Here is a 61,270-nt window from a genome sequence, read left to right as displayed (position 1 = left end):
AAATATATCCCAAATTAAACCATCATTATGTACGTACAAATTTACAATATCCTGCATGCTAATAATACGTAAATCTAGCTTTAATTAAGTTAAAAGTAAAACAATAAGTCTACAATCGCTACAAAGTTTCATGCCTTTTATAAGGCAGTCATAAAGCGATTCAAATCAAGTTCGTTGTATCCTTCAAAATGTTTTTAAATGGCGCTAGAACAAATAATGGGTAACTAACGATGGCTGATAGCTGATTATACTTCAATTAGGCCTGACAGCAGGATGATTTAACTTGTTTAAAAGCCGGTAATTTTACATCACGTCAATGCTTTTCATCGGCCTATCAGTGTGGCGGAGAAAATTTCCTTCTGTATAGAACAATATGTGTCGAGTTACCCATCATTCGTTGCTCTCTTAATTTTGATATACAGGATGTCCCAAAGAACCCAAAACTATTGAATTCGCCTATTGTTAGAATTTAAATGCCCTGGCTTTTTTTAGTAAATTTCTTATTGATATTAAGATTATTAAATAAAATTTGTTCATATAGCTTTGAATTTAAAAGCAAGGAAAAATTTGATTAGGTTTAGAATACACGCCCGTAGATTTTAGTTTTTTTGTCGGGTGTAAATGAAAATAATGATTTGTCCACTCGTGAGTTCAGAGCATTCAAAATCTAACAATAGTTTATTTCAATAGTTTGGGGGGACACCCTAAAAAGGCTAGTCTTTGAAATTCTAACTTGGAATTTGTCTGGCAAGCGCTAGCCATTAAATCAAAATACTTTTGGCTAACCTAAGTTTTAAGAATAGGCCTTTTTTGAAGGATATAGGTATTATAGCCAGAGAGTGTATCAATTTATAGTAGACCTTGTGAAATTAACCTAATTGTTATACGTTTTTTGGCTCAACGTGCGTTCACGCGGTACAATGAACGTATAGTTGGTGCTTAAGGCTAATTGAAATGAAGCTTTGTTGATTAAACCTGGTTCTCATCATATATTCATGCAGTAATCACCGACGATAGGCATCACTGACTATCAGTGATCTACTGCATGCATGAGAACCGGACTTTATCCAGTCTAACCGATGAATTGTTGCTGACTGAAGACGAAAAACTGTTTTCAATATGGCAAAATATTTCATTCATCAATAAATGTCGGTGAGATAAAGAAAACCAGCCTTAAGGGGCATAAAATGCAGCTTAGTTAATTTCAGCTAGGTTAATTTCAAAAGGTCGACTATTTTAATACACTCCCCAATTCACAGCTATTCCACGATGATCTTGATGATCATCACATCTTTCTTTACATGTTGACGATGCTTTAAACAATCAATAGGCATGAACAATGGATATCCTGATCCAACATTCATATCAGACTCAGGACGTTGAAATGATGAGCTTTCTGGATCAGCATGAAATGTATCAACGACGTGATCACCATCACCTTGATTCATTAACATCAGAGTAATTTTTTTCTCAAATGGCCAAGATTGGCGTTCGTCGTGCTCACCTTAAATTAATATCCACAAAAAATGCATTAAAAAATATCACGTAAGTACTTAAAAACACAAGCAGATAAATTAGACAAATCACTATTTAATTCTAACTTAGAAGGGCTGATTTATCATTTATGTAGCCTATAAAGTCTGACAAGAAAACAAAAAAAGGAAGTCGGTTTTTACTTATCCTGCCCTTTTTGAACTCTCGCGAGAATAAATCGAAGGTATTTTTTAGGAAACCAACACCATTTGAATGTGTTGATATTTTGTACAGAATCGCATAAGTTACTGAATCTTAAAAGTGGTAGAAACATTCTCCGACGGCTGCGCATGTTCTATTAAAATAAATTAAATAATATAATTCAATCAATCAGTGGCGTAGGCATCGGGGGAGGGGGCACAGCAGGCACGTGCCCCAAAAATATTCTTTTAAGATCGAAGGTGCTTTTTTTATTTCCTACGTATGCCCACCTACACGTGCCCCAATCTTATTGTACAGCATAAATATAAACCGCACTATATAGTGGTGTCCTTGCAGCTTTCGCAATCAAAAGTGCTCCAGGAAGCTGGAGGCCCTCCCCAACCAATCTCTGGATGCTTTCTACGCCCTCGTAATTAATCGTCTCATTACTATTTTCTGGTTTCATTGCTTCAGGTGAGAGAACTGTGGTGAACCCTTCATGCAGTTCCTATACCATAACTATGAAGGCGTAAACACGAAGTAAAATCATTAAAGTTTAACTAACCTCGCATCACAACAATAAACAACGATAAATGAGACATTTTCCCTAATCCATTGCCGTTAAAGTAGATTTTTGCGCACATTTTGTAGCCAAACTGAGCGCTGTAGAAGTGTGGACTGTACAATATGGTCTTTCTTCCATTGATGGCATCCTCTCGCTTCCTCTCATAGCCCTCAATCTTCCACACCAAGGTACCGTTCCGTGTCTGCGTAATTCATAAAAGTATGCAAAAGATAATTCAAAAAACTTAACTTCGAAGTCTATTAGTTCTAATGTTCATTCATGCGGCAAAACACCACTAGCAATGACAACCCTCTTCAGTTTGATATACATACTAGAAATACATGCATGCAGCAATCCCTCGCCTTGGTTAAACAAAATGAGATAATGATTGTTAGAAATTTTATGTGGTTTGAGGGTTTTGGAGGGTACATGGTATCTGATGGTATGTGAGAAATAGAAATTGAGAAAAGTATGGAAATATTTTTCTGCACGTGGAAACACTGTAGTCATAGCAACTCGCAACGACCGTATATATTTTTAACACTGAGCTATATAATAATTCCTGGAGGACCGGCTCGTTATTTTTCAGTAACTTCGCCGCCATCTTTTTGTAGCCACCAATATGGCGGATTTCGCCTTCTGCGCAGTGCGCAGAAGCTCTGCTGACGCCACTTGGTTCCTTTTAACCATGGTATTTACCACTGACCAGGCTCAATTCTGAGCCCGCTACAGCAGTATTCTCCCCCCTGGTTTTTGTAAATACCAGTTCTCCCCCCTGGTTTCTATAATTTTTTTTGCCGTGAAATCTTTTTTGTTTTTGAAATGTTTTTAGGTTGTTTTTTTTATATTTTTCGCCCTGACATACAATAAAGTTTTATTTTAAGATGAATACAAGTCATACACGCTGTTTTTGCCAGTGCGGGAACAAATATATATTAAAATATGGAAAAATGTGGACAAACTAAAGATTTTAAATACTGACACGAACTGACAGGTTTATTATTTTATTTTCGTAATAATATTTTTGTTATTTATACTTTCCAACATGAAAGTTTACAAATGTTTGAATGTTTTGGCACTATCCTCGCATATTTTGAAGACAACTAGGAATTTATGGGCAACAATTTGACTTTTCTAAACCCTGAACTGATGAATTGCAGGAAGTATGTAATCAGTATTCAGTATGTGATGTTGTCTTCAAGACTTTATATCTATGCACAATCCAAAATCCAAAGTTCAGGCAAAATGCTGGGCAGCTGACTAATACTAAGTGCAGGAATATAACTTCAACCAAGAATCATATTTGCATAATTTTCTTTTTATTCAAGTCATCAACTTGTACCTTAATAGGCTATAAAAGTTTTCAGCATTCTCTAATTGCATCCCTGGACCCCTGGTCATAGTAAAGAATAACATTTATCCCTCCATAGGCTCCACTGATTAGCCTAATGAATATAGCCCTCTTGGAGGTTGATACCATAAACAGAAAGTTATAAAAGTTGCTGCAGATTGAAGACACAGCTCAGTCAATGCATGTCTATTTTTATTTCATTCATTAATAAATATGACAAAAGGTATAAAAACACCAGCCAACAACAAAATCAGATAACATAGTAAGGAAGAATAACAATGCACAGTCATAAAATGCATGAACTTCATCCTGAAAAATAAAAATGGAGATATGATCAAGATTTATTCACAAGGTGCAAGAAGCTAAAAAATAAATTAAAAGCTGTGATAATTGATCATTTCACTTTGAATTTGATAAGGTAAAAAATATAATATATTAACTAGGCTTTAACAGGGCTCACTATCAGAGGTTGGAATTAATTTACACTGTTTACAGCATCTTATCATTCTGTATATCAGCACCATCAGCTCAGATCATGTTAATTGATGTTGGGTGGCATCAATAGAAGTGTGACTATAGTAGACTCACTGGGGGAATGGTTTACCTATTAACATTGATATTTGCTATCATGAAAACAACATAGACCAAACTCAAAAGATTGACACTGCCAGGAATTTAATTTTTTCCCCACACAAGTTAAGAAAAAAATGATAAAATTTGGTATTTAACATTGCATTGACAGCACTATAATGTACCAAAAGGCGAAAATAGTATCTTTGCTGTTTGTACCACACGTTTTGATGGATTTATTGTCTCAGAGGCTTTGGTAATCAGTTTATAATATAGTTCAAACTCGAAAGGCCAAAAACGAAATTATATATAATAAAAAAAAGTTGAAAAACGGCTTACGTCAGTTACCTGGATGTTATAAAATAAGAGCAAAATGAGAAAATTCACTCTACCGATAAGTGAATTAAGCCATTCACAACGTCAGACGCAGAGCACGAAGTTACGTGTCCTTTTCATTTGTTGAACAGGGAAAAAGAGAAACACTTTTATCCTTTTTATATGAAAAACAAAAAAATATATACGGAAAGCTGAAAATATTTTCATAAAAATCGGGAGGGTGATGGACACAGTTTTTCACTGTGTATCGCGGTATGTCAGTGGTAACTACCATGAGCAAAAGGAACCAAGTGGCGTCAGCAAAGCTCAAAATCCGCCATCTTTTAGTGGCTTCACTTTTTTGACAGGAGCCGGTCCTCCAGGAATTATTAAATAGCTCAGTGATTTTTAAAAAGAATCAAAATTTACCTTCATATTTTTGTGAAAAAATGGCAAAAATACGACAAGATTCGTACCATTTTCTGGAAGTTAAGTCACTCATCTATAGCCAGTGTTATGGTAAATTATTTTAATTATTAAATACCATGAAATATAACATCAGAAGTCTCATACAACGCTTCGACTGGTTTTTGTACGGGAGTGTTTTGATTTTGTTTTCTTTTTTCATTATGAAAACGGAGTTTATAAATAAAATTATAATGTCGTTTATCACATAACACATTCATATTTATAGTGAAATACATTTGAGAATATTAAAGTTGTGTTTACCACAAAATAATTACTTTTTAAAGCTGTGCCGGATGAAATATTATCAAGTGTAAAATCTTCCGACTTTATCATTCACGGTGAATTCGGTCGAAAATTTGGTCTTGTTATTTGTTAAACCGTGAGAAGTCCTGACCTCATTCGAGTTTCCCTCTAATTTAGTAAAAATACATATATTCCATATTTATAAAAACATGAAATTTGTAAATTTCATAAAAATTTTGCCAAATGACAGTCATTCATTCACGTTTGAAAATACAAATTTTTGTCTCGACCAATCAAGAGCTTAGTAGTTAACACGGGCGCATGCGCAAAACGTAGAAGACCGTCCATTGCGTGAGGTCCATTGCATAATGGCGGACGACTTTGATTTGGCATTTGCATATCGTGGGTGTAAATATCCGAGCGGAATTAGTACCCTCGCACGGTGCTCCGCACCGGCTCGGGGATAATGCATGCTACACCATTTGTGCAGTGGCGCCCGTGTTGCCTGTGTATATTAAATATATTTCAACGCTCTATATATACACCGTTTCTTTGAATAAAAACAACGAAAACCAGCAACTTTCATGAAAAACTTCCTCAAGCCTTCGTTGCCTGCGAAAATTTGGCGTTAATCTATTGATCACACAACTCGCACTGCCAATTCTATAAGGTAATAACTAAGCTTTTCTCTCGTGCACTATAAGACACTGAAATTAGGATGACGAAAAATTGGTCACGCTAAAATATAGCAGTCATCACCTCATCGTTGTCCATAGAAAAAAAATCGTATTCTCCTGTGATCACTTCACACACAACCTTTTGTCGCTCAATATCCCTTCTCGATGATTCGAATTTGCAAATTGCAAGAACACTCTCACACATTGTACTTGTATGATCCTAAATAATATTATATAATCATACATACAATGATATACAAATAGCCAGCTTGACGATCAGCGCAACTGATCTAAAATACTTAAATTTGCCCTGGTTTTTGGGACGATTTTATAACCGTAATTTACACTTGAAATAAGAGTTTCAGTTATCTAATATATAATGAATATAATGTTATATATATATTATTGTGTTTCTAAAATATCGTATCTCATGTCACACCGGCATTGCGTGGTGGCACGAAACAAAGGTGAATAATATGTTATTTTGCAGTGAAAGCAACTACCGTACCAAAGTTTTATGAAATTATTATTAGCGTACTAAAGTCACTGAATTCTGACTGGTTGAGAGGATCACAATTATTTCCGTCATTAATTGCATTGCAGTACAATTAATGATTTTGCCAAAATAAAACAAAATTGCTGAAAGTTTTTTTGCATCGAAACTAAACACCCTGGGGAAAATAAAAAAAGGTTCACGGTAAACGAAAATTCTACCTAAAGTACGTAAAAAATAATGGATAGAAGTCTGGATAGAAGCGGGACTGTATTCTCACAAGAAACTATCGTTTTGCAATGAGAGGTACGCCCGAAAAATTCGCGGTAAAGCGCCACGAAGCTAGTTATACGATTTATTATGCTAATAATAAACAAGTAATCGGCTCGCCTAATTTTGGTATAATTCTAAAACATCACTGACACTGATTGCTGCTAATTATGCTTACATTAGTTTTTACGTAAACTATGCAGAAGTTCCTCCCCCCCCCCTCGTATAAAGCTTGACGCGCACGAGAGTTATTAGGGACCCTAATTAAGCCCGCCGCACACGAGAGCTATCAGCTGAGCTAAGGACCTCGCGAGGCAGTTAGCTAAGCCTGAGGCGAATTCCTCGCAAAAAGGGCTAACAGCCATGCGAGGTCTTTAGCTCAGCTGAAAGCTCTCGTGTGCGGTGGGCTTAACGTATGAGGCTATGCGCTAATTGCATTTGCAATAAAAAGCATCCCCTCCCTCTTGGTTTTTCATTTCCTCCATGTATGCTTAATATTTCTATATTTTCAGTTTTATTAAACTCACTTGAAGTTTATTATAACATCCAGACCAGCCACAGCTAGCATCGAGACAGTGAAAGATCAACTCTTGCAGCTTGCGTTGAATAAAATAATCCGGAAACAGCTGAAAGAGATTATCTCCTCACTTAATGCATGCACCACTTCGAATATTTGGATTTTGAATTCAGGAGACTGTATCATTTATGGATGCGCAAAAATTACGCGAACAAAATAAACTTTTGCACGTTTTAGAAATTCGTGAATATTTAATAGAAAAATTCGACTTATTTCATTCCCATGCAGTGATATAAGTAAAATCCTCTATTTATTAAAATGAACTCGAGCTATCAAATTCAAGAAAAAATTTGTTCAACATAGTTAGAGTAGCCTATATCGTTATATATGACTGTCATGCAAACAAACTTTTGGAGTAAAGAAATATAGTGATCGGGAAACTTACTTCTTCCTTCTTGAGTTGTTTTCCATCCTCTGGGCATTTTGGGTTAGAACAACTGAATTGAATAGAAACAATACAATTATTCAGAATACTTGCAATGGCAGTGTTTCATGCATTTTTTGGATCAATTTATAGGCAAGACCATGCACATGTGCATGATATGTTATAACAAGGAAAAGGCCAACAATAACAAGCTCAATATCAGAGGAAAGACTCACATACCCCATTAATGTGTGAACACAAGTTTCACAAATCAAATGCCCACAGTAGGTCTGAAAAGGATTTGCCAGCAGATCTTTACACAGAGTACAGAAGAATGCCTGTTCCAGGCTCTTTCGATCATCATCAGTGATCTTTATGCCGGGCATTATCGTAGCTGAATATTTTACTGAAAAACCAAAGCAGATTATGGATTACGGATTGCGTTCATGCGAAAAAAAATTACTAGTGTGATTAGCCATCAAAATGCGAAAGATACGCCCATTGACCGTTGGAATTTTGCACTGCAATTGGTTAAATTTTGCACCTAGTTACCTTCCAATATAACCAAGGAGCAGCGTGGCAGCGTCTTGAAACAACTTAGCATCAAATGTGGTATAACAACTGCTTAAATAGACAAAACACTTCTCGACGCTTTGACCTGAGGGCCTTCGTCAGGAGAGTTAGTATGAACTCTCCAGACGAAGGCCCTCAGGTCGAAACGTCGAGAAGTGTTTTGTCTATTTAGGCAGTTGTTATACCACATTTGATGCTAAGTAGTTACTTCCGTTCAATAGTTCTTAAACGTCATGTTGGAGACGTGAAAAAACACGCGGTGTTCGCGGTTTCCGAGTGCAGGAAAATTGCTGTATAATGTGGGAATTAGCATAACAGCGAATTACGACATGCAAATTGCGATGATGTTATGCCCCGAATTATGATGAATATGTCATATGTAAATTAACCCTTCAGTCTTAGGGAAAACACCTCTGCAAAAAGGGGAAATTTGCATACGGGGAAACCCCTCTGTTTCCTCGTTAATAATATTTCCTTTTGCAATTAGCATTATATTTAAGGATATTTTCTGGAATTACTGGTTTTTATCATATTGGAAACCTTCCAGCGAACTTTTCAATAAAAATGACGCCACAGCACAAAATGTTTAAAAATAAAATAGCGAATTAACGATATCTACTCCATGCAGCAGGTTGTTATCAATGCTGCGGTCTGCTTTCATTTAAACTACCATGGTTCAACTATTTATCATATTTTGTGATAAAATACTGTCAAGACAATATACAAGCTTCATGCACAAACTATAATGTTGGTGGCACTATGCTGGTGGTAGCTATATCAATAACGAACTGAATTATGACGAATTACGTATGATTATGAAACCAGCAAAAAAGTGCGTACTTTCATGCGTGTTGTCGACGAAATATATGTATTTGACACATCACAATCACAAATTCTACAAATTATGATGAATATACAGTTTTATCGACAAGCTAAGTATACACATACCTTCGAATACTTCTTAGAAACGATCTTCCCACGATATATTCTAATTAAAGGGCCAATGACAAAAATTCCCCTGAAATGTTTCAGTCGAATTATTTGTTGAAAGCTTTTGCTGAAAGCAAATTTGCTTACATTTCAGCTACCCAATCAGAATGCATAAAATTAATATTGACTATTTCCGGTGAAATTACTATATCCGGTACATTATTTACCGTTCTACATGAAGTATAAATAATTAGGCATTCTGATTTGGTACACGGCTAAAAACTCTGAGCCTGTGGTTTATCAGCATGTAACAATGTTGTGCTGCCATTATTGTTAACACTTGTCAACAACATTGAACAATATTGTTGAAAGTGAATTGGGTGTAACAATATTGTTCAATGTTGATAACAACAACTCTGAACACGGGTATCCGAAGCAGATCAAATCCGACAATGTATCATTTTAAATCATCTGAATTCTTTCAACAAAAGTTCTCTTGAAACGCATTACATTAGTGCCACTTCTCGTAGATCCACTGGAAAAACACCATCGCATTTGCACATCAAGCGTGAATGGAAAACCAAGCTACCATCAATATCCCAAATAAAAAAATAATCACAAATTAACGACTTCGACGTTGAAACTTCAACGTGCTGATAACAAATCACAAATTACAGTCTGTTTTCAAGGACAAGCTAGGACTATTTTACCGAAGAAACTTGGCATGTAAAGAAGTCCTACATGAAGTTCAAACTGATAAAGAAATTGACAACGACAGGGTACAACCAATGTCGGTTGTCAGTAGAAGCATGGTCAACCCGATGCAGTAGAAGACATGCGCCCCCACCTATATCTCACGAAAAAGGATCAGCTAGCTGGTAATCGCAAAGCATGCACAGGAGTTTTTCCAAGCTGGCTACAAGTAAGTTTAAACAAGAAACGATAAACCAATAAAAAGACAGGTAGAAATGACATATGATTTTTTATTTACAGCTGATAATCACAAAAGCGTATTGTATTTCGGTAATACAAGTTATTGCAAATAATTAAAAAATACAGTATGATAAGGCAATAAGCAAATATTTCAACTACTCAATTGACTCAGTTGATGCTGGCAAGCATCCTTTAGCTTTATAGTAGTGCATAAATGCTAGTTACCCAGGCATTACAATTATTTAAGTTATCACCTAAGTTGTCTTTACTTTTAATTAAAAATCGGATCAGTTCGCTAATATTTATTCTACAATGATTTTGATGAAGAGAGTATCGTTCTTTATATATTGACGATTACTCAAACTATCGATAGGCATAAACAATGGAGATCCTGATGCGATATTCATTTCGGAATTCGGGCATTTAAAAGACGAACTTTGAGGATCAGAGTGGAAAGCATCAATCATGTGATCTCCATTACCTTGATCCAAGAGCATCATGGTTATTTTCTTTTGAAATGGCCAAGATTGAAGGGCGTCATAGTCACCTTTAAAAGGCATAAAAAATGACAAAGAAATTAGCTATCTATTGCAAAGTAAAGCAGTCATGACTATCGAAGGAGAAACGTAGGCAATTAGTCGCTTCTAATGTATTGTAAGAAAACCTCTATAGCCAGATAAACGTGCATGTATATGGAGTCACGTGTTTTATAGCTAAGTGCATGCACGTTTAGTCTTGTATAAAGGGGGTGTTTTTATGTTAGCTCTTGTTGCAGCAAAACTAAGCATAAGCCAAAATAATTTTAATCCAACTAACCTTTCATGATAACAAAAAAGAGTGATAGATGAGATCCTTTTCCAAAGCCATCGCCATTCATGTAGATTTTAGCGCACATCTTATAACCATACTGCGCGCTGTAGAAGGGTGGACTATACAAGGACGTTTTCACCCCATTTATGGCATCTTGTCGTTTCCTCTCGTAATTTTCAATCTTCCACAGCAAGGTCCCGTTGCGACTGTGAATAGACTGTTGTGCACGTGGACCACCTCGTGATTCCAAGTCGGCAATCTTCACCGTATTAAGAGCAAGAGACTCGTCCGCTTGATCCATCCTGCTTCGCATCCGTTCCAATTGCAAATTCTTTTCTTTCAATTTGTTCTCCAGGATCAAATTGCGTTCACGTACAGCGCATAGTTCACTGGCAATATCAGAAACCTTGCGCTCGAGATCACGGAATTTATCGCCCATCCTTGTTTCACCGTCACGACTGGTTTCCAAACTCTCAATTCTTCGTTCCATTCCAGTAAATTTGCCGAGTTCCGTGTCAAATTTCTCAGCCACGCCGGAGTGAATCTCGGAGATATCATCGTTGAATTTCTGAACCGTGCCAGTAAGTTCTTGTCGTGGGACGTAGCTGCTTAGTTGGGTTTCAAAACCAAGAGTAAAATGCAATAGTTGGGTAACATGGCTCGTCAAAGAGTGGTGCATGTGCTGGGGAAGTTCACTTCGTTTCAAAGCCTAAACAAAGCAAATAATTCGTTAAAGAAAAAAACGTTCTGCCTTTTTCAATTTTATTTTTAGATAGTTTTTATGAGAAGATTGCTGGAATGTGATTAGTTCAGAGGAATACAGTTGTTTCATTAATTATAATCTTCTGTAATCTTTGGCAATTGCTGCAATTTCATTGACTAAGAGGAGTGCGATTTCAGAACCAAACGTGGAATAATTTTTGCATATAAACTAAACAGCGTGCATGTATTATGACAAAGCAATATAAATTGTTTGAGACCTTCACGAGCAGCGAGTTGTCTTTCGTTTAGTAAATACTCAGTATGGATTTTACGTTTGAACGCTTGATCTTGTAAGATGAGTGAGCGCTGCATTGAACTACGTGTCATTATTTCCTAGAAATCCCCTATCGTATGAATCTAGAGTAATAATAGTGTTGGCTTACACCAACAGTGTTGCTGTTATATGTGATTTAGCCCTGGATGCCGCATAATAATTATTTCATATTGATCAAACCTTGAAAAGTAACAAACTATTACCTTGTCAGGTTTACAACCCAAAGAGTGGAATTCGCATTCTGCTGGTACCTCTCCACACACAACTTGTTCGTGACTTTCAATATCCTTTTTCAATACCTCTTGTTTGCAGAATTTGCAGGTTACGGGCACACCCATACAGACTGTAGAAACGTGAACCTAAATAAAAAAAACTACCTTATGACTACTTGCATTGGGGGATGGCATTTGGGGCTCTTAAGCACGCAATAATTAACAAAGGTAACTGAGTTCCTGACCAGTTTTTCACAGCTGAAAATTTAATTCTCATGTTCCTCACAGGCCAATGATATATAGCATATTTGCTTGTCTTATATGGATATTAATATAATTTTGTAAGCCAACATCATTGTAAAAGTTTATCTCATTGTTCTGGGGGCATCTTTTTAAGTTGAGTAAATTTCACTCTCCCCAGACTCCTATTGTTTCCACTTACTTGCGGTAACTGTAACACTTAAATCTTACCTTAAGAGAAGCAAATGAAACATCTTGTTGGCAATATTCACACTTCACGTTGCGATATTTGCACTTATCTTTCTCATGTTTGGGAAGATTTCCGCGTTTTAACTTCATCTCGCATCCAGAGCGAGTACATTTTATCCAAGCATGATCACAGACGTCAGAATGACTCTTTATCGAAAGATAATTTCTACGTTATTAAGTTATTATTTCGGTGATAAAGTTTTCAAATGAATATCAAAAGTCACTCAAGTCAGTCAAGATTACACGAGCCCCAAAGAAAATTCTCTTGTTTGGCTCTTAACTTCCCCATGAACCTTTTATTAATATTGAAAAACTCACGTCCAGCTGGGAATAAGTCCCATTCCAAAGACATCCCGTATTAGGGCAGTGCAGAGGCAAATCCCCGAGCAATCGATTGTTAAATGTGTCCGGGAATATCTGAAAGAAAACTAGGATCAGTTGCGTTGCTCAATTGCCCTGTTATGATAAGTATGCAAAGGCCGTAGAACCCAAGATTCGTAAAAACTTACCTCCTCCTTTTTCATTGCCACTCCATCTTCTGGACATATTAGGCGTGAACCCCTAACATAATGATATAATTATAAGGAAAATAAACTCCTGGTTCTCAGGTTTCTGTTACAGACCTTATAATTATGAATAATTAGGATATTCAAATGAATCGGAGAGTGAAAAAGCAAGCGTGTTGTTAAGGACCTAGATTCTCGCGTTTATAATTTTTCCCTGGTTGTGACGTTTTTAATTAGATCTAAGACAAGGTAACCAGATATTTCAAGAGCTAAGCAGGATATGAAAAATTGGAGATAAATGTTAATATATAGGTTCCAGAGTTCTTTAAAATAAGACAAACTTATTTTTTTATTGCTAGTTTCTTTAAGGTGAAGAATTTATCCCAATCAGTCAATCAAAGCTTGTACAGTATTTATTCTACTTATTAAAAATGAACAATTTGAAAACAAGAGTACCTAGCAAACACTATCTAAGATGACAAAACAACAAACGATACCAATATCACTATGTTAAAAGAACACTTCAGTTAAATTTGGTCAAAGATAAATCCTTCCAGAAATAAATCCTTATAAAGGCCTACGTTGAGGAGCTTTGGAATAGCAGCGTACGTAATTGTTTCGATTTATGCATGGGCATCGCCTTACAGCAAACGATTTATTCGCCGTCAAATAATGTCACAAGCCACACGCAGCATCAAAATCAAGAAAGAAATTTACATACTCCAGCAGTGTGTCAACACAGGATGAACAAATTAAGTGTCCACAAGTAGTCTGCATGGGTCTTGTCAGCAGCAGATTACACGAAGAGCACATGAGTTTAGGATCAATTCTCTTACGATCATCATCTTTGATATTTACTCCTGGCATGATTGCAAGTATTATCAACTATATAAACATTAAAAATGATACGGTTATTTCGAGTATTTTCCTCATCATACTCAGCATTTGAAACCATATTATATTACAATATTACATTATTTGGTAATATTCTTTTCTAACTAGGTTACCAACCATGCGTATAAATGCAACCTGAAAGCATGATTATATGATCATGCAGACTAATGCAGTGTTTTTGGATTTTAGATATTGTTGATTATTTCTATTACAGTTATAGAAACACTTGTGGGAGTTTGGGAGAACGAATAATAATCAGTGGGAAAACGAGCTCGTAGGGCGAGTTTTTCCCACGTAATTTCGAGTTCTCCCAAACTCCCACAAGTGTTTCTATAACTATACAGAAACACATGCAGGGAAAAAGATTTGTCTATTTCTTTTATAATATGCATAACTCAATAAAAAGATTTTGTACAAATATTATAAATTGATTCAATTACAAATTCTCATTACAGCGATTCGCTTGTCAAGTTCTGGGGGAAAGTCCCGTGTTTCTATACAGTTATAGAAACACGCTTCTTGACCAATCAGCCCGCGCGTACTATAAATGTTATATTATAAAATTGTATGGAAAAGGTATTGACAACGGACAGTGGGGGAGATCTACATATTGAATATTTAAGATCTAAGACTAAGATCTAAGACTAAGATCTCGGACTGTTTTTAAGACATCTTCACCCTCCCCCATCGTTATGATCAATGAACGCACAAAGTTGGACAACATTTGGGTAATCGGCATCATAATGGAATATGCAATTTTGCAATATTGGCTTAACACCTAGCTTGTAACTCGGCCACTATATATAACGATTTATTGTGTCGTGACGCGAAATAGCTGCGTGGCTAGAGGAAATCTCTGACAAAAGTATTATATTTCCTGTATATTCAAAACATGCATTATACATGTCCTCATTATCCGACCGCATTGCATGCAGGTACAAGTGAGTGATCGAGATTTTAAATAATAATAAAAGTTTGTTAAAAACTGAAATCTGCAACCTATGCGTCTGTTCAAATATGCCAGATAAACAGTATTTAATTTAGTTTATTTTAAATAAGTAAAGTTTATTACTTCCTGATTTGTTCAACTTCCTGTTACGTCGCATAAAAACACCAGGAGAAAAATATAAGGAAAAGACAGCAATTCCAGGCCAGAGCTGTAAAATATTATAAAGACAACACAATTACTTAATCTAAAAACATATTTAGGAATAGCAAACAGCAACCGCAAGGGGAGTAGCTAGGGCATTCACTTATTTATTTCACAGGGGAAATTATTATTATTATTTGAAAATTTCTTTACACGCGGTAGCCTATTCAGTATTCTTGAACTATGTACATAACTGATTTTCAAAGCGGCGTGTAAAATGATACGCGAGCTTCCCTCTTTGCACTCCTGCCCCCCTCCCCCTTCTAGGTTACCCTCTGCAAATGGTGCCCTAACAACTGGTACGGCCGTACGGGGTCGACGATTTGAAACTATATAACGTTAATTAGCGTTTCTATTATCATGATATCGTAACTCTACTACAATCGTATGTTGGAAAGTTATCGTTTGAAACTCTTGAAAGCAATGCGTAGAAAAAATACATGGTTTTTACATGAAGGATTTTATGGATTACAAAGTAGGATTGCTGACCATTACAACGACAGGTATTGTGACGATGGAGATGTGATTCATATTGGTCCAAGACCAAAAATAACCTGGAGAAAGCAAGTTGGTTTGTGTTCAATTTATAAGCAAGGTGCAGGAGTCCCCCCCCCCCGAAATAAAACAATACGGCGAATGGTATTCGTTACCTCGACATTCGACAAGCTTGCAAATAAGGTTGCTTAAGATTTGTCTCCGGCAAAAATCTAAGCTATAAATGTCCCCCCTTGCGACTTTAGCTGGGCCTACTCCCCCCCCCCCGATATGGTTCCCTCCAAAATACATGCAACCTGTGCAGTGGCAAGTATTAAATAATATTACTGAATGCATCTCGTTTCCGCACATTCTCCTGATGCGGGGGGGAGGTTCGGCCTAGTAAAGAGCCTGTGAGGCTGAAAGACTACAGTGTTATAGCTAGCATTCAATAGGCCTTGAAATTTTAAAGATGCTCGGTCGGGCAGTTAAATATAGAAAATTTGGCAAAGCCACTATTGTAGATGTATACAATACGGACGGACATAGGTTAATTGCTATAAAGTCATTAGATGTTACAATTCCCTAGCTGTTCCGGCACTATTGACACGAACCTGTTTTCCTTTAGCATCTCTGCTGTTCCATTTTTAGATTAAACCTCGATCGTCAGATAGCTGCTTTCAATAGCAGCGTTATGCAACTCATTTTGTAGCTTTTTGCGACAAAGTTTTTCAGTTTGTTTTCCAAGTCATACGTAGAGTGTGATATTTTGGTTGTTAATCGTAAAGAAGGTGTAACGCACTAGCTATAGTGCAAGATATCGTGGGGTTAAATAATACATTTCTACTGGTAAGTGTTTAGAAACTCTTCCGGTAATAATAGGGAAATTTTATATCGATATAGGGGAAACCCCCGTCTGCTGATTTGCAAAATTATCAACAAACAATACTTTTGTTTGTGGCTGCGAGAGCTCTGCTGTGATATATTTCACTAGAAAGAGAACAAGAAACATAATTCAATTCACAGAGAAAGCTTATTTAGCCAATTGGCAGCAATTTGAGTTTTCAGATCTCATAAACAATCCTGAAATGCGATATGTTGCAAACAGAAAGTTCGTTCTGCGCATCGGTTCTGCTCATAACAATATGTCTAAATAGTATAATAAATGAACCGTAAAATAAAGGTATAATAAGTGAAAATGTACACAAACCCGGTGAAAACGGTGAGATTTTCGCTAATACGCGATTTTTGCACGATTTATTAAAGCCGAAGCAGTACTTAGCGATCACGTTTAAACGAAGAACTGCATAAAGATATATATGCGAGAATTTAAGATGAAATCATCGCCTCTCATAGACTTTATAACTCCGCCTAAAAAGCGGGGGATTCTTAGGAAGTTTTAGGAAGAAAGGGAATTCCCCGTCAAGCGCTTGTGCACAAAGGCAAATTTCGTTGTAAGCCAATCAGCACGTTTGTTGACATTTTCACCCTCGACAAATAAGAAAACAGAAAATTAAAAATTGTAAACACAAGGAGTGAGAAAACAAGATCGTCTTCTAGAGCATGCCATTCAATAATCATTTTCCCGATCCAAACAAACAAACAAATTGCCATAAAGCATACCTTTTTATACAATTTCCCCGTCCGCATTAATTTTGTTAGTTTCGCTTTATAATGCGAAATATCGGCTGTATTGCCTGCGAAATTTCGCTTTAAGGCCCACACAGACCGGACGCGAATTGGCAACGCGGCGCGAATTTTCAACGTTTTTAATTTTTCAAAATCAAATAAATTTTAAACTATCATAATAATCTTGTAGATTACATAACAATAAAACATTTTGACTGGTCTAGCGTCCATAGTTTCCAAATTTTGCTTCCAGGATTTGATTTATGTGCTTCTGAAAACTCAAAATTCGCGTCGCGTTGCCGCATCGCGTCCGGTCTGTGTCGGCCTTTATAATGCGAAATATCGGCTGTATTGCCTGCGAAATTTCGCTTTATAATGCGAAATATCGCTTTGAATAACCACGTTTTGCCAGCCGTAGAATGACGTACGCATCGGCTTCTAAACTAAAAACAAGGTAGAATCCTTTGAAATCTGTACCTTTTTCTACCACTTCGTTTAAAGCTCATGCTGTAAGAAACGCAATACGATTAATGAGGGCCACAAGTTTTTCAGCCTTTTGGCTATAATGTGTATTTAGCCTCGTGAAATAAAGTTGCTATTTGTCTATCTATTAAATAAATTTTTATTCCGAAAGTACGTCGACGTGTAATTGTAATATTGTCACCACCTTTTGTAATAGACTGAGGCCATATCCGTTTCGCGCTGTGTTAACTTGTAATGCCAAGAAATAGGAGCTGTTTTGTCAATTGTGTGTATAATTTTTAATAAACCGATGCCTTGCACAAACGTTCGCCATATATACGGATCATTGAACAATTAAGGCTTACATAAATTTATTGCTATGGGACATCAGGTATTCTCCAAAGGCTAATTCGTCGCAGCAGTATATTTATATGTTCGTTTGCATCGTTGATGTCTGGTTGGTATTCGTACATGTGTTCTTTATCATCGCTGTCATCCTCATCGCCCTCACAATCTTCTTCGTCCTGGTCTACCCCGTCATCTTGAGTATTATAATGGCCATAAATAGCAGACAGCCTCATTTGCTGTCTTACCGAGAACTTTCAGCCTCGTGTGCTATGTGGATTGGCTAATGCAACAAGTACTTTGGTCGGGCAAGTGGCAAGTGGCAAGTGGTAAGTTGTACAGTACACAATATACAACATCATAAATGAAGTGATCAATTTATACAGGGTGTCTCAAAATAAGGTAGTTTAAAGTTAAATTATCATTTGCATTTGTGTGTACAACAAAAATTTGATTAGCATTAATATTCTTAAATTTTGCATGTAATATTTCATAAACGAGTGCGAGTGTTTTACCGGGGTTTCCAAACACGTGAGAATAATTGAATTCACAAGACTGTTCACCAAGCGATTTTTATTGTTCTCGAGAGTTTGTAAAACACGAAAGGCAATGAAAACACGAGGCCGGTACGGCCGAGTGGTTTTTATTGTCTTGAGTGTTTTACATACTCGAGAGAACAATAAAAATCGCGCGGTGAACAGTCGAGTGAATTCAATTATTCTCAAGTGTTTGGAAACCCCGGTAAAACACGAGTCACGAGTTTATGAAATAACTTCTCAGGCGAAACAATAGTCTATTATTGTGGAATGTGCGATGTGAAGTTTGTTGTGGAAAAAGTGTAATGTGTGTGTGTAATTTTGCGTTGTTAAAATTTGTTAGCATACTTTAATGGTCTCCGTGTTGACTTTTGCATAGTTAATTAAGAATTGTGGTAATAATACAGCTTTCATTGTTCTGGCTGTTTTTATAATTAAGAAATGTTGTAATGCACTCTTTTTTTCTGTGTAAGCGTTTATTATCTAAGTTCTTAATTGTTAATTCAATTTTTGGTTTATTACCGGGGTTTCACAACTCATGCACGTGATGAAATGTGTGTTTGTGATTGGTGTATTTGAATTATTAATGAGTTTGAGAAGGTGAATTAATACCTTGAGGCCATGTTTACACTGTACCGGAATTGCATAGGGATTTAGTTGTCGACAACTATTTGTGATCGACAACTAAAATAATTATCGACAACTAAAAAGCGTAGTCTGTCGCGCAGGTTGTCGGCAACTAAGCAGTTTCCTTTTTCGAAAAGGGGCCTCATTTTTTGGCGTTTTTCTAGTGTGTGAAAACTTTTGTTTTAGTTTTCGACTAATTTTAATCTCCGCTTTATTTCGGTTGCTAAATCAGTATTTGAGCGCCAGTGTGTGGAATCTTTTATCGGACTTATTTAGTTGTCGATCACAAATAGTTGTCGGCAACTAACTCCCTAGTCTGTGGAGGCCCTAAATCATCAATTGCATAAATGCCCGCACGTGTTCCATTAATTAGAGAATATCTAGCTTCACTCGGCCTATCAGCTTCCAGTATTTCCATTCTCTATATCTCATAGAGTTTTTGAAATTCATCAAATTGTATTCAATTATGAGTTATTTTATTGAATTCATTAAGTAATTCAATCACTTGCGAAGGTAGCTACTCTATAAAACGGTTATCGCCTGACGACGCGTGTACTGTATGAGATATTATATATCAATTCACGAAGGGCCTTTAGCCCTTTACCTCCCGCACACTAGGGAGTAAGGAAACTTGTTCACGAGTGTCTTTTAGGCCTAGTTTATACGTCGCATAAATTGGTTGCGTCGAATGCAATTCAAACAATTGAGTATGAGATGACAATGAAGCTTAATTAGGTTTATCATCTCATTATCAATTGTTTAAATTGCATTCAACCGCGAAGAAAATGCCACGCGTATAAAGGCGATTCTCCATTAACGCCCGCTTCACCCGCGCGGGCGAAGCGGCTTTTAAAATTCTGTCCATGCGACCGTGACCGGCCTGAAAAACAAAGCGCGCTTCGCCCGCGCGGGCAGAGTGGAGGTAATGGAGAATCGCCTTAACCTATGCCTTAGCTCAGCCGCGATAGCTCTCGTGTGCGGGCTGGCTTAAATCGGGCCGTAGCCAGAAGCTTAATTGGGGGGGGGGGGTATATATTCATGTATTCGTCTTATGCGCGACTGATTTCTTTTGTACGCTATTGCTCCTACGGTATATAAACATGAATATATCAATATACCATCCCCCCCAATTAAGCAGTCTAGGCTTAATTAAAACCAGTTGTTGCACGTTGCGATCATATTATACAGCCGCAATTGTTCTGGTTATATCTAATGCATCGGATCCACGCAGTTGTCATTTTCGGTCACGGAGATAAATGTGGAAAGAGAACAGTCGGACAATCTCACATCCGAAGAAAGAATTTTAAATACGAACATCAATTTTAAAATTGTGGTTAATTGTTAGGTCTCTCTCAAGATTTTCATTATCTTCTCTTACTTTGAGATATTCGCAAATATCTAGCCGATTTTCCCTATGCCAATAATATCAACATGACTAAATTGAATACCTCCCACACGTGTACATAATTTATAATTATTCAATTCTTTGTTGTATTAACTATAATTATGGATAATTTAATTTGTCCCCAACAACTTTAATTAATTACAGATGCAAATCAGGTGCAATATAATTCATTTGCTTTCAAACCCAGGGGTCTGATGTACACTGATTGTTAAAAAATACAATTATATCGCGTTCTGAAAATATAAAGAATTTTTGTGAGATAGCTAACGATGTCAATCCACTTTTTAATATTAATGCTTATGATGAGCCACATCTCTGCGCAAACATATCCTGTTATACGACGTGGTATGTCCTTTTTATGTTGTTTATATTAATCATTTAGTCATCCCAAATTGTGTCGAGGACATTGAAGATCCTTATCTTGAGAAGTTGGAGCATATCCGAGTAAATAACACTTTCCCCTTGGCTAAAACATGCCGCGACCTATATATATGAATAGTAGTGTGGGCCTCATGACCTAAAATTTTCGCACATTCTTCTTTCCAAAAAAATATGTTATTGTATATGAGTCAAAATACAAACCATATCATTATTTATTTATAAATTTTAGGCTGAAGAACATGAGAAACATCTATATTTTTTACCTTTATTTAATAAAATCATGCGGGTCGTTCAATATCAGCCTTCGGAAATTTTCAACGCGGCTTAAAACAGTAGCGACTTAATTTTTAGTTAACTAAAAATTGGGGTTCACACACACAGCTGATATTTTACCAGTGTGAATAAAATATAACAGCTGTTGCATGATGTTTTCGTTGACCCCAGCAGGATTTAAAGTATATTTCAAGTTTTAAAGTTTAAAGTATAGAAAGTAGCTAGCACGAAACAGGACTAGTGATCTGTGTTAGGTACCACTTCACCTTTCCATTGGTTACCGTAATTACAAACACATGAAAATATCGAGTGATTTCCCACTGCTTACACAAATAATTGTTTTTGCATTTAGGCGTATCTCGCTTAAGAACTAATATCATGGATCAGTTTACAGAAGAAATGGATATATTTTGTGAACTTCAGTGCGCTGTAAACCGTTTTTGTGTTGCGTATAATTATAAGAAAAAAGTCGATGAAGAGTCCAACTGTCAGCTGACCAACACAACTGAGCATGACTTTGAGGAACACGGAGGTATCAAAGAAGAGCGAGAGTGGAGCTTTTACAAGATTAACGTTGACAGAAGTCATTTTGTAAGAATACTATATTGAAATTACCCCTGTATATATTCTAAAAGCTGAATCACTAATCAATCACTAATATATACCAATTTTTTTATGTATGTCTCACTCAGTGATATAAATATATATGGCAAAAGAGATGGCAAAAAAATTAAAAAGGGAAATATATTAAAAACTTTGAAATTCCATGACCGTCCTTATCATAAATACTGTGTCTATAAGCCTTTCGTACAATCATCTATAAATACAGATTTCTTGTAATGACGTCAAACGCGGAGGGCCTGATGTTCCACGGAGTATGATTGGCTCTCCGTAAAACTAACGAGCCAATCAACTACACGTGTGCGTTGAAAGTCATAATATATAAGAAAGGTCTATTAAGGTGGTACACCACCAATTTGCAAATTTATAAACTGAAAATATCGAAATATCTTAACATAATTATTAATATCTGTTTTTTAGAGTCTAGTTCCCAGGACAGGCATCAGTGTGCCAAGTATGCTTCAGTCGTTTTAGAGCTTAGTTTTTTGGTAGAGGAGAGGGAGAGTTTTTGCCGCAATATACTCAAATTAACTTCGGTACCATTGTGCGAAAAATAATTTCTTTTTGGACGTGTATCCGAGAAACTCCGGAACAACTGCTGAACAAACTTAGCTCGTGAATGCCTCTGCTGTGAACTAGAATCAGAACAGTGGCGTAGCCAGCATCGATAATTGGGGGGGCCCATATTCATATATTCATGTTAACAGACTGTAAAGACAATTGATTTGAAAAGAAATTAAACCTGCGTATCACGAATATATGAATATTGGCCCCCCCAATTATCGTTCTGGCTACGCCACTGAATCAGAACAATCATACATTTCTACTTCAACATAATTTATTTCAATATTTCTAATTTTAGTATTACACCTTAAGTATTTGCAACGAGCACTTATTTTCACCGATGGCTTGATTCCACTTTTCACCGTGGAATTTTCAAATCTTTTACTACAGAAAAAAATAGGTATTTTCCATAATGACATTTATGTGTCTTGAATTTTTTTTAAGCTGGCGTGCGGGAAGGAAGTAAATGAATGTCGTAATGGCGGAACCATGGTTTGGGATCCTCGAGCTGAACAGTTTACTTGTTGGTGTTTGAAGTGTTACGAAGGAAAACATTGCGATAACGGTGAATTATGTTTAATTATATCATGCTAGCGTTTTGCGAGTGTATTTTGCGATGAGTGGAAAAGAGACTTAAAGTGCCTATATCACTTGTGGGATCTTTACGGATTTGAATAGGGCTTGAAAAATTAGTTTATAAGTTCTACAACCCTTTTTGATATAGTTAAATAGTTTCGGAAATATTTACATCTAAACATGACGATTTGCCTAAATTTCCGTCGTGTTCGGGGCCTGGGACTCAGGAACCGAGTTCTTGTCAAACATAACAGCTGGGCATTTTGTTGTCGCTGTCTAAAAATTGCGGGCGCATTTCTTCAAGAAGAATTTTAATTCTTCGAACGCCAAAAACATGTATTTTGAGGAGCTTTTTCTCCTTTTTTTACTGGTTTGTTCATGGAAATAAAAGGGTGTATTCAAAGATTACGTTCCCGTGCTTGCATACAAGGGTATAACGACATTCTCGCGTAAATATTTGCGAAGAATTTTTATTTGCAAATGGGCAACAAGTTGAAGTATTTCACTCATTGTCAAAGTTTCAGGACCAGGTTACAGCGGTATGCAAACAACGAATTAACCCTATTTTACTCTTGACAGAAGCGGACATATTGTTGTTTCCACAGGTGTGTTCATTAATCTATTTTTCCCTTCTCACGCAAAATAAATAAGTACCTTAACATGCATTTTTCTATAGAAATAACACCTTTCCTCTTTCGATTTCGTGAAAACTGACCTTTGCCTTCAGTTATAAAGTATATTTTATGAAAGTTAAATCATGTTTTGTTTTATTGAAACATTAGCCACTCATGGAAAAAATGCTCTAGATGTTGTAATTTCACAAACCACCAGTTATGCTCTGAAAATGCCATGTGGTAACATACTTACGAACTTCCTTCTGTATGAGCTTGTTATGATGTAAAAATTGCTGCAAAAGTGATTTTAATATGTCCAAGTATTGGTTGTTATGAATTATGAAAAGTCCTATTGATTTCGTAAGTTTTAAGAATCTAACCGCAAACTTTAATATGGCATACTTGCTTTGCGAAATTATGTGATGCTGTGGCACATATATAAAAATATTTTAAAATTTTTACAAGTGCCTCTCTCCGAAACATGGCTTAAAACTATCCATATTGTTCAAACTTCATAAAAAAGTTAGTGGGCATGCTGAGAAAAATGCGCACAATACTTATTTTTGTCTGTCAACAAGCATATAAATTAACCTGTGGGATATGTTACTTTCATTTCTGATCATTTAACTAGAGTATTGTAGTATGTAATATATGTATTTATGCTAATTATAATAATCATTTGTATATAAGTTAGATCAGCTAATAAATTGGATTGATATACAACACTACATTTGGCGACGAGGAAACATGGAAGAGTTATTTCGAATGAATTGGATAAGTCCTTTTCAATGGATTCCAGTAGATGACAGAGGGCCTAGATTCCTCGAATGGCTTGAAGATGTCGAAGCCAAATTTGAGCTAGTAGATTGGCCAGAAGGAAATGATGGAAAGGTTAAGAAACGTAAAGCTTTCCTGGCCATCGCAGGAGCTGAAGTAAGAAACAAGGCGGGGACATTAACAAACACGGGAACTGATTATGAAACGTTAATAGACAAGCTCAAAGAAGATCTGTTGCGTGACGAGGCGTTGATTTTCTTAATATCGCAAGCTATGGACATGAAGCAAGATGAACGTGAAGGAATCGATGACTTTGCGATGAGAGTTAGGAAGAAGCATCAACGGATAAACTGGCAAGTTATACAAGATAAGTATAGTCTAAATGACTTAATGACGGGAGTAACTATTACGAGAGGGACAACGAATGTGAATATTCGTGAATATTGTTTATCTCGAAGTGGGGTACCCAACCTTGACGATATTTTAGCTAGAGGCCGTAGCAGAGAAAGCATGAAACAACATGACAGAGAAATGATTGGTAATACGGACACGGCGGGTCGTGAAATAGTGACAAAAGATGAGCCGATTTTTGCCATTAAGGGTCGTTATGGAAAATATAGCTCACGGTATGAGCTCGAGAAAAATCAGAAAGCAATGTTTGATTCAAGTACATGTAAGAAATGCAAATTCTGTGGCTTCGACTGGCCTCACCCCAAGGGATTAGCAAGTTGTCCTGCTTTTGGCAAAGAATGCCGCAAGTGTCTAAAGAAAAATCATTTCGCTCGATGTTGTCAAAACCAAGATGTAAAAACTAAATTTGTTAGGGCAACATGGAGAGCTTGTGAGTCAGATTCAGATAGTGAAGGGGTAGTTGGTCATATTTATGAACTACAGGGTGGCTCGCATGAAAGAGTAACTGTCCAAGTTAATGGGCAATTAATTAACTTTGTTATTGACACTGGTTCCAGTAGCATGATTATGACTAAACAAGAATACTTTAAGTTCAGTATGGACAAAGAAAATCCTCTTAAGTGTACTGAGGTAAAGTTAACGCCATATGGTTCCAATGATACACTAAAAGTAATCGGGAAATTTAAAGCAATGATAGAATATCAAGATAAGCAAGTACAAGAAACAATTTACGTGTTGATACTCCAGAGCGGCAAAAGAAAAGTTCTCTACTGAGTAAAGCGGTAGCTGAGAGGTTAGGAATTATAACATTTAACATAAACAGAGGATCAGTATGTGAAGTTATGGAAGGGCCAAGCTCAGACCATAAAGCGCAAATAGAGAGATCAAGTTTGAAGTCCAAAGGTCAAACAGGAGGTGCAAGCGCTAAACTTCAGGACGTTATTGCAAAGTTTGATGATCGATTCCAAGGAGTCGGAACTTTGAAAGACAAGAACGGAAAGATAAAGTATGTCAAGATACAGGTTGATTTATCGGTAAAACCAGTGGCGCAACCATATCGACCACCACCAATTCATCTAGAAGACAAGCTGATAAAGGAATTGGACAAGTGGGAAGATAAGCAAATAACAGAAACAGGACCCATAATTGAAAGAATTCCTGAAGAGGAACCAACTACGTGGTTGTCTAATCTAGTGGTAACAGCAAAGAAACTCAAGCCAGGACAGAGCATTGAAGACATGGAAGTTAGACCTAGTGTGGATATGAGGTGTCCAAATAAGGCAATTCTGACAACGAAGTGCCATATTCCAACTATCTTGGAAGTTCGTCGAAAACTCCAGAAAGCTGGCGCCACACGATTCAGCAAGCTTGATATTCATAGAGGATATTTGAACATGGTTCTGCATCCAGATAGCAGAAAAATTACGACACATCACACACCCCGTGGACCAAGAAGATTTACACGTATGAACTATGGAACGAAGTCTGCTGCTGAAACGTTTCAGAAGGAAATAAGCGAGGCTTTGGAAGGACTGAATGGGGTCTTAAATATAAGTGATGACATATTGATATATGGGAAGGATGAAGAAGAGCATGACGCTAATGTAGAAGACACGTTGAAAAGATGCAGAGAACGAGATATCCGACTGGGGCGAGAGAAATGTGAATTCAACCTGTCAGAAGTTACCTACTATGGATACGTGTTCTCGGGACATGGTATGAAACCAGATCCATGTAAAGTTGCAACGTTGAAGAATGCACAGCCACCACAAAATGCAAGTGAAATGAGGTCATTCTTGGGCATGGCAGGGTACAGTTCTCCATTTATTCCTGGATTTTCTGAGAAGACCGCAAAGCTGAGAGAGCTAGTGGTGGATAAAGAATATAGATGGACCTCTGAACATCAGAGTGCATTTGAAGAATTGAAGGAATGTCTATCAAATGAGACGACACTCGCATATTATGTGCCTGGTAGAGAAACGGAATTGGTAGTTGATGGCTCGCAAAATGGACTTGGAGCAATTTTGGCTCAGAGAGATCCTGTGACGAAAGAATTTCGACCGGTAGCATATTCTAGTAGAGCTTGTACTGAAGTTGAAAAACGCTACTCACAAATTCAAATAGAATGTTTGGCAGCAACTTGGGCAGTGGTGAAGAATCAACACTATCTCATTGGATGCAGTTTTCGCTTAATCACGGATCATCAACCATTGGTTAGTCTGCTTAATAACCCATTGAAGAATGCGCCATTGCGAGTTGAAAGAATGCGCATCAAGCTAATGGGATTTCAGTTTGTAGTACAATATCGACCTGGGAAGAGCAATCCAGCAGATTGGGGATCAAGACACCCTGATATGTCTATACCTGCAACTGATGACGAAGTAGAGGCTTATGTCAACATGGTAATTGAGCAGAAGAAACTGAAAGCAACTACGGTAGAAGAAGTGAAAGGTGAAACACGAGAGGATGAGCTATTGCAAAAAGTTATTCAAGCTATAAATGAAGCGGTTGCTTGGTAAGGACCAGGAATTGCAACCATATGCTATGGTATTTCCTGAGCTCTCAGTTATAGATGGATTGTTATTGAGAGGTGAAAGATTGGTCATACCTGGAAGCTTACAAAAGAGAGTTGTTGATGCAGCGCACGAAGGTCATCAGGGTATAACAAAGACCAAGAGTTACTTAAGAAGCAGAGTGTGGTTCCCAGGGATGGATGCCTTAACTGAAAGGACTGTTCGTGGATGCATGGCATGCCAAGTTGTGACGCCTCAGACCTCAAGACTACCACTGAAGATGACACCACTGCCTGATGAAGTTATGGAGAAAGTAGCTACTGACTTCTATGGCCCACTCCCATCGAGAGAATATCTGTTGTTAGTCGTGTGCAAATATTCAAGATATCCATTCATTGAAGTTGTGACATCTACATCAGCAAAAGCTGTCATTCCGAAATTTGAGAGAATTTTTTCAGAATTCGGATACCCAACGGAAGTTACTGCGGATAATGGACCTCCGTTTAGATCACAAGAATTCAAAGAATATGCGGCAGAAAGTGGTTTTACGGTACGAAATATTACGCCCGCAGAGCCCAAAGCAAATGGACAAGCTGAGAGATTCATGAAGAATATAGCGAAAATTGTCCAGACAGCGATCGTTGAAAAAGGAAACTGGCGAAAGGAATTGATGGTGTCCTTACGCAATTATCGGGCGACACCTCATCAAACAACAGGCAAATCCCCTGCAGACTTAATGTTTCCCAATCGAAACTTCAAGACGAAAGTTCCTACAATGAAGTTAGTTACACCCTACAATCATGACAAAGAGGTACGACAGCAAGATCAAAGAAAGAAGCAAATGATGAAGTCGTATGCTGATAGCAAGCGATACGTAAAAGAACATGAAGTGAAAGTTGGAGATGCCGTATTGGTTCCGCAGAAAAAAAGAAACAAGCTTACCGCCCCATTTCGAAGTGAGAAGTATATAGTAATTAAAGTTAATGGTTCAATGATAACAGCTCGGAGCCAATGGGGTCATGTTGTTACGAGAGATGCATCAAAGATGAAGAAGCTTCGGGAATATCGAGATCTCGAATTTGAGATAGGTGACGATGAATTAGTTCAATCGGATGAAGAAGTTCAAGAAGAAGAAAGCAAAGAGAAATCAGATGAGGTACCGCAGACGGGAATGCAAAGGCAGCCATTAAGACGATCCAGTAGAGTGAGAAAGGCAACCATGAATAATAAATATAGAGACTATGTGTGAAAGATAAGCGGACATGACAATTGATAAGTTACTTATTAATTGATTATTAAACAATTTGAATTATAGTATATTTGAATGTATAGTATTTTTCTGGTTTAAACTTCAAACTTCGAAAAAAAAAAAGAGAGAAACGATTAATATAGGTAGGACTTATAGTAATTCTAAAGAAGAGGAGGAATGTAGTATGTAATATATGTATTTATGCTAATTATAATAATCATGTGTATATAAGTTAGATCAGCTAATAAATTGGATTGATATACAACACTACAAGTATGATAAAATTATTTGAGCAAAAATTTAGTATAACATTGCTTGCATCAAAATACAATAATGGGGAATCGTTAGAACCTTTTATGACATGAACTTTAGTACCTTTAGACCTAAAGAAAAAGGTGTTATTTCTATAAAAAAATGCATGACTTTGTTAAGGTACTTATTATTTCGCATGAGAAGGGACAAATAGATTAATGAACACACCTGTGGAAACAACAATATGTCAGCTTCTGTCAAGAGTAAAATAGGGTTAATTCGTTGTTTGCATACTGCTGTAATCTGGTCCTGAAACTTTGACAATGAGTGAAATACTTCAACTTGTCGCCCATTTGCAAATAAAAATCCTTTGCAAATATTTACGCGAGAATGTCTTTATACCCTTGTATGCAAGCACGGGAACGTAATCTTTGAATACACCCTTTTATTTCCATGAACAAACCAGTAGAAAAGGAGAAAAAGCTCCTCAAAATACATGTTTTTGGCGTTCGAAGAATTAAAATTCTTCTTGAAAAAATGCGCCCGCAATTTTTAGACAGCGACAACAAAATGCCCAGCTGTTGTCAAACATAATATAATCAATTGTAATCTTACTTCGATCTTCCAATAACGTAAAATATTTTGAGAAAAACTCGCCCAGTTGCTACAACCATACACAACGCACCGTTCCCGCATTTTTTTCTTGAAAAGCGCAAACTATATCGCCAGTGAAACTCGTCATGTTTACATTATAAAAGACAGCGTGTTTGCAAATCATTCCCCCCAACCGACGTATTTTCGAAACTATTTAATTATATCAAAAAAGGTTGTAGAACTTATAAACAATTTCTTCAATTAAGCCCTATTCAAATCCGTAAAGATCCCACAAGTGATATAGGCACTTTAATATAATTATATAGTATAAGCTAGTTCAATAGTTTTTTGAGATAACCTTGCATATAATTATAATAAGACGTTATTCACACAAACAAAGAGGGGGAATTTCGTTTCAGTAAATTTATTTACATTTTCAGTAACTCAATCAGAGGGCATAAAGTTTGACTACTTCCGGTAAAAAGGTACATTATTTACTATTTTAGATGAGGTTTTAAAAATCAAGGCATTCTGATTAGCATTGCGTAAAATATGTAAACAAATATGCCGATTAGCTTAAAACGAAATTCCGCCTTGTTCACAGCGACAGTGAGTATATTTGATATTACCTTGTCGAGAAGACTCAAGCCTGATAAAGCAAATAAATAATGTTGGTGTTAAAACAGATTTAATTATATTACTCTTATATTTTAACACCATTTAACAACGATTATTTCGTCTCGGTATTAAAACAGCGATATATTCAGTCGCGTAGTCAGCACGATAATTGGGGGGCACATATTCATATATTCGTGATACGCAGGATTAATTTCTTTTCAAATCAATTGTCTTTACAGTCTGTTAACATGAATATATGAATATGCGCCCCCCAATTATCGTTGCTGGCTACGCCACTGGATATATTCACAGAGACTGGGGTGAATAATTGTTTTAGTATAATTACAATACGTAAACAGACACATTTTAGAGCGATTCAAACAGATGAAATAATGTTTTCGCAAAATAAAGTTCAATGTAGTTTTTTTACCTTGAATATGATTTTAGGCTTATTTTTTTTCCCTTTTTTGTGCTTTCGTTAAAATAATGCCTTTCTTCATCTGTCACCTTGAAATATCCGCTTAGGTGATTATCGCGTAATAATCCTAGGTCGCTCGAGCAACCAGATGTCAGGATTTTTAATAATCATCAATCACATTTCTAAAAGATGAAAAAAATAGGTAAAAAACATTTGGCTGCTTTTTAATAACATAATTTTCTGATTAGTGCCTAATAGAGCTCTTGGGATGGAAAATGGTGATATTCGTGATAACCAAATCACGGCATCAAGCGAATACAATAGTTTTCATCGTGTGGCGAATGGAAGATTAAATTTCTGCCCGAGCAGTGGAAGATCTTGCGCATGGTCATCTTTGAAGAGTAATATTCATCAATGGCTTCAAGTTGATCTTAAAATAATTACTCTAATCACAGGAATAGGTACCCAAGGACGCAATCATTTTAATGTTAATCAGTTTGTTAAGAGATACACCATCTCTTCGAGCAAAGATGGGGAAACTTTTCAATTCTATAAACAAGAAGAAGCAGTCAAGGTACTAATCTATATCCACTAGCTGCACGTTGTTATACAAATGCATTCATACAAAATCTGCGCTCACCTATTTGAATTAGTTGATGTTGCAGGGTCGTAGGAACCGTGTGCCCTGCCACCAAACCGTCCCTATTTAACAATTAGTCGCCGAAGGCGAGGTGATTACAACCCTATATTCACTGAGCCGAAGGCGAAGTGAATATAGGCTTGTAATCACCGAGCCTGAGGCGACTAATTGTTTTAGTATAATTTCAGTATTGAAAAAGTTTTATTTTTAAATACAACTGATTTATGTTCTCAATTTCTACTTCCGAAATTTTTCCAAAACGATTTTGAGTATTTTCAGCCATGTTTTTTGGGGGAAAAGCAATAATTACTGCTCAGACTGCTCTGAGCAGTAACTATTGCCTCATAGTTACTGCTGAAGGAGCCAATCAGAATGCTCAAAGGTCATTTTTCAATACTGAAATTATACTAAATATACATATTTTAGCTTCCTTTTTATCAACCAAGAGTGTTGAGTGCCCGCCTGGAAGCTGGTGCTTCTCTAGATCAGTAGCGCACCCGGCCTGGCGATTTGCCCTGCTATGCTAATATTTTGGTGTTAATTGACTGTGAAAACAAAAAATTTTTAAAGACAAGAATGGTAGCAACAAATTTACATAGGTTGGCTACGCCAACTATACATTTCTCGGTTCAGAAATGTAAAAAGACACACTTGAATCGATTCGGAATTTCAAATTCAACCACAAAAATATATTCTTGCATGTTTGAATGGTGGTGATGTCAAATAAGTAAATTAGTTTGTAGGTACACGTATAAGTATTTAATACTGCAAAAGCTTTTGGGCCAAGATGCTTGCAGCGATTCCGTCGGTTACAAGCTCTTTTTGGTGAGCAATTTAGCTATATATATAGTGGTGGTTTTATTGGCTTACCATCACAACCAAGGGCCGAAAGCACTGAGCTATAGCTCAGTGGCCGAAAGGCATTGCACTGATGACGGGTTAACGGACCAAAAGCTTTATTTAAGTATTAAATACTTAAGTGGTGTACCTACAAGCTAATTTACCTCAACCACAAAGCAACCTTTTAAAAAACTGTTTGTATAATTTTAACACTATTATGATCAGTGGCAAAGGAAGAAGCAATAGATTATTATTGGCGAGATCATTTTCATCAAGGACGAGTCCTGCACAACTTTGCTTAATTATTTGCTCTAAATTTGGATAAAAGTAACGAATAAAACTGTTGCCGAAATAGTGAAAAGGTGTCATATTCATGCTGCGTGTATATAGTATTCTATTTGGAAAATCTACTCTAATTATAATATGCTCTAAAACACCGTTTCAATTTGTGGTTTGATTTTGAAGTCAGGATACTGGGCTAAATCTTTTTGCTTCTAAGACTAGGTGCCTTGTACTCTACATATCGGCTGTGAATTGAACTTGCAAGTTCGCACCATTTTTAGTGCGTTTTTAGTCACGTATATACTTTCTAATGCAACTTTCTTATTCTAGTAATTGCACCTACGCCATTAATTATATACAGGTAGATCTAGAGTCTTCTTTCAGTCATATATATAAGTGGTCCATATTAGTTGCTTGTCAAATCGTTTACCAGACAATAAGAGGCTATCAATGAATAGTTGATATCTGGGAGACATTTATCCTAGAAGCCCCTAGTGGTGCAAAAAAATATATAATCGATATTATATGTGACGTCTTATTTATTTTACAGGAATTCCAAGGAAACAACGACAAAAATTCTATTGTCCGTCATATGATTACTCCCCATATTTCTGCTCGGTTCATTCGCGTCCATCCGACGGCTTGGAATCAACATATTTCGATAAGAGTTGAATTTTATGGCTGTAATTAATGACATAAACTTGCTTTCTTTAAGATTGAATATCTATTTATTTATTTTATTTCTTGTGTTCTTCCTGAGATAAACTGTATCGTTTGTCCGGGAATTTTAATAAGTTTTATGCTATTATTAGTCAATATTGAGGACACACCCTTTGTGGGAATCAGTATAGCTTTATTTATATGGGTAGCGTATCAAAATATAATTATCTACCTATCTATCTATATGTACTGTGACCGGACGAAGCCACACGTACGTGCGCACTGCCACATTTATGAAGAGAACTTCTATAGTGTATTTCATTAATGCTGATCGAAATCGGATGGCAAGGAGCAGGTGGAAACACCTCCTCTCGTGCGGTTTTATAATATGCTCACGCAATAGTATAGCTACCATATAATTTTTATTACATTTTATCATCATTAATTTTTAAACATTATATTTATTAACCGGCATATTGCATTTTGATTATTCCTTCCTCCAACAAGGGACATACAGCTGCATCAGTGTTTTATAAAAACAACTTTGCATGTACTTACATTCTGTAAACACAAAAGGAAATCAATCTCAATGCAAAAATGAAGAGCTTTTTTCAAATCAGAATGTTTCTCCAATCGTTAATTTTATGGCAGCAACAATTCGTATGTCTCAATGTTCCGCAAAATCCTGCAGTTCATCATGGTAAGCCACAATACCCTTTACGAAATTTTTAAAGCGTTATTAAGAGGCCTCTTTAGTATTTTATAGACATTTTGTGTAACTGACTTTTAGTTTTGCGAACTAAATTATCTAACTTAAACGAAACTAGATTATGACGATTACAGTTTTGCCAAAATATTGAAACGTTTTCTGTGGGTTTTTCTCACATTATAGTCCTGAAATGTGAAACGAAAAATAAGATCATAGGATATGGAGCATGTTTCCAACAAAATAACTGAGGACTTCCTTATAGTTAGGGTTTTTTTAATAACTTCTCTCTTAATTTTTGCTATCGTAACATGTGTTCTAGGATCACGCTTGAGGAACAATGTTATTGGTGAATTTACAGAAGAAATGGATTTGTTTTGTGAACTTCGATGCGCAGAAAATCGTTTTTGTGTCGCATTTAGTTACAAGGAGAAAACGCTGGGAAATGAATTAAACTGTCAGCTTACCAACACAACTGAGCATAAATTCAACGAACGCCACGAAACAAGGGAAGAACAAGTCTGGACGTTTCACGAAGTTAAAGTGGATCGGAGTCACTTTGTAAGAATTTATAATATCTCGCTGTCATTTCAATCTAGTTTAATGGTTAGATTCTATATTGCAACAAATGTTTTTTCTACATTACCGCATCTATCTGTCATGCCAAATTTTTGACACGAGGTAATAATTATCGATACGGCAAATTTTTACCCTGTCCATATCTCTTAAACGGGCATTATAAAACAGATCATAAGATTTTATTCATAAAATTATAATGATTTTTATTCGTTGAATATTAAAGCAAGTTGCAATCATATTGCTTTCTTAATATACTTGATATGAAAGTTTATTAAAATACTTTCTTATTACAATTCCGAAGGCCAACTGCAGGGGAGAAGTTAATGAATGTCATAATGGCGGGACAATGACTTGGCAAATAGCAAGACAGTTTTCATGTCGGTGTTTGAAATGTTTTGAAGGAGAACGCTGTGAAAACGGTAATAACGACATTACTTTAAGGCTATTTCATAATTTATTATTATACCATTTCGCCAGCTAAATTTATATTGGGTTGAGGCTATATAAGAGAGCAAGCAAGGGTAAAGCTACATCGTATAAGTTAGATGATGTGGGTATCCTGGTTAAATATATATTAATAATGTTATCCCGATTAACTATGCACTATTTTTATATGCTCACTTTAACTCACTCACTCTTTGCACGATAAAATAAAAAATGCATGCTCGATGTTCATTTTTTAGTAAGACGAATTCCAATGCACAGTCAGCAAAGATCATTTCTGCGCCGCAAAAATACATTCGTAAATACGATCTTATAGATGTTACATTAGTCAACGTATGATATTGTCAAGTCATCACGCTCGGTCTTTCTACAATAACCGCCTGGAATACTCTAGTTTGTTTGTCGATTTAAAATGCAATGAGTATTCCAACACTTTGAATTCGGCAGAAGCTTTCGAAATCTTATTCTTGTTAAAACGATGTGTTTCTTGAGTTGTTCCAATATTCCTTGAAAAAGAAATTGGTATAATAAGCACAAAATTATACTACAAAAATTGGCTGTTAGCCGGTTTATCTTGATCTTGATTTAATGTTTCCATATATATACGGTATAATATACATACTTGTTTGCTCATCGTATTGGGTAGAATAAAATTCAAAAGGCAAGTTTGAGGCTTTCTAAATTGTCGTTATTACGATACAACACTGCATGAAAAGCGCCGTATTCCAAGGTATTCACATGTGAATACGGGTGTGAATAAAACACATATTGCAAGCGTATTCCGACATGGAATATTAGTGTGAATACGGCATCGTATTCTTCAGTATTCTAAGTGTGAATACGCCGTGAATATGCCGCGTATTCTGACCAATATTCACACTTGGAATATCTCACTTCTCACTTAATCCGTGTTTCCACAAAATAAATTCATCAGCTGACATTTTTAAACTTTATTTTGAATGCTGAAAAATTGAAGTGGAATTTTATAAATAATTTGGCGCAAAAACCAAAAAGCGCGCTTTCGAGTTTAATAAACATTGAACGAGGAGATCGTGCGTTTGTGGCTGTAAGAAATCTTTTTTGGCGCTTATAAATAAGGGAAGAGAGTGAAGGATGCCAAGGGCTTGGTAAAGTCTGGAAACTCTGGTCGCAGTTAAAGAGCATGCCGGCGAGTATTTGTATGCTACGATTCCCACGAAGTCTGATGAAGAAAATGCGCGAAATAGAAATGAGATTGCATGGCGCGGATTTCCACAGCACCTTATGTTCGCTAATACGTGTAAAATGATAACGAATATTAACCGTATTTCAAGGATTTTTTATTGTTCAAAACCGAAAACGCATATACTGTTTGTGCGTAAGTGACCTCTTCGGTGAGTGACTAAATATCGTGCAGTTGAATTCAATAGCCGGCCTATAGACTATACCCTATGACCATGTTGGGAGTAATCTCAACATTTTATTAACAAATTACCTGGTGATAAGAGGTTAATGGGTTATGCGTTCGCAGCCTGTGCGAATGTTTAGGCATTTATTGTCTCTCAAGTCTGTCCATTAAGGAAAATATCAATATGAACAAACATGCATAATCTTTAGGTTGCCATGTTAATTTGCATAGCAGTCATACACATTGCAATGGTAGGTTTATCCACAGTTAATGTGTTTTATCAAGGTTGATCAAATGCAATACTAAGATTTCAGTCAATTATTTAAATTTTATACAGTCCTTAACAGATCATGTACATGTGATGGGTTACAACATTTCACATTTTAAAATATTATTGGAACATCACAAATTGTTCAAAAATATGTAGCAAAACACAGCCTATCATGAACTTCTACTAAGCTGTTATGATTTTCAATCTTTCATCAGCTGATTGTTAATTTATAAGCAATGTTGTTTTAGTATATATGAAACATTGCTCCTGGAGTATGTCAGAAATTATACTTAATAGTAAATTGTTGAGCAAAGCAAGTGATGTTTTTTCACTTGGTAAGATATTAAAAACTATAGGTGAGCAGATAATGAATCAGGATTCAGGAACTTCTTTCACTGGGTGAAAAATCCTCTTCATCTTTAGCAAAGTTAAGGCCAACTCTTTTGGGAATTTTCTCAATCTTGCAACCCCTGATGGCTAAAAACAATTAAAACCACCTTAAAACAATTATTGAACAAAATACATAGCAAACTTTCTTAAGCTATAATAGATTATTATCCGAAAGGTTAATGATAATGGTAAAAGCTGATGTTGCATGCATGGCCATTTGTTTTTATTGTTGTGCATAGAATTTATGCAGTGTAATGAAATTATAATATTCCTAGGAGCATGTATATGTACAATGTACAATGTACACACCATTCATATAATTTGGAAGCTAATCAATTAGGGTAAAAATGGAAACAAATTCTTCCATGAACTTAAAGCTGTATATACACATAGCTACTCCTAGTATGCAAACATCGAGAAGCTGTAGTAAACTCATCTACACTTTAATGGTATATTCTTTAAGTATTGTGATTATAATTTATGTACGGAAAAGTAATTGCAAACAAATCAGTAAACAGTCTCAGTTATAAATTATGATGAGGGCAATGTTAAAAGGCTTCACTTAAAAACACAGTCTAGCATGAACTTCTAAGCTGTTAAGATTTCTGTCTTTGGGCAGCTGGTTGTTAAGATTCCTATCTTTTGGCAACCAGTTCAATAGCTATTCTGTGGTAATATTAGTGTAAATATAATTCATATATGCTAAAAGGAAAAATATAGGCCATTATTTTGTTAAAAATATGTATATATTATAACTAAAAAAACACAGTCTGGCTTTGATTTCTAAGCTGTTAAGATTTCTGTCTTTGGGCAGCTGATTGTTAAGATTTCAATCTTTTGGCAATCAATCATTAGCTATTCTGTGACAATTATATAACAATATATATCTATAATATATAAATTTTGCCTAAAATATAAAAAACCCTCATGAAATGCACCAATGCACCTCATTTCAATGCATCTTGAAACGTCTATCTAAGGGTTATGTTATGTTAAAGTTATGATTACAGCAGCTTTCTGAATATTTGTGGTAGGTAAGAAAGTAATGTCCCTTTTCAGTATTGGCAAACTTTTAAATTTGTTGTATTGAGTATGGCTTTGAAATGGCAAACATTTGTACCTACTATAATTAGTGTGTGATGGAGGTAGGATTGATGAAAACCATCATACAATTTATTTATTTACAAGCAGGTAACACAGTCAGCTGTGTACAAATTAGCTACAATAAACACAATCGTAATCTATTTATATTAATTAATAAAAACAAAAAAAGTGATGAGCCCAGCCGTAAAAGCGTTGGCCTCGCACTATTGTTGTTGTGTTGTGTTGTTTCAGGACTATAGTATGACATAACTCTTGTTATTATTAAATAACTTACCTGATTTTAGCGCCGCCACAAGAATTAATTTGGGGCATCGCGAACATCTTTAACAATTCAAAGTTGAACAGCGTGAACTTCTGTTGAAACCACGCATTTATATATAAGCGCCCTGGTTGAAACCAATTGACATTTGTGCCATGTTATCGTTTTGTAAACAAAGGGAACTGGACAACTTTTGCGAGGAATCATTTAAAGACATTTATTTGTTATTGTTATACGACCTCCGAATTTCGCCATTTATTCGCAATTTCGCCGCAACTCCTTGGCGCAAAAATTGTCACTAACATGTCGAAGAGGAAATTTCCCAAAGGAAATTTCCTACGATTTCCCAACACTGAACTGTATATATTACGGATGCTTTTGACGATACAGAATCATCAACTTTCTACCCATGTGTTTACGTATCCAAGCAAAAATAAAAGGTTTTTTTTTATATATAACTTCTTTTACACAGGTAATTAAAGAAATTGATGGATATTTCTCTTTTTATACAGCTTTTTTACGACTTACGAGGCTACTCAGCGCTCATCGACTGAGGATATACGATACTCAACATCCCTGCGGCAGCAAAAAAATTAATCAAATAAAAATCATCGTGCGTTTAGTAACATTTATTGTCTTTATTGTCTGTCGCCTAAACAAATCAAGTGCGATTTCAATTTGTGACCGTGATGAGAAGAAATGCTGGATAACAGTTGACGCCGGCATTGAACTGAAACAACCTTTGCCTATTCCGTGGTATATAAACGCATTTCCTGCAATATTTACACAATATAACTCGTTGATTATCCCGTATTCATGCGTACAATCACATTTTCTATGCCGAAGTGTGAATACTAGGTCTTGAAAAATATTCACAGAGTATTCGAAGGTATTTTAGGTCAGAATACGCGGTGTGTTTTATTCACAGGTATTCACATCGGAATACCCCCAATATTCCGAGGATATTCACAGTGAATATCTGTGAATACGTGTGAATATGGACCATATTCGAACTCATATTCGCACGTATTCACCTGTGAATACGCGGTTTTTCATGCAGTGAAGTCCTGGGGTTCCCAACAACAATTATGGTTTGACCCACGCACACCCCTACGGTCCCCTACTGTCCACCAGAACTTTAACAAAATTACATACAGTTTTGTACATTTAATATGATCGTAAGGCGTAGGGAATGCTCAAAAACTACTGAAAAACAAAACGATCGTCTTAATACAGTTCGCAAGTCGGCTCTTGGGATGGAAAATGGTAATATCCTTCATGAACAAATTACGGCATCAAGTTATTGGAGTATTACACATCGTGCTGCACATGGAAGATTAAATTTCACACCGCGTGATGAAAGAATTGGTGCATGGTCATCGGGGAATAATTCGTTTCTTCAATGGCTTCAGGTTGATTTTCAAAGATCTACTGTGATAACTGGAATAAGTACCCAAGGACGCAATAATGGCAATAATACCGTGCGTAATCAGTTTGTTAAAAGTTACACCATATCTGCCAGCAAAGATGGAAAAATATTCCGATCCTATAAACAGGAAGAAACAGTCAAGGTACTTATATATGGCTGTTATTACTATAAAATAGATTTATTCATTTGATTATATAATTATTCATCTATGCGCCACGAACTTTTGTCACTTTCCCAAGAACTTGGCAATGTTAATTACACTATACTGCGTGGCGTAGCCAGCCAGACAATTTAGTCATGCTATGCCATTACTTTGATGTTCATTGACTGTGAAAGCAATAAATTTCTAAAGAATTTAACAATTCTAATGACTTGAAATTTTCATAGCACGACCAAATTGTCAGGCTGTCTATACTGGCCAAATCAATTGCTTAATATCACATCACATCGTCTTTTTTCTCAGCTCACCTATTAATTAAGGGCCATACTTTAGCCATGCTTTATTATAGTAAAACATCAAACATCTTGTGTTGCTCTATCATTTATTTTCAATCTCTGTGGTGTATATATCATTAACAGTACATCAGAAGTACCAATGTCCAGATATATCTTTGCGGTTGCATTGCTAGATTTCTAGAATAATCTTGGTCAACATTAAATATTGTTAAAACTTTAAATTAAAAGTACATATTTTTATCCACACACTCTCCCATTGGGCGATTGATGTCAGTAAGATAAAGTATATGCTATATGGCTGGTTAAAGTACTCCATTTGAATTATTTACTATTATTTCTTTAATAACGTTAGTAGGACGTTTTAAATCACCAAATCAATTTAGTAGTAAGATTTTATATCACCGGGATATTCTAAACTAAACGGTTTGTCGTGGTTTCTAAGATTAGCTACCTTGTACTCTACATAGGCTTTAAGCCACTGATGTTTCGTAAATTCAGCTGCGCCATATTTGTGCACATAGAGGTTTGTAACCTACTAACCACTAGATTTTAGTGGCTTTTAGTGGATTTTAGTGGATTTTAGTGGGTCCAACATGGCTTCAATATACCCTATAAACATTCACAGCATTATAGCTGGGTTGAAAATAATGAGATTTTTATAAATGGTGTCTTATTTATTTTACAGAAATTCCAAGGAAACAGCGACCAAAATACTATTGTCCATAATATTGTTTCCCCACCTATTTCTGCTCGGTTCATTCGCGTTCATCCAACGGACTGGAATGAACATATCTCGATGAGAGTTGAATTTTATGGTTGTAATTAATTGTATATAAATATAATTATATACCTATATGTTTATACAGGGTTTCCAAAAACCCCCCAAAACTATTGAAACCACCTATTGTTAAAATTTGATTGACTTGTTCGGGAATTTTTGCTCTTGCAGATGAACCCAACTTATAAAAATTAATGCTAAATGGGCCTACAGAAATTTGAAATTTGCTAGAGAAAAATTATATACTTATATTATATATGTGCAAGATAACCAAAAAAATTCTAAAGCCAACTTAATAAAATTTTCATGGTTGACTTTAAAGACATTCGGAGGAGAACCTAAAAGATATGTACTCCCAATAATTACATAGTCTAAGTAGAATATACCCACTGTTTATTTTAAATAGATCTTTGTTGTTTTATATTAATTTTATTAGCTGCTAAACGTTCAATACTACAAAATTTTTATTCATTTTAGATTCCGTGCCGAGGGAAATACATTTACATCTAAATAAATAACACATTCCTCTGTTCTACTGTTAAAACCTGGTTATGTTATCGTGTTTAAAAAAAGCGTGCATTTTCCATCATTGGACGTGTCTGTTGTTCGTTGCTATGTTGACTGCACGCTCATTGATTTCATACAACTCTTCTTTTGTCAGAATAACCTGCATGGTAATATAAGAAGGATAAAATATGTCATCCAAAGTTGAAGGAAAGAATTTCGACAGGCAGACACCTTAAAGTGTGTAAATTTTACAGGTCACCACGCGGCACAGTTTACCTAAAAATGACAGCTCGGGCAAAATGATTGACACAAAATTCATTACTGCTTAAATTCTTCACTTTCAGCTTGCATGCCTGGAAGAACAAGTACCTCATATTTGCGTATGGCTCAAAGTTATATTTACCCATGCATTTTTGTGGCAAAAATCAATTAATCATCTCATGGCGCCATGCAAAGTAATGTACTCCTAGTAGACGTTCCTATTTTTGCAATTCCGTCAACAACAAGCGTTGCGTAACAGAAAAAAAAAGTTGGTTGTCCTAGTCAGTTTCATGAACCTTTAGGATTCGGCACAAAAGGCAGCCACAAATACCTTTATAGAGTTATTTATACTTACCGTGTCATCAAAACAACTTCTATGCAGGGACCGGAAGATCTTTAATTGGGAGGCTATATAATATTCATGTATTCGTGTTAACAGTTAAAGTAAAAAAAATCAATTTGAAAAGAAAGGAAGGGCCTTCCACTTAAGGCTGTTTTTAACTGTCGCCTTTTTTCACGTACATGCACGCACGCCAAAGTTCATAACCTAGCTTCTAAGTTGTTAGCTATATAATTAATTTTATTGCCGAAATAATATACCTGCTGTATTGATCTCCCCTGCATGATGAGACACGCGTTGCCCAAAAAGCGAATTTCATTCGTGTCTGATTTTTTTTGAAATTGGTTAAGTTATAAAACTGCGTTAAACAAAGCCTTGCATGTATAGCATGGCAAACCGCCACCCATATAGCTCAGATAATTCCTGGGAACACGCACAAGTTAATTAAACTACAGACCTGCAGACGGTTAACAGGAATGTTAGGCCGTTATTAAAACTAGTGACCTGCTGGAAATATGGAAATAGGCCTACGCCGAAAAATGAACACAGTAAACATAATGAAAATGAATGACAGCGGTAATATGGAAATTCGTCATCAGCTTAATCATTAATCGAGATATCGTATTTGATTTACTCCTCCTACGAGGAGCTCGAAGCTGCGTGTTTGATGAAAGAACATATGTGTATAATTTTTCCCTAAACACAGGACGAAATCAACCACATTTGCGAAATGAAAAACGTTTCTACAAACCGGATGCTCCTACAATCTTCCATGTTTTTGCAGCTGCAATTTGTGTTTCTCACTGCTTCACAATACCTGGCAATTCGTCATGGTAAGCCAGAATAAAGCTTTATACTAAGATTTATCATTCATCAACAGAATATCAGTTAAGTTAATAAACATATCCAGTTGAGGATCTCGACGAACGTCCAGTTTTGTGAACTAAATTGAATAACTTAATAAGTCGATTAAATATGACGCTTGTAATTTTGACAAAAGTTTGAATAAAATAAATCTATTGTATTTTCATATTCCTTATTTGTAAAGTTGAATTTCGTTCAATGTAAATTTCTAGCCCTACGAAATACGACTCATTATATGTCCTGTAACAAAAAGAGTGATCGAAACAACGTTAATTGTAAGGCCACCTGATACAAATTGTGTGAAGGGGGATTTGGACCATGTTCCCACACTAAAATTTTGCGAGGGCACCTTTATTCTTTCGTCGTTCAAGGATTTTTGCAGAGAATGAGTTTACGGCTCCCCATATGCTTTCAATAACTGCCATGGATGTGTTTTAGGATCACGCTTAAGAAGCAATGTTATCGCTGAATTTACAGAAGAAATGGATTTGTTTTGTGAACTTCGATGCGCAGAAAGTCGTTTTTGTGTCGCATTTAGTTACAAGGAAAAAACGCGGGGAAATGAATTAAACTGTCAGCTTACCAGCACAACTGAGCATAAATTCAACGAACGCCACGAAACAAGGGAAGAACAAGTGTGGACGTTTCACGAAGCTAAAGTGGATCGGAGTCACTTTGTAATAATTATTATCGCTATCATTTTAATATAACGTAGCTTTGTTGTTCAATCTCACGCCAAAAGAGGAATATTGTTAGCAACTTTTGTCAATTCGCACGTGAAGTTTAGAAAGAGATTACGTTCCTTAAAATTCATAATTGTTCTAAAATATTCACTTAATATATTGACTCAATATAATGCTTAATACAACGTGCATTCGTATCAAGCCATGTTCAAATTTCCTAAACGTTGGCACAGATCGTAAGAATTTTCGAGACAAATTTAAGATATTGTATAAGACAAGTTTTAAACTAATTGCTTTCTTCATACTTGATGCTAAATGTTATTTATACGATGTTATTATTTATGAAGGCCAACTGCAGGGGAGAAGTTAATGAATGTCATAATGGCGGGAAAATGACTTGGCAAATAGGAAGACAGTTTTCATGCCGGTGTTCAAAGTGTTTTGAAGGAGAACACTGTGAAAACGGTAATAATGAAATTACGACGAAATGATGATATTATTCAGTATAAGTACTAAAGTGATTATTGAAAATGCTGGCCTCTGATTGGTCGAGTGACGTCGGATTACTATGCGATAATCACATAAGCAGATTTGCCAAAATAGCGTCGAGTTGTTTTTGGCAAAGTGACCTATAAAGAAATTCGGTTTTTTTCACAAAGATAGTGTTCCTGAAAGCACAAAAGAAGTGAGAAACGCTTTTCAACTTTGGGGGAAATGTTGTTTTATTTGAATTGCCGTAAAACTCAGTGTCCAGATATTTGTTTACTTTTATAGAACATGTATTTTCTACCGAAGATTCGCTTTGCCAATTACCGCCTTAGTAATTATACTAAAACAATTAATTACTCACATTCGGTGAATAAATTTTAAACATTCAAAAGCTACGATGATCGTCGTTAAAATTCATATTCATTTGATGCTTATGGAAACAAAAAATTCTAAAACTATAAAGGCATGGAATTTTCAAAAGATTTTGTTCTCAGAAAAAAAAATTTTCCGTATCTGCTCGCGTATCGTATTAACTCTTTCGAATGAATGATTCATCTGACATAGAGTCAACTTGGGCTTCCCGCGGAGGCGTTATAATAAATTTGAAATGGAAAAAAATGTTTAGATGTGAATGATACTTCATATTTATACGTTCCCTATAATACCGATGATCTCTTTTACGCGCAATAAATCACACTCACCCCTCGCCACCCATTAGAGCTGACATAGAACTGCGAACATTTATTCTTTCTTTGGCCGTTTTTAACCCGTATAGGTTAGCAAAATATCATAAACTACTGACAAGTGCAATTATTTCTTTGAAACAGTACGTAGAGAGGCTCTTGGGATGGAAGATGGTAGTATCCATGATAGTCAAATCACCGCATCAAGCAATTTTGATAATAATCATCGTGATGCTAATGGAAGATTAAATTTCATACCGCCTTATGGAATATCTGGTGCCTGGTGTGCAAGGTCCAATGATCTCAATCAGTGGCTACAAGTTAATTTTCAACGTCTTACACTCATCGCAGGAATCAGTACCCAAGGACGTTTTGACAATTATCAATTTGTTAAAAGTTACACTGTCTCTTTTAGCAAAACTGGAGGATATTTCATGTATTATACCCAAGGGGAAGCAACCAAGGTAAACTAAAATACGTCATACAAACTCTAATTATTCACCACTTATATCACGAGTTTTGATCTGTATTATCTACCTTTGTGCAATTATGTAGCTACCTCAGAGTTTTCGAGCAACGACAGAATTGGCAACATTGCCAACGCTGCTAACTAGTAACTTATATAGTCTTATTTTTGCGATGTTAATGTTTGCAGGCTGATAGTTTAGAGGTTTGCACTTTGGAACTTCTAGATTCCACGTTATGTTATGTATAATAAAAAGCACAATCTCGTAATCTCCAACATAACCCGATCCATTGTCCCTTTAATTCCGAATAATTTTATTCTGAATGGCTTATAGTTTTTCGTGCTGAGTTAACCATTTTTATCAGTTGCGAAATATGAAAACTTACTTTTTCTTCAAAAATGTATTTCCGGGTCAGTCCGGAAATTTGAACACATAGGTATTTCTTATTACGTTACGTTGAACGTTTAAAATGACATACAGCAACCAATATTCTTTTTCATAATTACAGGAGTTCCAGGGTAACAGCGACCAGAACACTATTGTCCATCGAAAGGTTATTCCTCCTATATCTGCTCGGTTGATTCGACTTCATCCAACCACGTGGCAAAATCATATCTCGATGAGAGTCGAATTTTATGGCTGTTTTTCGACGTAATTATGCATGATTCGTTTGTAATTATTATGGAGCATCAAATGTGGTATAACAACTGTCTAAAATAGACACTTTTAGTATATAACTTTTTGGTATAATTATAACACTTTTTTTAATATAACACTTTTAGGCAGTTATTATAATATTTATATACCACATTTGATGCTAAGTTGTTTTAAGACGCTGCTACGCTGCTCCCTGGTTATATTGGAACGTAATTATTATGGATTTATTGATTAGTTGATTAGGAAATTTGAGTTCCCCAAGTGCCTGAAATGTTCAAAATGGCTTCGATTTCTTGCTAAACATCTGCACGAACATTAATTTTTCGATTTACGCACTTTAAGAAAAATTGCAGAATTTTTTTTTACTTTCAGTTTCAGGCACTTTCCGAGCATGTGCACTAACTAAGGATTTGAATTAGAATAAGACAAATTTATATGGGTCATGTCGCAGCTCTCGGAAGCTTTAGTCCAATTGGATAATGGTTTTCTATACTTTCTGGAGAACGAAGCTATGCTATTGGTTGAAACAGAAATGTATTTTTAAGTTCAGCTAATGAAAAGCATTCTTGCGAGGAGCTGCGACATTACCCGTTGATATGAGAGGCGACACGGGATATTTTTCGCCCCGCGTTTACATGATTGTTTTTCAAAAGGGATGTTTTCCAGGGACGGGTATTTCCCCCGGGAATACCATATTGTTCAGTGACATTGATCATATAATGCAATGTCAGCGTAATATTGTCCCGGTCAAGCGAGATCGAGCGTTTGTATGACAAAAAACGTCTCGCTTAAACCGGTATCCCGCTTGCTCAAAGCGGGATCCCACCTCTCCGGGACAGGACAAAAAACATCCCGGTTTCATATAAGCACCGCACGAAAGATATTATGCGAACATATAATTATATACAAGGCGATATCCCGGTCATTGTCCCGTCCCGCCTTTTATATAAACAGGGCCTTAGGCATTCAAACTCCAGCTCTATTTAAGAATTAAAAAACGAGTCGCGTGCCTTTATGGTGTAATAATGCACGATGGGGGAATGTTGGGAGAATACGAGAGAAGCTTGTAAAACACGAGGCGTAGCCGAGTGTTTTACAAGCTTCTCGAGTATTCTTCCAACATTTCCCCGAGTGCATTATTACACCATAAAAGCACGCGACGAGCTTTTTTAATTCTTTTATAATATAAGAAGAAATTATAGGGCAACAACAAAGTTTATTTATTTGATCAATAATGAAATTCTCCTTACATGTTATTTAAGTTGTTGCTTAGCAACAAAAACTTCAAAGCCAGAAGCGTGCATTATGGCCTCACAATGCACGCGCGGTAGCCAATCAAATTGCTCGTTATATGATACTTATATTATAATACATTGTAAAGGCTAGTTTCCACTCAGGAAAAATCTCCTTTGGATCGGAACAGACAGAAAAAATTCCTTTGTCGGTGAGTTCTCAGGCGGCGTTTATACAAAGGAAACTTTACTGTCCTGTCCGATCCAAAGGGGAATTTTCCTGAGTGGAGACTAGCCTTTATGGGTGCATGATCATGATTTCAATGGTTTTGGATTTTTTGAGACACCCTGTACGTACTGTGATTAGATGAATCCAATTAAAGAATAATTGTAAAAAAAACAACGCAGATTTGTTGTTGATCATTACAGTCCATCATAACAAGAGGAATTTCGTTTTAGACCTATCAGAAGTTTGTTTACATTTTAAGTAACCCAATCAAAATGCATAAATTTAGACTACTTCCTGTAAAAAGGTACATTATTTACCACTTTACATGAAGTATTAAAAATTTGGCTTTGCCTGAAAAATGTAAACAAATATGCCGATTACCTTAAAACAAAATTCCTCTCTGTTGTCCATTACTCATTTCATCATGCCATGTTACCCGTGTGTTCATCGAAGTTATATAGGTATATTTTGTTATAAAACTTACTTGCACGCATTGAAAACTGTATTATCCACAAATTTTAATTAATGTGTTGTTTACGATTCCCATTAAAAGATACAGATAGATCTTTGTCGTTTTATATTAATTTTATTGGCTGCCAAACGTTCAATACTACAAAATTTTTATTTATTTTAGATTCCGTTCCGAGGCAAATATATTTACAATAACATTAAACAGATTCCTCTTATCTGCTGTTAAAACCTGATTAGTTTACAAAAATCGCCCATTTTCCATCATTAGACGTGTGACGTGTCTGTTGTTCGTTGCTGCACTCATTGATTTCATACAACTCTTCTTTTCTCAGGATAACCTGCATAGTAATATAGGAACGATGAAGTATAATGTTATCCAAAGTTGAAGGAAAGAATTTTCGACAGGCAGACACCTTAAAGTGTGTAAACCGCTTTACAGGTCATCACGCGCCACTGTTTACCTAAAAATGACAACTCGGGCAAAATGATTGACACAAAATTCATTAATGGTAATTATGCTTATACTCTTCATTTTCAGCTGCCATGCCTGGAAAAACAAATATCTCATATTTGCGTATGGCTCAAAATTATGTTAAGCCATGCATTTTTGAGGCAAAAATCAATTAACAATCTCATGCATGCCATGCAAAGTTATGTACTCCTAGTAGACGTTTTTATTTTTAAAATTCTATCAACAACAAACGTTGCGTAACAGAAAAAAAAAGTTGGTTGTTTTTAAGTCAGTTTCATGAACCCTTAGGATTCGCCACAAAAGGCAGCCACAAACACCTTTATAGAGTTATTTATACTTACCTATTTAAAGCGTGTCATCAAAACAACTTCTATGCAGGGACCGGAAGATCTTTAATTGAGAGGCTAATATTCATGTATTCGTGTTAACAGATCAACGTAAAAAAAATCAATTTGAAAAAAAGCAAGGGCCTTCCACTTAAGGCTGTTTTTAACTGTTGCCTTTTTTGCACGTACGTACACGTAGGCAAAAGTTCATAACCTTCTAAGTTGTCAGCTATATAATTAATTTTATTTCCGAAAAAATATACCTGCTGTATAGATCTTCCCAGCGTAATAAGACACGCGTTGCTCAAAAAGCGTATTTCAGTCGTGTCTGATTTTTTTTGAAATTGGTAAAGTTACAAAATTTCGTTAAACAAAGCCTTATAGCATGGCAAACCGCCACCCATTTAGCTCAGATAATTCCTGGGAACACGCACAAGTTCATTAAACTACAGACCTGCCGACGGGTAACATGAATGTTAGGCCATTATTAAAACTATTGACCTGCTGAAATTATTGAGATAGACTTACGCCGAAAAATGAACAAAATAAAACTTAATGAAAAGTCCAAACATAATGAAAATGAATGACAGCGGTAATATGGAGATTCGTCATCAGCTTAATCATTTATCGAGATATTGTATTTCATTTACTCCTCCTACGAGGAGCTCGCAGCTGCATTTTGATGATACAACATATGTGTATAATTATTCCCTAAACACAAGACGAAATCAACCACAATTGCGAAATGAAAAACATTCTTACAATCCGGATGTTCCTACAATCTTCCATGTTTTTGCATCTGCAATTTGTGTTTCTCACTGCTTCACAATACCTGGCAATTCGTCATGGTAAGCCAAAATAAAGATTCATACTAAGATTTATCATTCATTATCAGAATATCATGCAGCTATATTAATAAACATGTCCAGTTGAGGATCTCACGAAATTCCAGTTTTGAGAACTAAATTGAATAACTTAAAGTCGATTAAATATGACGCTTGTAATTTTGACAAAAGTTTGAATAATATAAAACATTTTAGAGTTCTATTGTGTTTTTTTTTTAATCCTTATTAGTAAAATTGAATTTTCTTCAATGTAAATTCCTAGCCCTATGAAATACGACTGATTATATGCCCTGTAACGAAAAGAGTGATCGAACACAACGTACATTAATTGTAAGGCCACCTGATACAAATTGTGTGAAAGGGGATATGGACCATGTTCCCACACAAAAATTTTGCGAGGGCACCTTTATTCTTTCATCGTTCAAGGATTTTTGCTGAGAATGAGTTTACGGCTCCCCATATGCTTTTCAATAACTGCCGTGGATGTGTTTTAGGATCACGCTTGAGAAACAATGTTATCGCTGAATTTACAGAAGAAATGGATTTGTTTTGTGAACTTCGATGCGCAGAAAATCGTTTTTGTGTCGCATTTAGTTACAAGGAAAAAACGCGGGGAAATGAATTAAACTGTCAGCTTACCAGCACAACTGAGCATAAATTCAACGAACGCTACGAAACAAGGGAAGAACAAGTGTGGACGTTTCACGAAGCTAAAGTGGATCGGAGTCAGTTTGTAAGAATTATTATCGCTATCATTTTAATATAACGTAGCTTTGTTGTTCAATCTCACCCCAAAAGAGGAATATTGTTAGCAAGTTTTGTCAATTCGTACGTGAAGTTTAGGAAGAGATTACGTTCCTTAAATTCATAATTGTTCTAAAATATTCACTTAATAATTGTGACCTTCCACAGGAAAACATACGTTAACGCTATTTCGTTCGTTCGAAAATATCGTTCGTTATCCGTTCGTTTGCCGTTCAAACGCTTGAAGCGTTCGTTGAAACGATTTTCGAGATCGTTCATCGTTCGAAATTGCCCGTTCGAACGCTTTGGAGAAAACGTTTGAAAATTGGTCCAAAAGCGTTCAACCGTTTGATTTACCGTTCGTTGAAACGTTTGCCGTAATTTCGTTCAATCGCATTGGATTTGGTTCAACATATTAGATTAAACATTTGCAAATTTACAACTTTGTAGAAGAAGCGCAGAATGTGCTACACAGAAATACTCCCAGAAACGTATTGAGTTCCTTAGTAGAAGGCTTGTAAAGGAAATAGTGAGGTTATATCGTTTTAGCCTAATCGAATGCTATTTTGTGCGCTTCATGTTATGGTTTATGCCTAGCGTCATGCAGACATGAAGGCTATTAACATTCAGTGCATGCAATTATTTCATTAGCGTCAAATTTCACGTCGTAAGCTTTCTTTAAAAAATTTATCGTTTTTTGAATTTCGGTAATGCACTAAATGGTTAGAATTTGTGCTTTACTATACTTCTGTAGCTTCCATAAGCCAAATTTCACCGCGCGCACAAACAACTTCTCAAGCCATATATTAGCATTACGAGCCATATAAATATGCCCTAGCAAGGTGCTAATTAAGTTGCATAATTGTCGGAAGTCTCTAAATGTATGTAAACAGACAAAACCAGATTTTAATATGAATTGAGGGATTTTGCGTGTTACATATTAATATCGTACTTGTAAACCATGTGTATATAGCTAATTTATTTACATCTGATAAACTTATCTAGCTGGGCCTCCGTGCGAAGCAGCTACTGATTAAAATCTATTCAAAATTAAGGACCGCATCCTAGGACGGACATTTCAGCTTGAAATTCGTTGTTTTTAATGCAGTCTGACATAGCTACAAATTATACAACAATTGAAATACCCTAGCTAATATTTGAAGACATAAATACAGTGACCTAACGCGCGTTCGGTAGGGTTACAACGAGAACTAAGAGATCCCCATTTATTGGGGGCCAGGATAGATAACGAAACATCATAGTATAAGCAAAACGTGATTTATGAAACAGCGAATTAAGGGACCCCGCAGTACCAAGTATACCTCAAGACCCCATCCTCAGCTCTGTTCGTTACGCCACTGCATGAATATCATAGCAATTCAAATATGTACGTGCATCTAGTCTAAAACTGGAGCCGGAGAAACAAGATCCTCAGTGCCCCGCTTACAAAATTGTCTTATTTTCTTAAAAAGGTATCTTTGTCTCCCCAGATCTAAGCCATCTGGCTCGATCGTTGCTGACATTTCAGCACAATTCACTCCCCATGTATATTTTGGTTGTAATTTGATTTCTCTCGACTTGCTCCTCGAATCGGAAACCTGGAACGCGGAAAAGGCTCAAATGGTATAAATGGTAGAGACTGTATGAAAGTAATGAACCTATATCAATGATGTTCATTGTGTGACATTGTTTATTACAAAAAAAATTCCGTGTTTTGTGAGGTTGAGTTTTGCGCTATGTTTTAAAGTGCGTGCAGTCCTTCCTTGCGCACAACTGGGCTGACACAAGCCCAAAGGGAAAGTTGCCAAGCTAACGTTTACAAACATTTAAGTTTAACCTTTCAGATATTTTGCTACATATATTTCGCTATATATAATTCATCAGAAAAGGAGCATTGGAATTTATCTTGCTTGGACAAAATATCAGCTGCTGAGCAACAGGAAAATTTTCTCTAATTTTGATTTGGGCTCCCTTAATTAGAAATTACTTTCCGGATATTAAGTTGCAATTATGCATGGTCATTGCCCTTGAAGCCTGCCAGCTAGAGCGGCAAAATGAGCAAATTTGAAATGGCGCCTATCAACTGTTTATGCGTGCATGAGCGCACGGGTAAAGATCTTTACCAATAATTTCACGAAGACTGTCCCAAATATTTGCTGGATATTAGCATCTATGGAGAAGTCAAGGCGTTTTAACGCGTGCATATATAAAGGCTAATAGCAGGTATGAACACTAAATGAAACATTAGCTATGATATAAGGAAAGTCATGACTGGGCCACTTTATCAGGCGCACTTGCAATTATTTTCCTCCAAGCATTGAAATCAGGCTTATCGATGAGATCATCAACAGAATTCGTATAACGGTTGGCTCGATTTAAACTAAAGTTTTTTCCCTTGAGTGTATTTGCTTGGCTAAACTGTAGCTCTCTATTGACCATGCATATATCGAAATATGACACGCATTCGAAGTAAGATTTCATATAGATGATCATGCAATTGTATATAACAAGACGTTCTCAATTGCATTTTATGTATATGTTGACACGAGTAAAATGTATTCGGATATAAATGCGCACTGCAATATAACCCTTTAGATTGCTTATCATGGCCAGTGAAATCAAGTTGGGCCACGATCATCCAATCATTCCGAATAAACATGACATGAAAGGTTGCCAGACCGTGAAAATGGCTTGGCTGAGGTTAGAAAAGTTGTTAGCTTGGGCCGTGGTGGTTACAATTTATAGGATGCATTTACTTACATTGAAACAACAATTGTTTACAAACTTTGCTGACATTTTTCATAAAAAAAAGGGTAGATGCTACCTCGAAATATATATAATTATATGATATAAAAAGATTTCGCCAGACAAAATGGATTAATGCTTTCATGCATGTCTTATAATCTTGATTAGTTAATTTTACTGTAAGCAGGAGGCACAAATTGTGTCACAAGTAGATGTCTCGAAGATGTTGAGGATCGTTTGTTTCTTAAAATGGTGAGTATAAACTCCCCTGTGCATTCATTTGGCATTGTCGTTTCTATATGGGCGCGTCTGCTATTGCTATATGCTTTAGTGAAAATACTGTGCAATCTCTTCTTGCTGCCGGGGTTGAGTATTAAGTTGTTTTGCAGGGCGGAACTGAATTCGGACCTTCGAGATTTCGGATTGCCGCGGTCGTTTGAAATGAAGATTTCAAAAATTATCCCATTAATTTACGCGTTCTATTTCTTTAGGTCACTATTGTTAGGCTCATGCAGGTAGCATAGGTATTTACACAGTTAACTATGTAGAAGGTCGAATATTTGGGGGGAAATAAAATATTTCCTGATGAATATAGTGACCACCAAGAATTTAATTAGCTAATTTAATATCACAAGTATTATCGATATACTGGTTCATAAGTCATAACACATGCATATGTGATCGTATGGTCACAAAACATATCACTTACAAAACATATCACTTAGCTTTGCGAAGAAAATATGGCGATGGTGCATGCAGTCGATAAAATAGATTATTATCATAATATTGTTAAGGTATAATGATGCCCTTAGTTGCTACTGACAGTACTGTGTATAGGCGACATTCCACGACAAGCTTGACCGCAGCTAGAGGCTATTGCCGCACGGAACATATTGTGTGCACTAGGTAAATATCCAAGCTTGTATTTTAAATATTCTATTACCGCGCAATGCATTGCTGAAATTTAAATGGGGATTCTCACGTGCATAAATGGTTTGGATATTTAATGTAGTAGGCTATTTATACCAAATAAGTTTTGACAGCATGCAAGCATACGTTACTACGCTGGTTCGCATACAAACGAACTTTGCGTATGCGATATTCTGTATAACTGTTATTAATGTCTGGTTATCATCTGTAAACAACTTGACCTTGCGCTAATTAATTTAGTCGTTTGCGCGTCAAAGAGTATAAGCAATAGTGTACAATGGAATCTCTTGTGTTTAGCTTAACATACAATATGTATCCAGTAGCTGAAACTCAACAAAACTGAGACGGTGACCAATGACATTGCCTATGATATTATTATCGAAGCCAGGCCATTTATTGCAATCTTCGTTTACTCTCGGTTTAGAGCCGTGTTAATAAAACGGATGCATGCATGATGTGTTTATATGTCCTTAACCACCCATACATATAGTTTGTCCGTGGAGAGATTTACAACATCTGTAACGTTGTTGCAAATAAACACGCGCTGAATATTTTGATGGGTATAGTTGCAGATGATGCATTGATTAATTTGACATAACGATGATAATTTGTACTAATAACTGAAGGCTTTCTAACGAATAAACCCGAATTTTGATGCAAAATGCAAATGTATATATGTATATAAAGTATAAAATAATGTGATTTAGGTAGTTTAGCTGATAAATTTAGTTAAACATTCAAATGAAGGTATAGCTATTTATATGTACACGCATACTTGCGCCAACACATGTTACGTGTTTGAAAATGTTTCCTATTAGTCAATAATATCTTGCGTCAATCATACGCGCAACAGGCGTTCAGACTAATTCGTTAAAACCGTTCATAAACATAAAACGTTCAAACGGCTTCAGATTGAACGTTTATTTATCCGTTCGTATTCTCGACTTTAAACGTTCACATTTTTAGCTGAATTCGTCAAAACGTTTTTTTGGTTCGTTGAAACGTTATGACAGATCGTTCACTACCCGTTCGTTATCCGTTCGTTTTGCCGTTTCAACGAAATATCGTTAACGTACGTTTTCCCGTGGACAGATAGTAAGATTTTTCGAGACAGATTTAAGATATTGTATAAGACAAGTTTTAAACTAATTGCTTCCTTCATACTTGATTCTAAATTTTATTTATACAATGTTATTATTTATCAAGGCCATCTGCAGGGGAGAAGTTAATGAATGTCATAATGGCGGGAAAATGACTTGGCGAACAGGAAGACAGTTTTCATGTCGGTGTTCAAAGTGTTTTGAAGGAGAACGCTGTGAAAACGGTAATAATGACATTACGACGAAATGAGGATATTATTCAGTATAAGTACAAAAGTGATTATTGAAAATTCTGGCCTCTGATTGGTCGAGAGACGTCGGATTACTGCGCGATAATAACCTAAGCGGATTTGTCAAAATGACGTCGAGTTGTTTTTGCCAAAGTAACGTATAAAGAAATACGTTTTTTCACAAAAATAGTGTTCCTGAAAACACAAAAGAAGTGAAAATCGCTTTTCAACTTTTTTTTCGGAAAACGTTGTTTTATTTGAATCGCCGTAAAACTCAGTGTCCAGATATTTGTTTACTTTGTAAAACATGTATTTTCTACCGAAGATTCGCTTTGTCAATTACCGCCTTAGTAATTATACTAAAACAATTAATTACTCACATTCGGTGAATAATTGTTTAAATATTTAAAAGCCACGGTGATCGACGTTAAAATTCATATTCATTTGATGCTTATTGGAACAAAAGTGTCTAAAACTATAAAAGCATGCAATTTTCACGAGATTTTGTTCTCAGAAAAAAATTTTCCGTATCTAGATCTGCTTGCGTATCGTATTAACTGTTTCGAATAAATGATTCACCTGACATAGAGTCAACCTGGGCTTTCCGCGGAAGCGTTATAACAAATTTGAAATGGAAAAGAATGTGAATGATGTATAAGTCATATTTACACGTTCCCTATTATACAGATGATCTCTTTTATGCACTATCACTCCCACTCGAGCAACGACAGAATTGGCAACATTGCCAACGCTGGTAACTGTTCATGAAATAGTCTTATTTTTGCGATGTTAATGTTCGCAAGCTGATAGTTTAGAGGTTTGCATTTTTGTAACTTCTAGATTCCACGTTATGTTATGTATAATAAAAAGCACAATCTCGTAATCTCCAACATAACCCGATCCATTGTCCCTTTAATTCCCTATAATTTTATTCTGAATAGCTTATAGTTTTTCGTGCTGAGTTAACCATTTTTATCAGTTGCGAAATATGAAAACTTACTTTTTCTTCAAGAATATATTTCCGGGTCAATCCGGAAATTTGAACACATAGGTATTTCTTATTACGTTGAACGTTTAAAATGACATACACCAACCAATATTCTTTTTCATAATTACAGGAGTTCCAGGGTAACAGCGACCAGAACACTATTGTCCATCGAAAGGTTATTCCTCCTATATCTGCTCGGTTGATTCGACTTCATCCAACCACGTGGCAAAATCATATCTCGATGAGAGTCGAATTTTATGGCTGTTTTTTGACGTAATGCATAATTCGTTTGTAATTATTATGGAGCATCAAATGTGGTATAACAGCTGCCTAAAATAGACACTTTTAGTATATAAATTTTTGGTATAATTATAACACTTTTTTTAATATAAAACTTTTAGGCAGTTATTATAATCTTCATATACCACATTTGATGCTAAGTTGTTTTAAGACGCTGCTACGCTGCTCCCTGGTTTTATTGGAACGTAATTATTATGGATTTATTGATTAGTTGATTAGGAAATTTGAGCTCCCCAAGTGCCCGAAATGTTCAAAAGGGCTTCGATTTCTTGCTAAACATCTGCTCGAACATTAATTTTTCGATTTACGCACTTTAAGAAAAATTGCAGAATTTTTTTTTACCTTCAGTTTCAGGCACTTTCCGAGCATGTGCACTAACTAAGGATTTAAATTAGAATAAGACAAATTTGTATGGGTCATGTCGCAGCTCTCGTGAAGCTTTAGTCCAATTGGATAATGGTTTTCTATACTTTCTGGGGAACGAAGCTATGCTATTGGTTGAAACAGAATTGTATTTTAAAGTTCAGCCAATGAAAAGCATTCTTGCGAGGAGCTGCGACATTACCCGTTGATATGAGAGGCGGCACGGGATATTTTTCACCCTGCGTTTACATGATTGTTTTTCAAAGGGGATGTTTTCCAGGGACGGGTATTTTCCCCGGGAATACCATATTGTTCAGTGACATTGACCATATAATGCAATGTCAGCGTAATTTTGTCACGGTCAAGCGAGATCGAGCGTTTATATGACAAAAAACGTCTCGCTTAAACCGGTATCTTGCTTGCTCAAAGCGGGATTCTACATCTCCGGAACAGGACAAAAAACATCCCGGTTTCATATAAGCACGGCACGAAAGATATTATACAAACATGTAATTATATACAAGGCGATATCCCGGTCATATTCTCGTCCTGCGCACGCATTGAAAACTGTATTTCCACGAATTTGAAATAATGTATTGTTTACGATTGCCATTAAAAGAAAATAGTATACCGTACTGTCCAGGTCAATTAAACCTCGGTCTAAGTGCGGTTGAACGGTGGTAAAATTGGCAGAATAGCTAAAATGCAAAAAGTTTCTAAATTGAGAGGGTTAAGATAAATCTCTGATCTGTTAGAAAAAGCAATATTCTAATATAGTATGATACAGAGGAATATAGTTTTTGTAGAATGGTATTACGATAAAAGCTGGTTTAAATACTTTATTGTTTTACTTTTAAAGTTAAACAAGTATAAATTATACAACTTTCAAAACACACAAACACACCGCCATATTGTTCACATCAATTACACGTGTTTGTCCTTTTTGGCGGTTACTAGAAAACAGTAAAAAATGTCAACGACGTTTTTGTCCGCAATCGCTGGCACAGTTCCATTGATAGAAAGCCATCATTCCTCGGAGAGGATGTCTGGCCGCGTCACCGCACCAATGAACCAGCAGTAACTTCATGTTCCTAACAATTAATTATTGTTTGATTCACGCACACCCCCTCGGTCCCCTACTCTCCCCCAGGACTTTCACTGAGTGAAATTTTATGTAATTTTTGCACATTTATATGGCCATTACAATTTTATTCCGTATGACGTAGGAAATTCTCAAACACTACTGACAGGGAAACGATTGTCTTAATACTGTGCGAAAGTCGATCGGCTCTTGGGATGGAAAATGGTAATATCCTTGATGAACAAATTATTCTATTGTTTCTCCTGTGTTGTCAGTTCTCTCGAAATGATGAATATATATACTTTCGTGCAAAATAATTGTAAAATTGTAAAATTCTAAAGCCAACTTGATAAAATTTTCATAGTTGACTTTAAAGACATGCATTCGAAAGTGGTGAACCTAAAAGATATGTACTCCCAAAAATTATATAGTCTAAGTGGAATAGCGACTGTTATTTTAGATAGATCTTTGTCGTTTTATAATAATTTTATTACCTGCCAAACGTTCAACACTACAAATTTTTTATCATTATTTTAGATTACGTACAGAAGGAAATATATTTACAACTAAATAAAACAAATTTCTCTGTTCTACTGTTAAAACCTTGTTAGTTATCGTGTTTACAAAAATCGCCCATTTTCCATCACTGGACGTGTTTGTTGTTCGTTGCTATGTTGACTGCACGCTCATTGATTTCATGCAACTCTTCTTTTCTCAGGATAACCTGCATAGTAAAATAGTAAGGATAAAGTATAATGTTATCCAAAGTTGAAGGGAAGAATTTTCGACAGGCAGACATGCACCTTAAAGTGTGTAAACTTTACAGGTCATCACGCGCCACTGTTTACCTAAAAATGACACCTCGGGCAAAACGAATGACACAAAATTCATTACTGCTCTAATTCTTCACTTTCAGCTGCAATGCCTGGAAGAACAAGTACCTCATATTTGCGTATGGCTCAAAATTATGTTTACCCATGCATTTTTTGCGGCAAAAATCAATTAATCATCGTACGCCATGCAAAGTTATGTACTCCTAGTAGACTTTTCTATTTTTACAATTGTATCAACAACAAACGTTGCGTAACGGAAAAAATATTTTACTGGTTGTCTTAGTCAGTTTCATCGACCCTTAAGCCGGTTTTCCACTAGCGATATTTTTCGCGCGAAGCGACACTTTACTTTTGTTTTAGAGCTCTCAACTGCAACCATCTGGAACAAATTACTCAAATACAAAGGAATAAAGTCGCTTCGCGCGAAAAATATCGCTGGTGGAAAACCGGCTTTAGGATTCGCCACAAAGGGCAGCCACGTGCAAACACCTTTATAGAGTTATTTATACTTACCAATTTAAAGCGTATCATCAAAACAACTTCTATGCAGGGACCGGAAGATCTTTAATTGGGTGGCTAATATTCATGTATTCATGTTAACAGTTCGTAAAAAAATCAATTTGAAAAGAAAGCAAAAGCCTTCTACTTAAGGCTGTTCTTAATTGTCGCCTTTTTTGCACGTACATGCACGCACGCCAAAGTTCATAACCTTCTAAGTTGTTAGCTATATAATTAATTTTATTGCCGAAAAAATATACCTGCTGTATAAATCTTCCCTGCGTAATGACACACGCGTTGCTCAAAAAGCGAATTTCAGTCGTGTCGGATTTTTTTTGAAATTGGCAAAGTTACAAAATGTCGTTAATTAAACAAAGCCTTGTATAGCATGGCAAACCGCCACCCATAGAGCTCAGATAATTCCTGGGAACACGCACAAGTTCATTAAACTACAGACCTGCTGACGGGTAACATGAATGTTAGGCCATTATTAAAACTATATTGACCTGCTGGAATTATTGAAATAGGCCTACGCCGAAAAATGAACACAATAAAACTTAATAAAATGTCTAAACATAATGAAAATGAATGACAGCGGTAATATGGAAATTCGTCATCAGCTTAATCATTAATCGAGATGTTTTATTTCATTTACTCCTCCTACGAGGAGCTCGCAGCTGCATGCTTGATGAAAAAACATATGTATTTTATTCCCTAAACACAAGAGGAAATCAACCGCAATTGCGAAATGAAAAACTTTTTTACAATCCTGTTGTTCCTACAATCTTCCATGCTTTTGCAGTTGCAATTTGTGTTTCTCACTGCCTCACAATACCTGGCAATTCGTCATGGTAAGCCAAAATAAAGCTTTATACTAAGATATATAATTCATTATTATCATGCAGAATATCAGTTATAATAATAAACATGTCCAGTCGAAGATCTCACGCACTTCCATGCAGTCTTGTGAACTAAATTGAATAACTTAAAGTCCATTAAATATATTTATAGAATTGAATTTTCTTCAATGTAAATTCCTAGCATTACGAAATACGACTCATTATAAGTCGTGTAACAAAAAGAGTGATCGAACACAACATTGCAAGGCCACCTGATGCAAATTGTGTGAAGAGGGATATAGACCATGTTACCCAAAAAATAAATTACGAAGGCACCAATATTCTTTTATCGTTCAAGGATTTTTCCAGAGAATGAGCAAGAAATAGTTTATGACTCTCCATATGCTTCAATAACTGCCATGGCTGTGTTTTAGGATCACGCTTGAGGAACAATGTTATCGCTGAATTTACAGAAGAAATGGATTTGTTTTGTGAACTTCGATGCGCAGAAAATCATTTTTGTGTCGCATTTAGTTACAAGGAAAAAACGCGGGGAAATGAATTAAACTGTCAGCTTACCAACACAACTGAGCATAAATTCAACGAACGCCACGAAACAAGAGAACAACAAGTGTGGACTTTTTACGAAGTTAAAGTGGATCGGAGTCACTTTGTAAGAATTATTATCGCTATCATTGCAACGTAGCTTTGTTGTTCAATCTCACGCCAAAAGAGGAATATTGTCAGCAACCAGTACTTTTATCAATTTCCACGTGAAGTTTAGGAAGAGAATACGTTCGTTTACCCTTACAATTCACAATTTTTCTAAACTATTTACCTAAATGTTGACTCACAATAATGCTTAATACAGCGTGCATTCGTATAAAACCATGTTCAAATCTCCTGAACGTTGGCACAGATCGTAAAATTTTTATACGAGACACATTTAAGATATTAGATAAAACAAGTTGTAAACTAATTGCTTCCTTCATAAATTATTTCATTTTAAATGTTACTTATACGATGTTATTATTTTCTGAATCTGAAGGCCAAGTGCAGGGGAGAAGTTAATGAATGTCATAATGGAGGGAAAATGACTTGGGAAACAGGAAGACAGTTTTCATGTCGGTGTTTAAAATGTTATGAAGGAGAACGCTGTGAAAACGGTAATAACGACATTACGACGAAACCATAGTATTATATTCAAAGGCCACGATGATCGTTAAAATCCATATTCATTTGATGCTCAAGGAAACAGCAAAGTCTAAAACAATATAAGCTTGACATTTTAGGAAATTTTCTTTGTTCTGAGAAAAATTAGGATTTCGTATCGTATTAACTGTTTGGAGTAAAATGCTTAACCTGACATAGAGTCAATCTGGGCTTTCCGCAGAAGCGTTTTAATAAATTTAAAATGGATGATAAATTG

The 61,270-nt window shown here is 35.9% G+C and overlaps 4 protein-coding genes and 1 pseudogene across 7 annotated transcripts in view; 3 read left to right on the top strand and 2 right to left on the bottom strand.

The window, feature by feature from the left end:
* Positions 1-576: 576 nt before the first annotated feature.
* On the bottom strand, positions 577-9,178 carry LOC114534403 (TNF receptor-associated factor 3-like). Of its 3 annotated transcripts, XR_003688125.1 has the most exons (8): positions 9,089-9,178; positions 7,808-7,973; positions 7,589-7,640; positions 7,154-7,252; positions 5,946-6,083; positions 2,240-2,441; positions 1,677-1,828; positions 1,424-1,504 (listed from the first exon to the last, which is right to left on the bottom strand). XR_003688125.1 is itself a non-coding variant. In XM_028555841.1 (7 exons), exons 2-7 carry the CDS (start codon positions 7,951-7,953, stop codon positions 1,260-1,262), a joined length of 882 nt encoding a protein of 293 aa, XP_028411642.1. In that variant the 5' UTR covers positions 7,954-7,973; positions 9,089-9,178; the 3' UTR covers positions 577-1,259. The 3 variants fall into 3 exon arrangements, 2 of the variants coding, with proteins under 2 accessions (XP_028411642.1, XP_028411643.1); XM_028555841.1 differs by lacking the exon at positions 1,677-1,828 and having other exon boundaries at positions 577-1,504; XM_028555842.1 differs by having other exon boundaries at positions 1,416-1,828.
* An 861-nt stretch (positions 9,179-10,039) lies between these two features.
* On the bottom strand, positions 10,040-16,411 carry LOC114534400 (TNF receptor-associated factor 3-like). Of its 2 annotated transcripts, XM_028555839.1 has the most exons (10): positions 16,189-16,411; positions 15,590-15,654; positions 15,023-15,107; positions 13,778-13,941; positions 13,060-13,111; positions 12,869-12,967; positions 12,533-12,697; positions 12,053-12,208; positions 10,820-11,522; positions 10,040-10,550 (listed from the first exon to the last, which is right to left on the bottom strand). In XM_028555839.1, exons 4-10 carry the CDS (start codon positions 13,921-13,923, stop codon positions 10,306-10,308), a joined length of 1,566 nt encoding a protein of 521 aa, XP_028411640.1. In that variant the 5' UTR covers positions 13,924-13,941; positions 15,023-15,107; positions 15,590-15,654; positions 16,189-16,411; the 3' UTR covers positions 10,040-10,305. The 2 variants fall into 2 exon arrangements, with proteins under 2 accessions (XP_028411640.1, XP_028411639.1); XM_028555838.1 differs by lacking the exon at positions 15,590-15,654.
* A 1,498-nt stretch (positions 16,412-17,909) lies between these two features.
* Positions 17,910-31,571, top strand: LOC114534383 (EGF-like repeat and discoidin I-like domain-containing protein 3). The gene is made up of 5 exons (XM_028555822.1): positions 17,910-18,339; positions 21,585-21,823; positions 22,862-22,982; positions 30,688-31,013; positions 31,506-31,571. The coding sequence occupies exons 1-5, from the start codon at positions 18,297-18,299 to the stop codon at positions 31,569-31,571; spliced, it is 795 nt and encodes a 264-aa protein (XP_028411623.1). The 5' UTR covers positions 17,910-18,296.
* A 7,602-nt stretch (positions 31,572-39,173) lies between these two features.
* LOC114534382 lies at positions 39,174-40,712 on the top strand (annotated as a pseudogene).
* Positions 40,713-44,655: 3,943 nt separating this feature from the next.
* The window catches only part of LOC114534380 (EGF-like repeat and discoidin I-like domain-containing protein 3), a 17,337-nt gene continuing 722 nt past the window's right edge, over positions 44,656-61,270 (top strand). Inside the window, exons 1-4 of the mRNA XM_028555821.1 lie at positions 44,656-44,955; positions 45,147-45,200; positions 45,467-45,599; positions 46,372-46,382. Of these exons, the coding sequence (XP_028411622.1) occupies positions 44,656-44,955; positions 45,147-45,200; positions 45,467-45,599; positions 46,372-46,382 (498 nt within the window). The remainder of the gene's footprint in view (positions 44,956-45,146; positions 45,201-45,466; positions 45,600-46,371; positions 46,383-61,270) is intronic.

Source organism: Dendronephthya gigantea, unplaced genomic scaffold (assembly GCF_004324835.1).
Source record: "Dendronephthya gigantea isolate DGI-Jeju-01 unplaced genomic scaffold, DenGig_1.0 000099F, whole genome shotgun sequence".
Taxonomy (NCBI): Eukaryota; Metazoa; Cnidaria; class Anthozoa; order Malacalcyonacea; family Nephtheidae; genus Dendronephthya; species Dendronephthya gigantea.
The sequence above is the reverse complement of the archived record's forward strand: the minus strand, read 5'-3'. Positions and strand labels throughout refer to the sequence as shown.

What these genes read in the sequence shown, in the direction of transcription:
- LOC114534403 (XM_028555841.1), bottom strand. Translation starts at nt 7,953, where the DNA reads ATGCCCGGCATAAAGATCACTGATGATGATCGAAAGAGCCTGGAACAG. An exon ending in TGTGTTCACACATTAATGGG is followed by an intron (nt 7,641 to 7,807) that starts GTATGTGAGTCT and finishes TATTCAATTCAG; the next exon opens with TTGTTCTAACCCAAAATGCC. An exon ending in TTTCTATGGACAACGATGAG is followed by an intron (nt 2,442 to 5,945) that starts GTGATGACTGCT and finishes TGAATTACGCAG; the next exon opens with ACACGGAACGGTACCTTGGT.
- LOC114534400 (XM_028555839.1), bottom strand. Translation starts at nt 13,923, where the DNA reads ATGCCAGGAGTAAATATCAAAGATGATGATCGTAAGAGAATTGATCCT. An exon ending in TGGCAATGAAAAAGGAGGAG is followed by an intron (nt 12,968 to 13,059) that starts GTAAGTTTTTAC and finishes GTTTTCTTTCAG; the next exon opens with ATATTCCCGGACACATTTAA. An exon ending in TGGGTTGTAAACCTGACAAG is followed by an intron (nt 11,523 to 12,052) that starts GTAATAGTTTGT and finishes TGCTTTGTTTAG; the next exon opens with GCTTTGAAACGAAGTGAACT.
- LOC114534383 (XM_028555822.1), top strand. Translation starts at nt 18,297, where the DNA reads ATGCAACAAGTACTTTGGTCGGGCAAGTGGCAAGTGGCAAGTG. An exon ending in AGGAAAACATTGCGATAACG is followed by an intron (nt 22,983 to 30,687) that starts GTGAATTATGTT and finishes TTTTCTGATTAG; the next exon opens with TGCCTAATAGAGCTCTTGGG. An exon ending in AACAAGAAGAAGCAGTCAAG is followed by an intron (nt 31,014 to 31,505) that starts GTACTAATCTAT and finishes TACATATTTTAG; the next exon opens with CTTCCTTTTTATCAACCAAG.